This window comes from Tursiops truncatus, chromosome 17 (assembly GCF_011762595.2).
Source record: "Tursiops truncatus isolate mTurTru1 chromosome 17, mTurTru1.mat.Y, whole genome shotgun sequence".
In the NCBI taxonomy this organism is placed as follows: Eukaryota; Metazoa; Chordata; class Mammalia; order Artiodactyla; family Delphinidae; genus Tursiops; species Tursiops truncatus.
This window is the reverse complement of record NC_047050.1, coordinates 35,928,006-36,000,094: the sequence shown is the minus strand read 5'-3', so window position 1 is coordinate 36,000,094 and position 72,089 is coordinate 35,928,006.

The following is a 72,089-nucleotide window of genomic DNA, read 5'->3' as shown; positions in this document are numbered from 1 at the left end:
AGCTCCCTCCCACTGGTGCAGGTTCTGTCCCTATCTTTTGTTTCTGTTTTTTCTGTTTTCTTTTGCCCTACCCAGGTATGTGGGGAGTTTCTTGCCTTTTGGGAGGTCTGAGGTCTTCTGCCAGAGTTCAGTAGGTGTTCTGTAGGAGTTGTTCTACCTGTAGATGTATTTCTGATGTATTTGTGGGGAGGAAGGTGATCTCCGCATCTTACTCTTCCACCATATTGAAGCTGCCCCCTTCCACCTTTCTTTTGATTTCCATTTACATGGAATACCTTTTTCCTTCCCCTCACTTTCAGTCTGTATGTGTCCTTAGGTCTGAAGTCCGTGTCTTGTAAGCAGCATATATATGGGTCTTGTTTTTGTATCCATTCAGTGATCCTGTGTCTTTTGGTTGGAGCATTTAATCCATTCACATTTAAGGTAATTATTGATATTTATGTTCATATTAACATTTTCTTAATTGTTTTGGGTTTGTTTTTGTAGGTCCTTTTCTTCTCTTGTGTTTCCCACTCATAGAACTTCCTTTAGCATTTGTTGTAGAGCTGGTTTGGTGGTGCTGAATTCTCTTAGCTTATGCTTGTCTGTAAAGCTTTCAATTTCTCCGTCAAATCTGAATGAGATCCTTGCTGGGTAGAGTAATCTTGGTTGCAGTTTCTTCCATTTCATCACTTTAAATATATCGTGCCACTCCCTTCTGGCTTGTAGAGTTTCTGCTGAGAAACATTTTCAGCTGTTAACCTTATGGGAGTTCCCTTGTATGTTATTTGTCATTTTTCCCTTGCTACTTTCAATAATTTTTCTTTGTCTTTATTTTTTTTTCCAATTTGATTACTATGTGATGTGACTTGGCATGTTTCTCCTTGACTTTATCTTGCCTGGGAGTCTCTGTGCTCCCTAGATTGGGTGGCTATTTCCTTTCCCGTGTTAGGGAAGTTTTCAACTATAATCTCTTCAAATATTTTCTCGGGTCCTTTCTCTCTCTCTTGTCCTTCTGGGACCCCTATAATGTGAATGTTGGTGTGTTTAATGTTTAATGTTGGTGTGTTTAATGTTTAATGTTGTCCCAGAGGTCTCTTAGGCTGTTTTCATTTCTTTTCATTCTTTTCTCTTTATTCTGTTCCACATAAGTGAATTCCACTTTTCTGTCTTCCAGGTCACTTATCCATTCTTCTGCCTCAGTTATTCTGCTATTGATTCCTCCTAGTGTATTTTTCATTTCAGTTATTGTATTGGTCATCTCTCTGTTTGTATGTTCTTTAATTCTCCTAGGTGTTTGTTCTTTAATTCTTCTAGGCCTTTTTAAAACATTTCTTGTATCTTCTCCATCTTTGCCTCCATTCTTTTTCCGAGGTCCTGGATCATCTTCACTATCATTGTTCTGAAATCTTTTTCTGAAAGGTTGCCTATCTCCACTTCATTTAGTTGTTTTCCAGGGTTTTACCTTGTTCCTTCATCTGGTACATATTCCTCTGCCTTTTCATTTTGTCTATCTTTCTGTGAATGTGGTTTTTGTTCCATTGGCTGCAACATTGTAATTCTTCTTGCTTCTGCTCTGCTCTCTGGTGAATGAGGCTATCTAAGAGTCTTGTGCAAACTCCCTGATGGGAGGGACTTGTCATCTTTGTGTACTTTATTCTTAAATTAATAGAGAATCAGCAAAGGATTTGGGGAACCATGAAGTGTTAAGACTGAAAGGAACCATGAAGTGTTAAAGCTGAAAGGAACCCTGCAATTATGGAGTCCACCTGCCTAATACTGCAAACTCCTATATGTCACTTTTAAAGAAATTGCCACACCATCAGTGTGCATTACTGATGATTAAGCCTACAGATTTCATCATATCAGCATCCAGCCTTTGCAGGAGTCTTTTGCTGAGGATAAATCAACAAATAGTTTGGAATACTTACTGTGTGCCTAGTTCTCTGGAGAAATCAAATATGATGAAGACCAGTCATGTGGTCTCAATTCATTCATACCTGTGATCTCAAACTTACCTAGCCTAAAAATGTAAACCCATGCCATACAAAACTATATTCTCTATGCTACCTCCTCCACAAGATTTTATGTCGGTGTGCCCCTCTGATCAAATCTTCAGGCTTTTCAAATTGAACACCTTATTGCACAGAAGAGCAGAGAGACCCAGGTCTTAAACTCTGTGAAGTAAATGTGTCCAGAAAAGAAACAACCTTAGAAATTGAGACATTCAAAAGCTATTTGCCTGAGTTTTCTGAACATTGAGTGCCTTTTATAGCGAGTGTATTGGTTAAGATACTGGCACAGGACAAAACATCAATAAGCGAAATAAAAGTTTATTTCTGTAATTTAAGAACCTGAGCTGGTAAGCAGTCCATGAGATTATCCAGTACCTGAAGTTCTATACAGCTGCTTTGCCAGTCCCTAGTGTTGGCCTTATCCATGTGGTCAGGGATGGCTCACCACTACCCTGTCTGAAGTCCAGCTAGTGAGAAGGAGGAAGAGAGAAATGGAAAGCAAACACTTTCTTTTAAAGACATGACCCAGAAATAGCACACATCACTTTCATTAACATCTCACTGACCAGAAATTAATCCATTACTATACTCAGTGGTGAGGGAGGCTGGGCAACAATGTGTCTGCTAATATTCTTGGGAGATGGTACTAAAAGGGAACAAGAGAGAATGGATCTTGGAGGCTAACAGCAACCTCTGCACCGTGAGAATTTGTGATCTGCCTTTGGAATGCTCAAATATTATTATGTTGACCACGGTCTGGGTAACATATCAAAGAACTGTTTCACTCAAGTTTGGTTCTCAAATTTTAGAATATAAATGGATTGTTCTCAGAATTGTTAAAAATAAATATTTTAAGCTCCAATCGTAATAAAGCCAGGAATCTGAAGTTTTAAAGGACACCGCGTGTGATTCTTATGCCATTTCCACAATTTAGGGTGGGTGACCACTACTATGGGCTGCCTCAAATAGAATTTTGGAATGGTTTGTAAGTTTTGAATAATTAAAGCCTACTACTTGTAGCATCTAAACTTGAACTTGGGTTTAGGTCTACTTTATACTCAGGTGTTGGTGACCTGAACTGAAGGAACTTAGATTTCCTTATCACTGATGAGATTATGTTATTCAACCTTTCTCACCCCAGATCCAGAATTCCTTGAGTACAGAGAGATAATTCCATCTTAAAAACATGAGTCATTTACTTCATGATGTTGTAGTAAACACAGTAATAATAAACTATCATCTTAGATGGTTCTATAAGCACTGATATGGGTCTTATCTCATTTGATCTTTTCAATAAGCAAAATTTTACAGGTAAAGTATTTGAGAGATAGAATTGCCTTGTCTTAGGACCCAAACCCAGGTCTTCTTCCTATCGGACCCAGCATTCTTTCCTTTATGCTGCAGTGCTTCTTCTTTTCTTCCCATTCTAAACTGAGATCAAAATAGAAACAGCTCAAAATAGAATGGAAGCAGTGAGCAGAATGAAGAGTAGACAAATGCATTATAAAAAGCATGAGGTAACAACATAGATGAACCTCAATGAGGTTCATCTCATTCAAATGAAAGAAGCCAGACGCAAAAGATCTCATATTGTATGATTCCATTTATATGAAATGTCTAGAAAAGGCAAACCTATAGAGACAGAAATAGATTAGTGGTTGTCTAGGGCTGAGGGTAGGAATAGAGATTAACTATAAACAGGCATGATGGATCTTACTGGGGAGAAGAATACATTCTAAAACTGGATTATGGTGCTGGCTGCACAACTCAGTAAATTTACTAATAATCACTGAACTGTAAACTTAAAATGCATGAATTTTGTGGCATGTGACTTATAACCTAAGTTGTTTTTAAAGAACATGAAATGTTAACACTAGAAGTATCAATTTCATTTTTGACTCTGCCACTTACAACTTGGATTAAGCTGAGAAAGTAATTCAACATCCCTAAGACCCTGGATTCTCATCTCTTAAATGGGGATAAAAATAGTGTTTATCTCATATGGCATCTAACTTCTTAGTATAATAGAAGAGTCAAATAATGCTACACATGATCAGCATTAGGGTTAAAACTTTAAAATCACACTAACAAGTTATAGTTATTAACAATTAATACTTTTGACTGTGAATAAGACTCTCAGTAAAAGATCATTAAATGGCACTTTAAAAACACTTATTTAAGACCATATTTGAGGGCTCATGATGTGATTATGACTTCAAATTTAGTGCTCTACCCTTTATCTACATTAGACCTACATACATGTGTATGAGTTTGTACATTCCATATATGTACACATATACCTCCCATATTATATTCCATATTTGTTCCATATACAGATACACACATATATATATACACACATTCCATTTGTATTCAATATAACCTCTATCTGTGTGTGCATGTAATTATATCCCAGAGACCATGATCATTTGAGTGTGACATTGAAGCTGTAGATGAAATATGAGATGTCTCATGAGATCTTCTGGTTCTTAAATTCTGCAAAACAAGAGTAAGTTTGGAGGGCATCTGTCCACTTAGACTGCCATCAGATTTGTGAGCACCACCTAACATTCCCCTTTACTTCAGGCCTGAAATACAGAAGCTACTGTCCTGTGAAAATATACACTTGAAGAATTAACTTCTGTTTCACCTTAAGATTAAGGTTTAATCATGAAATAATGGCACATGCTGGACAGTGTGTTTGAGTGACACACTTTGGAGTTCACTTCAGAGCACTATAGCAACAACAATAACCAAGATGACAGCTCTGATTACCAAACACTATTTCCATTAGGCCAATGCAAATACACCAGGCCTTCCCTTTCCCTGGAATTACGTTCAGACAAAAGATGATTTAAATTATTTTAAGATGTTTGTTTTATCATCTTCTTCCTTCCTCATGTGATTCTTCAGCATTTAGCTTTAACACATTATGTTATTCTGATATAAGCCTTTTATGTCAACTTGTCAAAAACTAATTACATTTTCTTTTAGGTAGAAAACACTTGATGGCTGATTTTTTTGGAAATTATTAAGTCAACATCACTTTTCTACCCAGCATTCTGGGAAATCTGTGTATATGCTCAACCTTCTTCAGGTCCAGGATGCACTTGTAGAGAATGCAGTGTTCTAATGGGCAAGGCTGCAATTCCCTCCTATGTTGCAGATGTTTGCTGCACTGATTAATGCATCCTAAGCAGATTGGCACACTAGTTTCCTGGTATAATTTAATGTTAAATAACACTCCTAAGACTGTATCAGGAAATAAGATACGTGTAAAATGTCACCTTTGGAAAAAAAAAGAAAACAATTATAGTTATGACATACAATTTGCATCAACCTCTTCTGAGATAATCAAAGAAAGATAACAGAATACACTAGCAATAAATGGGCTCGCAAGGAGGAAAAAAGCAGAGCCTTTGTATTTCCATGGTTCCATATTTTCTTGGCACATCGAAGCCAGTCTTTTTCTGAGTCCACTTCATAAGCATTTGTCATAAGCTTTATTGTACCATGAAGTTATGATTAATATTACAGCTCAAGTACAGCGGGTTGAAAGACCACATTCATTTTCAAAGTCACGTCGCATTGATTAGAATTCACTGCAGGTTATTCAAATAACGATCCTCTCTTTCCCCAGGAGAATCTCTGTCTGATTTTTCTTTATCCTCATTAAAGATCCCAGGTGCAGACAAAGCTTTATGTACTTCTAATTTGCATTATCCTTGGGAAGGAGGTAATTCACATGCCTTCAGTATATAGCACTTGTTTTTGTAGTTTGCTCTTTCCTATCATCTATTTAAATAAATCAAGAAATTTAGCCTTTATAAACCCTCAGACAATAGAAAATGCCAAATTTTATTATCTTTAGTAATGAATCCATGGATCCCAAACCCTCATGATAATTCAGATAAAGTGAGGCATTTTTGTTCAGTTCTTGGCTGTACTCGGCTTTAAAAGAAAAAGGTTTTTTTTTTTTTTCTTTCCTGAGGAAAAAGGTTCATTTTAGGAGTAAAGAGAAGCACAGAGCATTTCCCACCTTACCAGAACCAAAAATCAAAGGTTCATCATACAATAAATGTAGTACTCAGATAATCCTCAACAAAACTTGATACCTTATTTGGCTAATCAGATAAATATCTATGCCAGGACTGATCAATTATTGCCTGTGTTGAGATAATTTATTAGTACTCTTTCCAATTTAGCATTTTCATAGAATCACATATGGTTTTTATTGGCGTAAGGTGTGGGCCTCAAAATTATGACAAAGAATTCTGCCTTGGACTATTTTTACCTTTAGTTTTTGTGTAATGAGTTTAGCCTGAAGCAGGCTGACAGCATTGTTGACATTTCATTGAGTTTCCATTTCTCCAGAGAGGAGAAATTTTAGCTAATTAAATAATGTTAGAGTGTCTTAGAAACTACAAAGGCAACATGAAACCACGCAGCAGTCACACCATATTTGTTAAAACCACTGGTATATTTCTGAGATCTTTAGAAAAATTGAAGTCTCTATAACAAACTTTTAAAGTGACTCAGAGGCTTAAAATGATGTGGCTGACATAACTGGAAAGGTAGGAGAAGAACAACTGGGAGACAATTTTCATGAAAACTATCATTTTCCAGTGTAGGGATCAGGAGTGAATATGATTGTTTCCTGGTGGTACAGCAGCTTAAGGGTTCTGAAAGGCGTGTGTGTGTGTGTGTGTGTGTGTGTGTGTGTTTCATGTTGAAACACATGTGCTATTTGCTTTTAAGCCAGTGAATCAGCATTAACCACATATTTAGGTATTAATGAAAACTCATCTCTGGCCTCCTCATTCATTTCTCAGGGACAACATGATTTTCTGTGATCTGTGAACCTGCTCTTGGTAAGTCTTTGCATATATAATCAATACAGAAGAAAATTAAAAATTTTATTGGCATTTGTATTCATTTGTTTCTGCTAGAAGGATATGTAATTAGGCCCAGAATCTCACTGACTCTGAGTAAAATGAAATGGAGTATGCACTTGAAAAAAACCCAACTTTTTCAGTTCTGTGAGGGACTATTGAATATAGAGTAAAATGTTAATGAAAAATAACTGGAGAGTTTACTCAGTTAAGTCTTTTCAGTTGAACTTGACAGAGCCACACTCTGGATTCAATAAAAATATGAGTCAATGACAGAACTCAAGAGCAAGACAGAAATATTACCATGTCCACTTTGAGAAATATGCTAAATCATTCTGATTATAAGATTATAATATAGCTATTGACATTCTGGAGCCACGTTAAAAATTATGGTAAAGCGATGTGTGACCTACTCTGCAATAAATAAAATATTTAAAAGAGCATTTCATAATGAAATACATAACTACTGTGTGCGTGTGTGTGTGTGTGTGTGTGTGTGTATGGTATGTATGCATATGCACACATGTTCACATCTGGGGTTTGTGTATGTATGTACATGTGTGTGTGTCCAATCTGAGTATCTCAGAGAGGAAGGCATGGAGAACCCAATGAGATTTATTTCCCCTTTAAGCCTCAGGGAAGCTTTGAAATTTCATTGACATTAATTAAGCCCACCCCAGGATCATGGGCTTGGTGGGCTTGGTGGACTTTTGTTTTAAAAAGCAATCTTGCTTGCCAGAGAAGTTTTTTCCCAAGCTCACATTTTATTGTGGTTTCCAGCAGGGGATCTTGTTTCAAGGGATATGATCAAAGTAAAGGACATTTCTTCTGGGACATATTTTACATAGATTAAATCTCATTATGCAACTTACTCTTTAGTCTGTATTCTTTTTGATAAGCTCCTATTGTATGAATGAATTTAACATAGAAAAGTGTGAATTTATTACATCAGATATATTAAGCTCCAATAAAGGTAAGGTCCAATAGAGTCAAACATTTTTGTTTTTCTTATCAACAGTGAATTTCAGTTTACAGAAATTTAGTGTAATCTTAAAGGAGGTTGCTATATATATATATGACTGTGGACTTAAGATTTCCATAGCCTTTGCATAATTTCATTTTTAAATATTAAGTAATTCCTTTTAGGAACATGTTGCTATCTTTTGGGTTTTCTTCCCTGTTTTTAAACTATTTCCTCCACACCTTTTTCATTTTAAAGGTAGGCAAGTTACTTTGGTTATGTTAAGAAGTACACCATATTAGTGATCAATTATGTGAAGTTATGTTTTATCAATCACTGAACACTAGAACTTGGAAATTTGAAATAGTGCCCAGCAAATCTTATACTAGGGAATAAACATTGAAAATAGGTATTGGTAAATCCTTAGAGCTAATTCAAGCTCACACCAAAATTTACAGTTCTGAAGAATGATCATCCAATAGCAAAGTCTTTCATATCAAACATCATGCTTTTAGTTTAATATCTTAAGAATCTGAAAAACACAATGATATTGAGTACCAAATCTGCTTTTCCGGAGCCTCAAAATAGGGGAAAATATCACAAAATGCAATGTGAGGTTCAGTAGCCCCTGCCCAGAATGCTGATATCTAGACCAAATAAAAATTTAGTTTTTCAATGACCTCCTGTAAAAACTACAATATGTTTACTATAGATAGTACACACGTATTTCAGAATATGTAAAAATGCATGCTTAGCATACAAGTGAAAATGAAGCTGTATTTTCAATAGTTTTGTTGTTATTTGATTGCCAAAGTAAATTACATAGTTTCAAATCTAATCTCATGTTTGCTTTTCTGTGATTTCATCAGCCTTGCAATTAAAATTGCAAGAGTAAGCTGAGGAATTGATTTTCTTAGCTGGACAGAAGGATATGATGCACAGTCAAGTTTCAGGTTAAATTGTCCTGCTCATTCTAGTAATTTTCTTCACCATTTGGTATCTGAAGGCACAGTTTCCTTCAGTGGAGTGAAAGTCCTCTCCCATTTCAGTTCTCAGGCTCTCTACTGTGCATTTAGTAAAGAACTAATTTATAAGGCTATTTTTAGCTGCTTTGCAGTATCTGAAGAGGTCTTCTTTCATCCTGTCTATACGTTACGTGCTTAACTCCAATGCCTATGAGACAACCATCTGAAGAAGCTGAAATGGTGGTCAGTTAAATGGTTAATCAGAATATAGACTTTTTTTTTGTTCCCTGATCAATGAAAGTCAAATTTCCTGTGTAAGTGGTTAACTCATCCTTAGAACTAGAAACATAATTAAACCAGAAGCAGTCTGTTATGATTAGAGGTGAGAGGCTAGTTAAGCCATAACAAAGAAAATGAATTCATATCAGGCTTTGCACAAAATGAAGTTTTCTTTTCTGGTCATATTATGTAAAATGTATTTCCTGTTGCTTTTGAAAAAGGAAGTTATTTATATAACCATTCAAAAAGTATTTTTTATGCAATGTGTCTTCACAAACACATATTCTGTTTTTTGTGGGTTTCTGACACTGAGCATTCAACCGAGTCTGTTTTCAGAATCTTTCTCCTCCCTCTCAGTGGTTTAATGTCATTATGGTGACCTTAATAATCTTCAGCATCCTCATTTAGTTTACTTCTGAATAAATGTTGCTCTAGACAATTTCCATGTAGCTTGATAATATATGCACTATCTACCTTAAACAATATTTTTAAAAAAAATCTATAGTATTTATCGTGTTCTAATTCTTTATGACTATAATAATTTCTATTGAATTTCCACTATCTAAAATCTATTAGATTTTATAGCTTTTAAGTATAGTACAGAGGATATATTTTTTTCTCCTGCGGTAAGTTAAGCTTAGCTAACTTTAAGTAAAATGAATATAATTATCAAATTTGTGAAAACGTTTAGAAGAAAATGCATGTTTAAAATGTGCTCTTTGTCTATTCATTATGAAATGCTCTTTTCTAATGTCACTCTATTTTCATTTAGCTATTCTCCCCTAGATAGCTATGTTGCAGTTATTTCAATATTTATATCTTATTATCTGCTTGTGCATTAATCAAGGTAATGGTGCAAGTAAAGATAATCTGAGCAAAAACAAAAAAAATTAACATCATGTGAATTTTGGCCAAATGTGAAGAAGGCCACATTCCCTGTTAACCTGTTGAAGGTACAGTTGGTGACACCAGACTGAACTGCAGCATAGAATAACGTTCTATCTACTCCCTTCTATAGCACTGAGAGCTACATACCTCAGTCCTGGGACCATTTAACTCTATATGCTATTTTCAAAATGAATGGGAGCGACAAGCTCTGATGAAGTGTTCCCTTTATACTGCAGCAGACAATGGGATCTTCCATCAGGCTGGGCAACACTGAGCAACCTCTGATGGAAAGATAAACTAAGGTGACCATACTAGATACCAAGTAAGGCTTCTTTCAGCTGTAAAACTGTGCCTTCTTAATATTTGCAGCCATACTTAAGGGATTTTTAGTCAAATATCTTCCTGGCTTTAATAATCTGAACCATTTTCTTACTTTACCATTTAGCTTGTTAAGACTCTCATTTGCTCGGTCTCACAAGATGAGACCTCTTGAAACATGATTCCAATCTCCAGGACTAGGACAGTAGTAGAGATAATAGGAGGAACTAGTCTTTGAGAGATTCCTCTCTGCCTACACTGTTTAAAGTGCTCTCTATATATTAGTTCATTCACCTTCATAACTACCTTATGATTTATATGTTGTGAATAGTCCCATTTTGAAGATGAGCAAACTGAGGTACTGAGACCCCAAGGTTTCCTCTCTTGCAAATATATCAAACTAAAAACTGGCATGAACCCAAACCAGCTTTTAAAAGTATGTTCATCCTTAGAGTCCACCTTCACTGATGGTAGTTACTTAGTAGTCTGGACACTGTAAGGTTCTATTATAAAGATTTTTTTTTTTTAACGTGTTGCCCAGTTACCTAAGAAAGAATGTTATGTACATAGCCCAGAGGACTGTGCTTGGCCCTCTGCACCAGCCAGCAACACATCCACAAGCACAGGGACTGCCTGAGGGGCACAAGCCAGGAGACAGTTTCAGGCTGTGCAACTTTGTCTTGGGGGAGGTTAAGGCCTTTGACAAAGGAAGGAGTTGGTTTCCTGGTTACTGAATGTGATGAGCCCAGCTTCCAAAAGCAGCAACTATTCTTTTCAAGTATTACACAGTTTTTATTTAGCAGCTAAATAATTATCAAAGTGTTGGATAATCATTTGTTACTTGTTTCAATTTTGCAGTAATAGAGGTGAATGAGTATTCAGTAAATATGCAGTTCTCTAATTTTGAAACTCTCATTTGAGTGTGTTTTAAGTATTCGTTTGACAATATGAACCTACTACGTGCCGACACAGGGAAGGCGGTAGTGAGTGAAATACCACATGCACTCTTGTAGCTCACACAAAAGCCACAGCAATAAGGATGACGTTTTACTATCAGGGGCCAAAATATTATGAACATTGCTATAATACTTATTGCTCTGTTCTCTTCTGAAAAGGTATGTTTCATTGTAATGACAGAATATCCTTTGGAGCAAATGTCACAAGGTAAAAGTCGTATTGGTTTTTAAATATGCACGACTCTAGAGAGTGCATGAACCAGTGAGCTGGAACAGGACTAAGGGATCAGTGATATTTAAGCCCATTTTCAGCCCTCTCAGAAGTCAGGACATCTCCATATTCAGATGTAGTTAGGCAGGAATTTTCTTTTCTCATTTGACCATTGCTGCTTTGGTGGATACAAGTATATTTAGAGGAAAGTGAAGCTAAGAGAAGTTGAGTTGCCCAGGGTCCCCCACATGGTAACTCAGAGAGCTAGGATTCTAATCCAGGTTTTTTTTTGACAGGCAAATCAGTATTTTTTTCTCTATAATGGTTGTTTTTGATTATTCCATCTCTCTTTCCATAAAAGTTATAAATGCTTCTTTCCACTTGGTTTCTGTGTAGGATAACCAAAAGACAATTCTCAATCATATTTTTTAACTATTAAAAATGTTATCCATGTTACTTGTAGAAATATTTTAAAATACAAATTAAAAATGCAAGAAACCACTCATAACATAGCTAAAAAATAAATTCTGTTAACAGTTTTTTTTTAAATAAATTTATTTATTTTTGGCTGCTTTGGGTCTTTGTTGCTGTGTGTGGGCTTTTTCTAGTTGCAGTGAGTGGAGGCTACTCTTCATTGCAGTGCGCAGTATTCTCATTGTAGTGGCTTCTCTTGTTGCAGACCACGGGCTCTAGGCACGCAGGCTTCAGTAGTTGTGGTGCACGGGCTTAGTTGCTCCACGGCATGTGAGATCTTCCCGGACCAGGGCTCCAACCCATGTCCCCTGCATTGGCAGGCAGATTCTTAACCACTGTGCCACCAGGGAAGTCCAACATTTTGTTATCTATCTTTCCAGTTTACTCTTTCTCCTATATAGCTACATGTGGATGTACAGATGTTTAGTGTTTTTTTTTGTTTTGTTTTGTTTAAAGGCATTTTAAATTACTCTAGAATGAACACAAGTTACTTTTTTATAAGAATAAAATTTCTCTAAACAATAATTTTAATCATTTGGAATATCTTCAAAATTATTGAAGAAACTATATCTAACAACTATTTAAACATCAAATACATTATACACAGTTTGGTCACTTGTGAGTGTTTGCTTGTGTGTGTGTATGTGTGATGTGTCTTATTCAATCAACAATATATTATAAATGTCTATCCATAGCATTAAGTAGTATTATATTATTTTAGATTATTGAATGATATTCAATTGTATTAATACATCATAATTTATTACTAATTCCTCATTTTAGACATTTAGGATGCTTCCAACTTTTCTACTCTCATTAATGCTCATAGGGTCTAGATGGACAGTTTATATAGCTAAAGCTTTGCACACATTCATAATTATTTCCTGAGGTTAAATTCCCAAAAGTAGATTTAGAGTGAATACGCATGCAAAACTCTCAAAATTCAAAAACACATAGGCTGTAAAGGTGGTTACCTTTAGAAAAATTGTATCATTGTTCATCCCACCGGTGGTATAGGTGTATGCATGATTCATTTTCCCTCACAAATATTAAATATTATTCTTTATTTGAATATTTGCCAATGATAGGCAAAAAGAGCTAATTGTTTTAAATCAGCATTCACTGATTAATTAGGAAATTACAATTTTTATTATATTTATTGGTTATTTGTACTCGTCTTTTGTTAATTTTCTTATGTCTATAGAATGATTTTTCTTAAAACTTTTTCCAAAATAATTATCATTATAAAATTTGCCATGTTGTGCATTTTATATCAGCTCAACAGTCAAACTCAAAATAGTCAGCAAGTCAGCTAAGTATGGCTGAAGGTGGGATTTGTAAGGAGGGTGTAGACAATGGAAGACTACTCCTTTAGAAATGGACATAACAAAGTTTTGAGATTTGATTCTTCATTGGGTCTAATGCAGAGTGCAGAAAAATTTAAACATGCGATGAGATGAAGTTTTAATGGTCATCCTCATGGAGACAATTTGTTTGGGCAAAATAAACTCCAATAAGATGATCCTAGATAGAAGATATAGATTATTACATTTGACTGGTAAACCTACTTTTCTCAGGAAAGGTTAAAGTTACAGTACATACCAAACACTTCCTAGGTTAGGAGTCTAAATCAAATGAACATAACACATCTAAGATTTCTTTAGACACCAAGAACTATGACACTGAAGTTTGCAACATTTTGGAGTAAAGAAAACTTAAAGCAAATCTCAGCATACAACTTTAGACTTGAGCGGAACTGAGTCTGGGTCATTCACAAAAAGATTTGTGTAGATTCAATCATAATATGTGTAACAAGGTTTTTGAATAAAATGTGCACTTCATAAATATAAAAAATTACATTTATATTGCATAAATGGGATAATGAGGTTAGAACTATTTGTTATTTTTTTAGCTTTCATGGTTTAACAAACAAGAGTGTCATTTACTCCTTGAAATTAAAACACACACAGTAACTCCCCATACTGCCTTTGATGGAGAATCTAGCCTTCTAGTTCATTTAACATGAAATAACAGATTTGTGTTGATGGTGCTTTTGTTCTTGATAGTGAGAGAACTTGTTACTGAAAAATTAGCTACTCACCCTCAAGCAATCGCTAGCATTCCAGTTCCTGAATAGAAAAGGGGAGAAGAGAGCAGATGGAAGCAAACAAAAATTGTATTAATAATACATAACAAAGTGCTGCTACAAATGATATTTCAATAAAGGAAAACAATAGGAAAACTTCAGTTTTCATTGGATCTTAATGTATTTATCAGTCTCTAATGCTTCCATCTTCAAGCAGCTCTCTTTTATTGACACAGCAACACAAATTGCAGAAGTAAATTGAATCACAGACTCAGAATGTAAAAATCAATGAGAAATAATTTTGTAGCACTAAAGTGAATAGTGTAATGCTAGGTATTCATTTAATTAACCATGAGCCTTTCCACATAATGCACAATCATTGCCAGCTTTTCAGCTCATAGTTGTTCCAGGAATAATGGGTTTGGGATTCATCTTTAGAAAAACTGCATTAATATTTGAAAGCGTTTAAATCCATTAGTGGGTCATCTGAACACTGTAGGTCACTTTTACATTGCTAATTGAAACAATAGTAATGGGTTATAATCTACTGTCTAATAATGCCTGGAGTGTTTTACCGCTTTTATATCTGCAGATTCCAGGAAATATGTAAATTTGTTGCTGAACTGTTATAAAAATATGGAAATTTAAGCTGCAGACATCAAAGTATTTTTTTCTAAAAAAAAAAAAAAACAGCGTTAATAAACTGAAGAGTTACACTACATTCTGGTGTCAGGATAAATTCCTTATTCTAGACCTTCCCCTCTTCTCTCTTCTCCACTCTGGGCGCAGCATCTGGCACTCACATTTTCCACCGTTGCCATTAGGAGAAAGTGAATATCATTAAACCAGTGAGTAAACAATCATGTCATTGTTTCCATATGCAAGCTATACATTGACTCAGCCTGTCGGGTTCTGGCTGCTTTCTTATTTGCCCTACATGAATTTATGCAAGCATTTTATTTTTCATGGGGATTTTCAATATATATCAACATTTTCTTGGATGGGGGCAGTACATGTGGCAGCAACTCTAGCATATGAAATGAGAATATGATTTCAGTGTGAAAACATACATGTGTGTAAATATATACATACATATAAAAGGAAATACGTGAGAAAGAGTAGCTTTCTGAATCCTCCTTGTAAATTGAATGTCATACAAATTGATACTTAACCAGCATTTTCTCTTTTAATTAAACATGCATCTCATGCACTTACCTGTATCTTTCTATGCTTAATTATAGACTGTGCAGAAAATCCAGAAAGATGCTTTGGCATACGTAGAAACTATGTATGTATGCATACTCACTGATACAAATGGAATATGTTTTTTAGAAGATTTATACTAAGGCTTAAAGAAAAGCAAGAACCCAAATCCATTCACTCTCTACCATTATCAACATGATCACATTAGTAATATCAGGAAAAGGAGATGATATAAGAAGCATCATGGATGGCACTGAATTTTATGTTATATCAAGAAAAGTAACGTCTTAGTTTCTGGTTTTCATCATCTTAGTAAACGTAAGTATCTTTTACATCTGAAAAAGATACTATGAGTCAGCATCAAAATTCTGATTTCATCCACAGAGCCTTGGTGAGAGAGCTTCCAAGCAAGGTAATAAGCATTGTATGCACAGACTAGCAGAGCCCATGTACTAATTGTACTGTACGCAGAATTAAAATGAAGCATTTTAATGACTTTAGTGAGGGTTGTGGATAAGAAAGGGGCCAAACATCCGTTGCTTCCTGAAATAGAAAGACAAAACGGTTTGAGATGTGCATAAGGAAATTTCAGAAAGGAAACTTGACCTTGTAAAGTCCTCTCAGATATTCCCATCATTTCCTGTCTTTCTCCATGCACTATTAAGCTCTCTTTGAAGTCAATAAGTATCACTACAGTTGAATCAGCAGTACAGGACATGGAGAAAGATGAAACAATGACACCAGAAAGCAAGTTGTTTCTTTATCAAAGGACAAACACTGTTAGCCTATAATGCAATAAATAGCATCCTCCAAGATATTTTTCACTTTCTCTCCGCTAAGGGAGTTGACAAAGGGATCATGACTTGGTGTACCACAATGAGAACCCTGTTGTGATTAAATGGAATGACAAATTGGGCTTTGTGTACCCAGTTATAGCTCTCATGAGTTTTATTGTGCCTATAATAGGGACAGGTACTTAAGTGTTAAGAGAAAAATCCCACAATAATATCACATGTTTAGTCAACCAAGAAATCCTATGTGAAGGTCAGAAATCCCTTTCCAACCCCTGGGAGTTTCCACAGCTTTTCATCTAGCTGTGTTATGATAATACTAAGCATGTAGAAACCCAAGAAACCTTTCTTTTAGACAAATCTTGGTAAATTTTCAGCCACAGATATAAGTGTTTACATAACTGAACTTACACAAGTGAATCTTCTCACTTGCCATTTCCTATCTTACTGCAGTAACACTTTTGTTTTAATTTGGGGGGGCTTTGGAATTCTATTTGTCTCCAGAGTTGGAAACACAGCAGTAATGAGTGAAGATTTGCCCCAACTTGTCACCGAGAACATGTTACTTTCTTTTCCTTTAGTTTAGTCATCTTTCCTTTTCAACTAAACCGTCGGTGCCCATTTTAAGATGTAAAGGAAGCTCTTTAATATAAAGCTCTTCCAGTTCTAGGTTGCCAATCACTTCCTTTTAGTGAATTGAAGGAACATTCATTTAGGAAACCTGATTCTTTCCCATAACTTAAGACATCCATTAATGATGTGTCGTTCATTGGTTCACTGGCTATTAGCAAAGGAAACACCTGATCTTACTGCCTTGAGACAGGGAAACAAATCTCTCCATTTTAGTGTGTTCTCTTTGCTTTGCCATTCAGTGACTTAGTTGAACCCCCTTTTTTCTGAGTTAATCAGTAAGGCAATATGTTCTCCTGTCTAAAAATGTTGTGACCCCAGTTCTGGGTGAGATGACAAGTCGTTTTAGCTGAAATGTGACATCCCTCTTTTGACCATTCCATTTGAGTTTACTGCTTCATTTATTTATTTTTAATTTGTTCACCTAATTTGCTGTTTCATTTCTTCATTCATTTGTTAAGTAAACAATATTTATTGCTTTCTACCTAAGAAAAAGACTTAGGAACTTACTATGTTCAGGTGTTTATTTATTCTTTATTAAAGTCATCCAAGTTTTTAGTCTGAGAATACATAGGTGAAGACATATGTATGTATATATTCATAGCCCATAAAGTTTCAATTTCATGAATAAAAGAGAGTAAGCTGTTTGCATCAGTAAGTTGATATTATTTTATGTTATTTTTGAATTTCTAAACTGTTATTCTTGAAGATTCTAATGGATCATTCATTTTTTACATGGAAACCCAGAAAGTATTTTGGAGTTTCTAGTAGGAAAGGTGGGACCTTATATTTGACTTAGGGATAGTTCCTTCACCCACCAGACAAGGCTCTGTTCTCATCAGCAATTTGTGGCTTTGGGAGGTATGGCCTTTCCTAACCACCATTCCCCTTGAGTCACCTTTAAATAGTAAAATGCCAGCTAATATTATCAGATGAAATATTTATCTTTCCAATGACCTTATTTTGTGGAAGGACACAATTATCCCTCTCTTGAAGAAGAAAAATGGAAACAACACAAATACATCTTACTGATTATTCTTAGTATGATTATTACTTGAACATTACAAGTAATAACAGCTAATATTCGATACACATAAGCAGTTTGCCAGACACTGTTCCAGGTGCTCGTGTGGACCATATTTTTATCATCCATTTACAATTAACATCTCTAAAATTGGGATATGTCTGACAACTTCTAGGAAGTCATAGTTTACAGTATCATTGATTTGGTTAATATGAGTCATATTCTATTAGATAAAGTATTAACTCATTCAAACATCACACTCTGTGAGTTAAGTACTATATTACATCCATTTTATAAATGCAATTGAGATATAAATGCAATTAACTAGCTTGCTCAAGGTTAGCAGTTATTAGGTTACAAAGGTAGGATTTAACGCATGGCAGTGATTTGAAGGCCTCTGCCCTTAACCTCAATGCTTTACCACCTCTCAAAGGGTAAAGTTTTTTTTTTAGCTGGGCCTTTTAGTTTCTTTGCATAGTGTTGGGTGTATTTTGTCATCCAGATTTTAAAAATACATCCTTATATCTCTTGCTCTATTCCAGGTTATGCTGAAAGTTAATGGAAGCCGCAAAATTTCTGACTTCTGTATCTGCAATGGAAACACCATATGCTGTTTCCTTAGTGTGTTTATTTCTTGTATTTAAGAGCTGGTCTCAAATCCTGAATAAGTTCAGCATCAGTGTTGATTTAGTGACATGACACAATCTACTGTCATTATATATTGATTTCACAAATTGGACCCATGATGTGAGCTTGAATCACAGAATCGAGAGACAGTTGGGTTAAAGAGAGATACAATTGTGGAATAAACTGAAGTCATAAGGTTTATCTCTCTAGAACATTTAATAACTTATTTAACCTCAAAATATTTTTGTTTTATGTTAGTTTTTTAAATCAAGGAGGATATTGGATGCAACATCTTTATGGGTGGGTAAAGAGAGATAAAAATAAAGTTTGTTCCTAAACAGAATAATAAAAAATAAATAAGCATGTTTATTTTAATATTGTCACCTTTACTATCAAAAATCAAAATATTCATGTAAATGGAATTAACAGATGTAATTCTGCTAACTCAACCTCATGTACAATGATATCATTATTTCATTACACCAAAATCATGACAAGTTTACCGTAATTGCTTAGAACACTAACATGACAGTCTCCAGTATACAGGATGGCTTTGTCTAATAATATAGCTAAAGTTAATGAGTTGGGGTGAATGTTTTCACTAATTTGACTATTTATATAGAGACCACTTGAGATGTATACACTAAGAAGTAATCTCTGATCAGAGAGAGACACAGGGTTTCATAATGAGGGTAAAACAAATGAAATATGTTGTATTTGTTAAATATGAAAAATAAGTTGTATCATGTTCATATGTATCTGTATATAGAATTCAAATGATATAGATGTGTGGATAAAACCTCATTTCAAGATAAAAAATTGCCATCTTATTTTAACACAATTGGGAGATGTAGAGTGAACAATTTAGACTCTCCTTTGAATTATTGGATTTCCTATAGAATCACTCCTGCTAAACTCAGAACATGTTCCTTTATTAATAACAATTGCAAATGGAAGAAATCATACCTAAGTTGAAAAACAACATTAATATCAAATAACTCATTTCAAATTACTCTTGCTGTTTGTATTCATGGCACAGAAATACAACTCCATCAGCAAGAAGCCACTAGGCATTTTTTTTTTTACCATGTACTTACCACTTTGCCCAATGTAATCATTCATAAGTGTTTGTGGAAGGATGGAAAGAGGAGAGAACAAGAAAGGAGTGAATCCTTCTATATCCTTCTGATGAATAATTTATTTGTTTGGTTTAAATAAACCACATTGAGGAACATCAATTATTTGTAATCAATATAAGATTACTTGTGCATATCTCAGTATGTTATAACTTTGTGTAGCTGGTTCTTGGCCCTGGTGTCTCAGTGATTTCAAAGGGTTTAATGCCCTATTTAAAGTTAGAAGAAGTTTTTTTTTCACTTTAGAATCTAGATTCATAGGTCATTTGGTCTCAACCACAGTGTGGCCATTAGTTTAAACCTAGATCAAGCACTTCTTTATCAACTGGTAAGAGTTTAATCACTTATGCTTATTTTATGTATATTTTGCGGTGCCTTTTCTGTTAGGTAGTACATTTTCATGATAGATTCAAAATCAAATTGTTTCATTCATATAAAAATATTTGTTATTTCCTATGTGCCTAGCATTGTATTGGGGCTGTGAATGTTAGCAGTAAACAAACAACTCTTACCTTTAAGAACCTTGCCATTTTTTTGAGAGGTAAATTGGAAATTCATAGAAAAGTATGATTAATTCAACCTTCTCCACCTGAGGTCTTTCCCCCACCAAAAATCAAGTTAGAACCCATAGCAATGCATGATTTACTAACTGGTAGTGAATTACAATAGACAAAACAGGAAGTTTGTAGAAGGGTACAGTTGTAAGAGCCTCAGTGTAATCTCAATGGTGAAGAAGAACTTGAGTGTTTCCTGACTTTTGGTTAGGACCCACACAGGAGTGTTGCCAGGCAGGTTGGGGGAAAACATAAGGGTTCCTTATTTAGGGTTATAACAAAGTCTTAGAGGCAAGAAAAAGCAAGATGTGACTGGGGAATGGGAAGGGACTAGTGTAACTATAGCTTGGGTTAAGGAATGTGGCTGAATGAAGACAGACCCTGAATGGCTTGGAATTTATTCATTTAATAAGTATTTACTTGAGTACCTACTATATATGAGGCACTAAGCTAGGAACTACGGACACAACTCTTAAAAAAACAAAACACTCTCCTCTAACTGCACAAAACTTGCCATCTTTCCAGGACAAAAGAGACAAGAAGAAAAGTATCATGTTTGGCTAATGTGAGGTTAAAAGAGTAACATGAAAAGCACTGGAGAGGTACCTAACTCTAGTTTGATGAACTAGAAAAGGCTTCTTGTTAAAAACCTAAAACCAGAAGGATATAAGGGACTTCACCAAACAAAGAGGTGGTGGGAGAGGGGAGGATAGGACTCCAGCTTAATACAAAGGTCCAGAAACAGTGAGAGAAGAGCTGGCTGAGTCACAAGCTCTGCAATTGTTTTCAACGTGGTGGAGTAATTGATGATGAAGCTGGAGCAGTAAACAGTAATCAGATCACAACAGGCCTCTGGGGCCATGCTAAAGAGTTTGAATTTACATGCTGAGGGCAGTAGAGAGTCATTGAAAAATTTTACACTAAGTGGTCATGTAATCAGAAACACAACTCTGTCTAGTAATGGAGAATGGATTGAGAGGGGCAAAAGTGGACACAATGACACAAGGAATGATGGGGACCTGAACCACAATTAAATCAGCAATACATGACATGGTGAGCAATTGGATGCGGGGACTGCAGGAAACAAGAGCCTGAATACTTGTGTAAAGAAAATAGGATTTTTTCAGTAGGCGATGGGGACGATGAAGTCAATTAGGGCTTTTGATGAAGTAATCAAATATAATGGAACCAGTATTGCAAGAGTATCAATCTTTGGGTGACTGAAGTATGGTTTTGGGGTTAAAGGTAAGAAAACCAGGTTGGAGGGACAAGTAATAGTCAGCTTTGGGGAAGGGCAGAGCTAAAAATGAAGATTTTTAGCTAATGCCCACATTTAGAAGACATAAAGAAGAAGATAATCTACTAAATTAAACTGAAACATATTTGATTGATGAAAGGTGTATCAGGAAAGTGCAGAATCAAGCATGTCTAAGGAGGACAGACTGTTCTATAGTGGCATATGTTTCAGAGAAGTCAGCGTCTCTGCAGTCACCCAACACATATTTAGCATTTTCTGTGTGGCTCGCTTACCACTACGACTCACATTATAGAGAGAGAGGCAGACAGGTTCAACCAACAATCCCCAACCACAGGAGAGCATACAGTTAACTCCATACATAAAACTATCTACAAGGTAATAGCAACTTAAATTTGCTGAGCACTTATTTTACTTCAGGCACTGTGCTAAAGAATTTATATATCATCTCATTTTGTCCTCACAATTCTTCTAGATAAAGAAATGAAAGCTTAGAGAGTTGCAGACATTCTAGATTGTTCAAATGTAGGTGTAGCAGGAATGAGCATCATCCATTTGGTTTGTTAAAGAAGGAACATTTGTTTGACAAAAGGACACAGAGTGTCCAGATAGATGAAATAATATGTGAGAAGGTGTGAAGGTGAAGAATGATTACAGGTGGGCAGTCTAGGGATTTTTAGGAGAAGTCATATACTAAGGTGAGACATGTCTAAAATTGAGATTGTAGAGGTGAGCAAGGATGTATATGCTTTGCTAAGTAGGAATTTGAGTTTCAGACTGTAGATGGTAGGGAACAATGGTTAACAGGTTTCAGATCTGTGCTTTTGAAAAATTAATTTAACAGCCCTATAATAGATAGAAGAAAAGCAAGCATGAAGGCAGGGAGAACAGACAAGAAGTTAATATGATTCTTCTGCTGAGAGTAAAAGCCTGATATAAGGCCAAAGCAGTGGGACGAGATAGGAAGGAGCAGATTCAAGTGATGCTATGAAGTGGAATATTCAGAACCTGATACCAATGTGACATCAGAGCTGAGGTGGAGGTTGAGTTCCAGGTTCTCGATTTGGGTTGGGAATGCCTGGCAATGCCGCTGTCTGAGAGAGGTCTTCATACAATCTTTCCTATCCTACGCACACCCCACCCAAAACTGCCTTCTGAGCAGAAGTACAAGAGAATTAAATCCAAAAATCACTATAATAGATAAAAAGAAAATGTGATATTCCAGGTGAGGAAACTATATAGATTTGTGGGAAAGAAATTTGTATTTCAGAATTTTTCCCCATGGGTGGAAAGGAAAAGAAAAGTAGAAACTTTAACCACCCCAAATCATCCAAGAAGATTTGTAGAACAAGTAGAGAATTTAAACCATTGAAAATCATGAAGAAACATTTTAAATATTTTTCTAAAAAATCCTTAGGTCACCTAGGCATCAAGAATTTTCCAAATAGAAATATACTTTAATTTCACTAATTAAGTTTTCATTTGGGGGACCTTATTTGGGTGAAAGGTAAAAGGCCGTGCCTTGGGGTCATCCCCTGTCATTGCTGTGACACTGACTGTAGGATGTTAATGGCACCCTCTCCCAGTGACCTTGTTGTGACAAGGAGCATCAGATGCTCTTCTAGACCTTTATGACATGATGATGTTATGAGAAGGAAGTGTAGCCTACATCTACTTGAGCACGTTTCAAAATTATTTTCTAAGGTGTTCAAGCAATATATCTTCTGCCGTTTTTTCTAGGAAGAAAAGACCTGTCAGTTTTTAGGACCCCATACCATTGTCCCACTTCAGTAGATTCAGAATGTGACGAATGCATGGTGGATGCATATATCTAAAGTGTTACACTTTCCATTGCTGGAAGAATTACCTTGACAGACTGTGTCTGTCAAACTGCCTGACAAACTACGGGGACAGGAGTAGAGTCACATAAGGTTCAGAGACTTGATTTGAACCAGCGCCCTTTGAAACACAAAGAAATGGATGGTTGGAGAAAACCCTACCACACTAACTGCCAACCCTATGATCTCTTGGGAAATGTATCCCCGTAGAGCAGCCCCCCTTCCCATCCCTTTGGTAACAGTTCTGAACAAGGATTAACTTCAGCTGTGCAACTTGCTGGCCAAAATTTCAGAAACTCTGGAACCAATTTATTCCATCTGGAAATTAGTTTCAGCTTTTATTGCTGCAGAGTTTAGTCCAAACCAGACGCAATTTCCAAAAGGAGTTCTCTGCTCCTTTACCGTCAGAATTTTCTCTTTTCTAAAACGTACTCACTTAAGAGATTTAAAATGATAATCAGCACCAAAGATCTGTGCCTTTTGTACACCAACTGCATTTTCCCACATAGTGTCTCTCCCAGGTTACTTTTTATCAAGGACATGAGGAAACTTTACCATTAGTTACTATGAAAGGGAGAATTTGGAGAATTTAAACTGTTTCCTGGTAAATGTGTATTTTAGCTAGCTTTTCTCTTATGCCAGGTAGTGACTCAGCTGCTCTCCTAAAAGAGCAGCTAAATGGACTGCTTAATCTTTTTGGAAAAAAAAAAAAAAGGAACAAAACTCAAACAATAAAGTTTAAATAAAAACATGGTCCTTAAAATCTATTTTTATAAACATTAAAAGTATGCAACATTGAACATTTCAAATAGTCTTATACATAAGATTTCTTTGTTTCAGTCCATCTGCTACTGATTAAACATTTTATATTTCCATTGTGATTAATTATGCTATTTATATAGTTGAAAATGATTTGTTTGGAAAGGTATGGTCTAGTATAAGTCTTTCATTTCTGAGAATGACAGCCCTTCAGAAAGTAGACCAACACTATGCACTCAGGAAATCCACCATCTGCTTTCTTATGCTCTTATTACAAATTACAAACCTATAGCAAAACAGAATTAAGAGAAAACGGTATAAATAATGTTAATGGCATTCATTTGAGATGTTCAAAAATGTATCCATTTTTAATTAAGCCAAGGTACTCTCTTAGTCCCCAAAGAAAATTGCCACCACTTTTTCACTATCTACACTCAGCTTTAAATTGCCAAATGGCCAGAAATTTTCAACCAGGTCTAGGAGGCACCCTTAATTTATTCTAATCTAGGCTGAGTTTCTCAGGTGTTAAAACAGACCAAGATGGTGTACATGAGGCTTAGGCATAGACTGCATCACATAAAGCGAAATGAATTAGGGTTACAGTCAATATAATTGAGGAAAAAAATGCTCTGGAAAGTGTGCAATAGACCATTTTCCAACATAAGTGTTTGTTGGTGCCAACAGACAGTAAGGACCTAATGCCAGCAATTTCCCACCATTTGAAACTTAGCTATTGTTTCATTTTTGCATGACCAAACAGGCGTCTGAAACCACAGAATAAAACCATCCTTATTCCACCTAGCCAAACCACTTTTAGTGCATTTTGTAAACCAAAATGCAATTGCTCTCAGACTAAAATAAACTTATGCCAAATATCAGACTGTGATTTTTTTTTATAATGGCCATTATTCATCCCCAGAAAGGAGTGTGTGGCAAGTAGTTGTCCTAAAGACTATTAGCAAAGGGGGCCAGGAGCCACATATTAGGCTTGCTCCTTCTTTCCTAGCAGACGCCCTCTAATTAGCATACCCAGGGCCTCTGGGGATCTGTGCATGGCACACCATTCCCTTGTTATATGTGTCTCTGATTATCTTTCCTCTCCTTTTTCTCCATCCCAACTGAAAACTATTCTATGACTTCTGGCATCTCTATTAAGTAGTGAGCCACATGGAAATGATTAACTTTTGAACTGCAAAACTGAAAACACTCTCAGGCACACTGTGGAAATGAAACATGTCATGTAGCAAAAGGGTTCCCCTGATGGAGTTTGCAGCAAGGAAGGGAAATCACTGGCTGAGATTTCGGTTTTGTTGTTGTCATTGTAGATCAAAAGAATGTGATCATCCCTTCTGATAGCTCTTTTTTTCCCCTTGGTAAACAGCCTCTGAGTGAGTTCATTAAATATTTAAACAGCCCTGGTATCTATTAATGTTATCAGACACATGAAATATGTCTGATGGATTTATTCTGCCGTTAAGGAGCCATACCCCAGTGTCCCTCCTGGGACAGTGCTCCAGCTGTTTAAACTATAATTCCATCACTGGGATGAATGGTGAAATCACTGACCTCTTTGAAATGGACTCGTTGCTACTCAGCCTGTAAATTGCAAATGAAACCTTTCTGTAATAATGTTAAAATATGCATGCATAGGAATTAAAGCAATTGGGGTCACCAGCAAAGCCTGGTGCATTTTCTGTACCCTCTAAACAGCTGGTGGAAAGAATCCAATAAATCAGTGCCTGGAGACGATTAGTGATTAGGGGGTGTGTGAGTCTTTTGGGGTTCAATGGCTCTATCACCAGGTATGGGAGAATCTTAATCAATTCTCTGAAGCTTATAAGTTTTTAAATTCCATTTTTGTCTATTTTATCCTGATTCTCAAAGGAAATGAATTGTGTTGATACTGTGATCCATACTTATCCTCCATAAAATCAATCTAATATGAAATTATGCATAAAGTCCTTCAAACTGTGAGCTGCCTTGTGGTCCTGTTTTTACCTACTTTAAGCTCGTGAGAAATAACAATTCATGACAAATAACATAAAGGATGTCTGCCCAAGTCTTTCATATAAAGGAAAGAGGTGTTTTCATTCACTGGTAGGTTATCTATGTTATCACAAGTATATTTATTTGTTTGTTTTATATCAATTTAACTTGTATGAAAGCCCTTAAGTGATTTATAAGAAATTTATAAGAAATTTATAAGAAATAAAACCAGGTGTTGACATTTCCTAGAGATTGTAGTTTCAAAGACTTGGACTAATTATTCTAAGAAACTTGTTCTTTCTGAAGCCATCAAAAGGGTGGCAGACCTAGAACATGGAATATGAGCCAATTCTCTAGTACAGTCCTCTCTCGGTATCTGCAGGAAATTGATTCCAGGATGCCCAGCTATATCAAAATCCTGGGATGCTCAAGTCCCTTATGTAAAATGGTCTAGTACAGTAAGTCCTCCATATCCAAGGGGTTTTGCATCCACGAATTCAACCAACTATGGATAGAAATTTCGCTTCATGGTTGGTTGACTCCTCAGATGTGAAACCCGCACATATGGAGAGTCGGCCATATATTTATTGAAAAAAATCTGAGTATAATTGTATCCACACAGTTCAAACCTGTGTTGTTCAAGGGTCAACTGTATTGCTAAATGTTGGCTATATACAAGCTTGGTTGTTAATTAATAATAAGCAGATCAAACTGGTAAAAAAAAAAATCTGGGAGGTATAGTGAACACAATAAATGACAAAATACAGATCCCAAAAGATCTGATAATTAGAACAATGGTCTAAATCTAAAAGGATGACAATGGCAATAAGTATACAATCTTACATTTGATGCTGTGGGGAAAATTATATAGAAATATACGGTTGGGGAAAGACAAATAAGGTAAATGGAAGAAGAAAATGTTTCCTAATCAAGTTTTGGGATCAATGAATTCATCCCAGCCTTTGCACGTTCTTGTATCTGTAAAGGAGGTCTATGCTAAAATGTGTGTGTGTGTGTGTGTGTGAGGTGGATGTTGGTGGCACCAGATCTGTGCTTCTCTGCTTTGTGCTAGAATGGCTTCAATATTATTGTGAGTCAGCTCTATAAAGATTGCTCCTATAAGTCAACCATACTTCAATTTAAAAAAAAAAAAAAGACTTCCCATAAAGGTTAATGTAAACTTATCTTTCATTGATCCATGTAGCAGTTAGCCCAGAATTGATGAGAATATGGCCTATATAATACATTTGTCACACTACTCCTTGAATATCATTGTAGAGCACTCTCCTTTAGGAATGACAGAGGTGAGCTAGAGCATCCCAAGAGTAAACCAGATGGTAAAAGAGCTGAAATGACCTCAAAGAAACAATGACTTCTGGCACACAGTAAGTGCTCAGTATGTGAGTTAAACTGAATTGGGAACAGGTATTGGAGATGTGGGAAGGGGATTAGATCCAAGCTGTAATATATATTATATTATATTATATTATATTTATTATATTATATTCCCAGGCTGGGAATTTTGGTAACAATGAATATAATTAGGTTAGTTGGTGAGTTTTATAAAGAAACCAACTTCACCTGAACATGAAGAGCTTTCTAACAGGTATAGCTCTCTGATAAATAGGCCACCTTGGGATATGGTGAGTTCTCTAATAAGAAGTTCAAGTTATAAAAGATTTGGTTTGGTGTAAGATTCAAGCATGGGCCGAGAGGTTGGATGAGATGATCTGCAAACCCTCAGATTCATGAATCTATAACCTTTTAGAGCCCCCAAAGTAGGACTAGAAAAAGAATATTCCAGAATGCATAAATGGCAAGTCTCTAAAAGAGGAATTTATATGAAGATGCTTCTAGGACAACACTTCTAAAGTAGTAATGTACATTTCTTCCATGGTAAAAAAAAAAAAAAATTACATGGCAAAGGAATAGTTTCACAAATTAAGTGAACCCAATTCAGTGTCCCCATTAGAGAGTGACATTTTAACTAACTAAAATGCTATTTGAATTTCACTGGAGCTTTGGTGAAAGATATATTTAGTGTTTGTTAACCCAGTACTTTTCCTTCCATTGCACAAAATGCCTCTTTTCCTGAAGAATCCCCTACAGAGAATTCCCAGGCTGGGACAGTGCAGCCGCCTTGCAATTGGCATCTAAACCACAGGGCATAGCAAATAACGATTTGCAGTTAAAGTAGCTACAAGAGAAAGATGGTAGTCATTTAAAATATTTCTGCTGCTGGAATTTTTCCTTTTCATTTTTAATCACTTAAGGGTCAGTTCACCTAGAATTCTGGGTTTAACCCCTTTAAATAATTTTTTTCAAAAGGATCAAGTGTATAGTATGTATAGGCACAAAGCAATATGAGTACCTCTTCATGGGACATAGGCTTTAGGGAACTAAAGATAGGTTAATTCCATGCCTGATTCATTCCATGGACCATTTAACGAGAGCCTCTGGAATTATTCAGCCCATAATGAACTCAGGATCTAAAGGTAATCACTGCTGCAATTATTAAAATTTACATGAGAATTCTATTACCCTTTCTACAGATAAGTGTCTCGTATTAAGTTGTCTAGAAGGGATGCATGAACTTGTTCAATAACACCAGAAATCTCTCTTATTTGTTCTTTCTTACATCCCTTCTCCTCTGCCCCCTCAAGTATGAAACAATGCTTCTAGTTAATTCTAAGGAAATATTTATTTTTTTTAATATAGTAATTTAGAACTTAAATGTCTAGATTTCTCATGTATATTAGCTCATTTAATTTCTACAATCCAGGCTCTTTTCATTATTAATAGTTTTAAAAGCTAACTTCTACTGATTTCATAGCTACCTACTAAGCACAACTCATGAACTTTTCATGCACTATCTCACTTGATACAGCAACCCCCATGAGATCAATACTATTATTATCCCCATTTTATAGATTAAATAAACAAAGCATGAAAAGGTTAGGGATGTCACTCCACAGGCCACACAGCTAGCAAGTGATGGAACCAGGATTCAATTTGGAATTTGAATTTGACACAGCACCCATGCTTTTAACAACTACCCAACATGCCATGTTACTTTGTGGTCTAATTGTGTATTCATGGTATATTTTAGTATATAGGTTGTACCAAGGTAATGGAAGGTTTTAAAAAGAAGTATGGCCATACATGTCTTTGTTTTGGGTAAAGACAATCCAATGGTTCTTCTAATAAGATACATAATGTAAGTACAAAATTTCCCTTTGACTGTTACAAAACCATCAATAGCATTCATGATTATTATAAAGGTAAACAATGTGAAGTTTTCAGTGGGTCAATGAGTTCAGTAATGTTGCTATAGGAAGACAAAAAAAAACTCAGTTTCTGTCCTAGTTCAGTACAGATGAGAATCCAGTCAATGACTGAATAGTGAGCAAGCACCAAATACAGTTTTAATAATCTTGCATGGTTATTTTAGTAACTAATTTAGAAATCAACAAATTCTCAAAACGACATCAAAAATGTGATTTTCACCCAGAAACTTCGTGTTCAATGTGATATACAGCATACCCCAGCATGTAAAATTATATATATTGCCTTGAGTACTTATGCAAGCAATCTGAGCACAGGATCCTTTAAAAAGCTGGTTGATTATCAGTCCACAGAAAACTGAGCTGTATGTATAACCATTCAGCAAAATTTAATTCTCCTTTTCTGCTAATTCCACACTGAAAATAAAAAATGTTTTTAAAAAGTATGAGTTATATTCTGTAGAAATTTCAAAATAATTCTTTGTCATTATAAAAAAGTACTGGCTGGACAATTTTCAACCCAATTGTTCAGATGTTGTGGGAAAATCCAGGAGGAGTTGAATCTCCCTCAGTATTTGTTATTCATTTTAAAAATGAAATGCTATCACTGTAGACTCAGTAAGTGGGTGTACTCAAGATTGGGAGAAGTCAAGCACATTTGATTCCAATGATTGCTTTAAATTATTTTTCAAACATTTTGGGTTTGAGGAAACTCAAAACACATTTTCCAAGTTCTCTTTTCCTTTTAAACTCTTGTGTTCAGTAAGAGAAGTTTAATCCATATGTTTCTAATTCATTTTGATTTAACTCATCAAATTGTTGATTTTTAAGAGCTATTTGATGTCTAAAAGCTTTTTGATGGTTGTGATTCTTCCCTCTGAAATAGCATTTTGTTTTTTCATGTGTAATCACATGTGGGTCTCAAAGATTCATGCTCCACGTACCAAGAGTTTAAGTGGGTGCTAACTCATTTAAACCTATTTCAGACATCCAGGGGGATTATGACATGTCTAATAGCTCAGAGTGCTCAGACCAGTTTTTATTTAAATATCTTTCTTTTCAAATCCAACCTTAGTCATGCTATGGATACATCTTATGAAATCTAAAAAATATTTTTTTAATTGTATCTGATTTCATTTAAGCAGGAGATAAAATCAACATAACATTTGTTGAAACATATTATTGGTGGGAGGACATGTCTGTATTGAAGATGAAAAAGAAAAAAGAACATTGCCACTATACTAATACAAATTCATTTGCTCATCCAATGGGTCCATAAATGAGATAGAACTATAACTTGTTTGGGGGAGGTTTAAACAAGTCCTTATAATTCTTGTTATACAATTTAGAACAAAGGAAACCAGCAATTTTAGAGATTGGGATATACATAGGGGAAATCTCCTACCTTGCTTTTGCCTTTCTTTTCTTGGAATTGAAATGGAAGGAAATGAATCATAAATGTTGGTCTGTCCACATGATTAAAATACTCTGGCCCAAGGCAAAGTGTCCCATCATCAAATACCGATGGTTTTAGCACCCCCACTGAAAGAAAGGCTATCAGATGGGGCCTCAATGAATTATTTCCCATGAATAGAGAGAGAGTGAAGAAAAAAGGATTTCACAGGTCTTGTGAAATTCTAGACTGCCCTGAAGCCTAAAGCAACATGCACATAAAAGCTAGCATCCATCTTCTCATGGTCAGGGAAAATATGTTCTTTTCCTTGCCATGAAACATCACAGAGAACTGATTTTCATGCACGAATGTCTGCCCAGTGTACAAATCTGCAAAGCAAACATCCACAACTAGCCCAACAAATGACTCTTAGGTTAATCGGTGGATGTTTGCATTATAGATATTTTTACTGTGAATAATATATATCCTCACACTGGACCCCCTAAAGGGTTCCTGAAACATGAGGAACTTAGCCTCAAGTGTGAAAAGTAAGGGCTTTCTGGTTAACACTTTGGTTAACACTGAAAAAGAGAGATGAGGAAAATGTTTCCTCTCCTAACTCATAGAGGAGTCACTGGCTAATGTAACCTGGAGAAGCTATCCTTGCCAGCCCAAAAGCACACGATGCCCTTTCCTCTGTATGAGAAAACTCCTGGGAAAAGAATGATGAGCAAAATGCTTCCTTTTCAGATGTGAAAAAAACAATTGTTGTTTCCCAACCCATTCTTTCAAATGGACACAAATCAACCTCCATTGGATATTCATTTTTTCTCACTGGGTTCTTTGTCATATCATTATCTCAAGAGTGAAAAACTTAAAAGCCAGAACAGTTCATTTTAACTAAGAAACAGTAGCTTAATGCTAACCCCTTGATATTAAATTCACTGACAAAAATCATCTTGCAGAAACAATGTAGAGAAAACTTGTACCATAATAGTCTTTATAGGAATATGCAAAACACACATGCACATGCACGTGCGCGCGCGCACACACACACACACAGTCTAGGATTTTATTATTGACCAAGAATCTTTACTTAAAGATTTTTGACAAACTGACACTAATACTTTTTAAAATGAAAGCAAAAGTTCATCTAGGTAGCCTACCTTTTCCTATTTTGTATCTTGAAATTGAAAGAATTTTTAAAGCTAAAAGTGCAAAGGGATTGGACACCTCTGAAGTATGTTTGCTGCATCAATACAAACTGAAGTTCACCTAGTATTCTTGCCTATATCTCCATCTGACTGATGTCACTGTGGGACAGATTCTTTCTCTTTGAGGAACGGGTGCAAGAAACCTCTGTCACAGTGGTCCTTAACCCTACTGCATATTAGAATCATCTAGAGAGCTTTCAAAAAATTTCAATGCCCAAGGCTTACTCTAGATAAAATGTATCAATTTCTAAGGTTGGGGCCCAGGCAACAGCATTTTAAAAGCTCCCCAGTTTTTTATAATGTTCAGCCAGGCTTAATTTTTTTCTTGAGAACTTCCTATCACCTTGGTCCATCAGCTCCAGAGAGTAAAAGTTGCGGACTTGTGATGAGAGAAAATAGGAGGGTACCCAGAATAACTACAGCTGTTATATGTAAACAAAGATGCCCATACACACACATACACACTCCGTAATAAAAGATGTAAAACCCAATAAATATGACTTTAAAACTGAGTTTCCTGTTGGCAATCTTTGAACCACACTTCAGGGGGAAAAATTAGTGACCTGTCATGACCTTTACATTAGTACTGTGAGCGATACTGTGAAACAAAATGATATTTATAATTCCTTTTAATTATAAACCTTATATTTAATACTTTTCTAATTTTTATTTTGGGCCTTTTGTTATATCTGAAATAATACTTCATTTTGGCCTTAGTGCCCTGGATAATTCTCTCTTAACTTGAAAGTAACTTAGTAAACTTTAATATCATTCTCTATGTCAATCTGGAGTTAAAAAGAAACTCCAATTTTTGATGTTCAAAACATCAAATTTATTAAATAAATGCTGCTATCCTTTGTTTAATCTCCATCAAAGACATCTTAAATGCTGATTTTTTTTAAATATAACCAAAAATGACATTTCATAATTCATTTACCACATAATTTAGCTTCTTGTACTCCTTAATTGAAAATTCTGGTTACACAGTGTAGAAAAAGAATTTCCATAACAATTTAATAAAAAACACAGAGGAAAACTATTAAAAATCACCTTGTCTGTCTCTAAAGGTCATAAGTGTGTTAAAAAAATGTATAATCTTTTTCCAAAGACTAGGGTCTAAAATATCTGATGATTAAAAATCATATGGATATGATAATTACTAAAATAAAATAATGAAACTCTAGGAATAATAATTAGAATAAATTACTTCAAGAAATGTCAAAGATCTAAAATTTCTTAGAGGAATATACTGATGTAAAGGCATTTACTATGTGTCAGACACTGCCCTTGTCATGTGTCATACACCTTGCATTGATTCTCTGTGCTTTGAAAGCTGTCAATATATTTTTCTCCTCATTTAAGATTACCAATGGCCTCTCGTTTTTGAAAATCGGTGAACACCGTTAGTCTATATCTTATGTTAGATCTCTGAAGCGTTTGTTCTGTTGACCACACTCATTCTTGAAACTTCTCCTTTATCTACCATGAAACCTGGTGTTCCTTTTATATGCCTGGCTTTAATACCCTTGCGGGTTTTCCCTTCTTAGACCACACCATACATGAAGCTATTCCCCAAGTTTCTGTCTTTGATCCTCTTCTCTCCTCATAACTCTTAATTTGCATACCACTTTAGCCCCTCTTGTGACTTCCATTTTCACAATTTACTAATATCTCCTAATTTTCTAGTTGTAGCCTATGTCTTGCTCTGGACTCTCCAGATGTCTATATATACATCTCTACTTATGACTCTCACAGACACTTTAAATTCATTATCTTTTCCCACTGCATCCCCAACCTGCTGTTCCTCCTCTGTTTTCTGATCTCAGTGAACGCATTTACCCTTTGGCCCCCAAGCCAAGTCTTAAACTTGAGTCCTTTTAAATTTTTACAACTCTCTGAGTTTACAGCCAATAAACTGATCTAGATTGCTGGGTTCCCCCATTTTAACCTATCTAGAATACATCCCCTTCACTCTGACCTCATTCCCACAGACTTAGTTCCAATCTTCATCATCCTTCTCTTGGATAACTTGTAATGTCCCCCAAGCTTGTTGCCTTACTACTCATCTTGTTTGTTTCAATCTATATTTCACAAAGATGCTGTAGTATTTTTTTAATGCAAACCTAAATTGCTTCCTGCTTAAAATCCTCCTTGGTGCATTCTCAAGCCTTCCAGGTGGAGTCAAGAATTCTTGGCGTGTCAAACAGTCCCTTAATGATCTGTCCTCCACTAGTTTCTCCAGCCTGGTCTCACCCTTCTGCCCACCCAGCCCTCCTGGCAGTATAACCTTGACCTTGCTTTCTGTATATACTCCTTTCTCTCCCTGGAATATCCTTCTTTACCAAACCCTAATCTTCTCCACGCCCGTCTTGCCAACTTCTGTTTACCCATTAAAAATATGGATGGGGCTTCCCTGGTGGCGCAGTGGTTGAGGGTCCGCCTGCCGTTGCAGGGCACATGGGTTCGTGCCCCGATCCGGGAGGATCCCACGTGCCGCGGAGCGGCTGGGCCCGTGAGCCATGGCCGCTGAGCCTGTGCGTCTGGAGCCTGTGCTCCGCAACGGGAGAGGCCACAACACTGAGAGGACCGCGTACCGCAAAAAAAAAAAAAAATAATAAAATGGTTGGACATATATGGATTAGCCTCTCTAGAAGCCTTTCCTAATTTGTCAGAACCCTCATACTCCTCTTATCTTTTCCACTTCCAGTACTTCTCCATTCACTAAGACATTATCTTCTTTCTTTACCACTAAACTGTAAATTCCTGGAAGATGGGGCCATGCCTTAGTGTTTTTTAAGAATTTAGAGGGAGTGCCTTCAAGATGGTGGAGGAGTAAGATGTGGAGATCACCTTCCTCCCCACAAATACATCAAAAATGCATCTACATGTGGAAAAATTCCTACAGAACACCTACTGAACACTGGCAGAAGACTCAGACTTCCCAAAAGGCAAGAAACTCCCCCATGTACCTGGGTAGGGCAAAAGAAAAAAGAAAAAACAGAGGCAAAAGAATAGGGATGGAATTTGCACTTCTAGGAGGGAGCTGTGAAGGAGGAGACGTTTCCACACACTAGGAAGCCCCTACATTGCCGAAGAGGGGGTGGGGGGGTGCGGTCGGGGGTGGGTGGGAGGAAGCTTCAGAGCCATGGAGGAGAGAGCAGCAACAGGGGTGCAGAGGACAAGGCAGAGAGATTCCCACACAGAGGATCAGTGCCAACCAGCACTCAACAGCCTGAAAGCCTGGTCTGTTCACCGGCCAAGGCAGGTGGGGGCTGGCAGCTGAGGCTCAGGATTCGGAGGTCAGATCTCAGGGAGAGAACTGGGGTTGGCTGTGTGAACACAGCCTGAAGGGGGCTAGTGCGCCACAGCAAACTGGGAGGGAGTCCAGGAAAAAGTCTGGACCTGCAAAAGAGGCAAGAGACCATTGTTTTGGGTGCACGAGGAGAGGAGATTCCTTCCCCATGAACCCACAGAAGGCAGAGTACTGCCTAAATGAGCTCCAGAGATGGGTGCGAGCCACAGCTATCAGCTCAGACACCAGAGACCGGCATGAAGCGCTAATGCTGCTGCTGCAGCCACAAAGAATCCTATGTGCAAGCACAGGTCACTATGCGCATGCCCCCCCCACGCTCCCCGCAACCACCCCCGGGAGCCTGTGCAGCCTGCCACTGCCAGGGTCCCATGATCCAGGGACAAGTTCCCCGGGAGAACACACGGCATGCCTCAGGCTGTTGCAACGTTATGCTGGCCTCAGCTGCCGCAGGCTCGCCCCGCATTCCGATTATAATTACTGTACCACTCCCCTCACCCCCTCCACCCCAGCACGAGTGAGCCAGAGCCCACTAATCAGCCACTGCTTTAACCCCTTCCTGTCTGGGTGGGAACAGAAGCCTGAGGGCAACCTACACACAGAGATGGGGCCAAAACCAAAGCTGAACCCCAGGAGCTGTGCAAACAAAGCAGAGAAAGGGAAATTTCTCTGTGCAGCCTCAGGAGTAACGGATTAAATCACCACAATCAACTTGCAGTACCCTGCATCTATGAAATACGTGAATAGACAATGAATCCACCCAAAATTGAGGTGGCGGATTTTGGGAGCAACTGCAGACTTGGGGTTTGCTGTATGCGACTGACTTATTTTTTATATTTATATTAGTATAGTTTTTAGCACTTCAAATCACTGGTGGATTTGTTTATTGGTTTGGTTGCTATATTCTTTTTTTTTAATTACTTTTAAAATATTTTTAATTTTAATAATTTTTTAAATTTAATTATTTTATTTTATTTTCAATTTTATTTTTTTTTCTCCCTTTTCTTCTGAGCTGTGTGGCTGACAGGGTTATGGTGCTCTGGCTGGTTGCCAGGCCTGAGCCTCTGAGGTGCAAGAGACGAGTTCAGGACTTTCGTCCACCAGAGACCTCCCAGCCCCACATAATATGAATCAGTGAGAGCTCTCCCAAAGATCTCCATCTCAACGCTAAGACCTAGATCCACCCAATGACCAGCAAGCCCCAGTGCTGAACACCCTGTGCCAAACAACTAGCAAGACATGAACACAATACCATCCACTAGCAGAGAGGATGCCTAAAATTATACTAAGTTCATGGACACCCCAAAACACACCATCAGATGCAGCCCTGCCCACCAAAAGACAGGATCCAGCCACACCCACCAGAACACAAGCACCAATCCCCTCCACCAGGAAGCCTACACAACTAACTGAACCTACATTACCCACTGGGGCAGACTCTGAATACAACAGGAACTATGAACCTGGAGCCTGCGAAAAGGAGACCCCAAACAGAGTAAGTTAACCAAAATGGGAAGACAGAGAAATATGCAGCAAGGTAAAAGCAAGGTAAAAAAAAACTACCAGACCAAACAAATGAAGAGGAAATAGGTAGTCTACCTGAAAAAGAATTCAGAGTAATGATAGTAAAGATGATCCAAAATCTTGGAAATAGAATGGAGAAAATGCAAGAAACGTTTAACAAGGACCTAGAAGAACTAAAGAGCAAACAAATAATGATGAACAACACAATAAATGAAATTTAAAATTCTCTAGAAGGAACAAAGAGCAGAATAATTGAGGCAGAAGAACAGATAAGTGACCTGGAAGATAAAATAGTGGAAATAACTACAACAGAGCAGAATAAAGAAAAAAGAATTGAGGACAGTCTCAGAGACCTCTGGGGTATTAAACACACCAACATTCAAATTATAGGGGTCCCAGAAGAAGAAGAGAAAAAGAAAGGGTCTGAGAAAATATTTGAAGAGATTATAGTTCAAAACTTCTCTCACATGGGTAAGGAAATAGTAAATCAAGTGCACAAAGTGCAGGGAGTCCCATACAGGATAAATCCAAGGAGAAACATGCAAAGACACATATCAATCAAACTATCAACAATTAAATAAAAAGAAAAACTATTAAAAGCAGCAAGGGAAAACCAACAAATAACATACAAGGGAATCCCCAGAAGGTTAACAGCTGATTTTTCACCAGAAACTCTACAAACCAGGAGGGAGTGGCAGGACATATTTAAAGGGATGAAAGGGAAAAAACTACAACCATGATTGCTCTACCCAGCAAGGATCTCATTCAGATACCACAGAGAAAATAAAACCTTTACAGAGAAGCAAAAGCTAAGAGAATTCAGCACCACTAAACCAGCTTTACAACAAATACTAAAGGAACTTCTCTAGGAAGGAAACACAAGAGAAAGAAAAGACTTACAATAATAAACCCAAACCAATTAAGAAAATGGTAATAGGAACATACATATCGATAATTACCTTTAATGTAAATGGATTACAGACTCCAACAAAAAGGTATAGACTGGTTGAATGTATACAAAAATGAGACTGGTGTATATGCTAATCTACAAGAGACCCACTTCAGACCTAGGGACAGATACAGACTGAAAGTGAGGGGATGGAAATAGATATTCCATGCAAGTAGAAATCAAAAGAAAGCTGGAATAGCAATTCTCATATCAGAAAAAATACACTTTCAAACAAGGCTTATTAAAGGAGACAAAGAAGGACACTACAAAATGATCAAGGGATCAATCCAAGAAGAAAATATAAAAATTGCAAATATTTATGCGCCCAACATAAGCGCACCTCAATACATAAGGCAAATGTTAACAGCCATAAAAGGGGAAATCGACAGTAACACAATAGTAGTAGAGAACTTTAACACCCTATTTTCACCAATGCACAGATCAACCAAAATGCACATAAATAAGGAAACACATGCATTAAATGACACATTAAACAAAATGGACTTAATTGATACTTATAGGACTTTCTATCCAAAAACAACAGAATACACATTCTTCTCAAGTACTCATGGAACATTCTCTGGGATAGATCATATCTTGGGTCACAAATCAAGCCTTGGTAAATTAAATAAACTTGAAATTATATCAAGTATCTTTTCTGACCACAATGCTTTGAGACTAGATATCAATCACAGGAAAAAAAATCTGTAAAAAATACAAACACATGGAAGCTAAAGAATACACTACTGAATAACCAAGAGATTACTGAAGAAATCAAAGAGGAAATCAAAAAATACCTAGAAACAAATGACAATGAAAACACGATGACCCAAAACATATAGGATGCAGCAAAATCAGTTCTAAGAGGGAAGTTTATAGCAATACAGTCCTACCTCAAGAAACATCTCAAATAAAAAACTTAACCTGACACCTAAAGAAATTAGAGGAAGAAGAGAAAACCCCAAAGTTAGCAGAAGGAAAGAAATCATAAAAATCATATCAGAAATAAATGAAAAAGAAATAAAGAAAACAATAGCAAGATCAATAAAACTAAAGGCTGGTTCTTTGAGAAGATAAACAAAATTGATAAATCTTTAGCCAGACTTATCAAGAAAAAAAGGGAGAAGACTCAAATCAACAGAATTAGAAATGAAAAATGAGAAGTAACAACTGATGCTGCAGAAATACAAAGGATCATGAGAGATTACTACAAGCAACTATATGCCAATAAAATGGGCAACCTGGAAGAAATGGACAAATTCTTAGAAAAGCACAACCTTCTGAGACTGAACCAGGAAGAAATAAAAAATATAAACAGACCAATCACAAGCACTGAAATTGAAATTTTGATTAAAAGTCTTCCAACAACCAAAAGCCCAGGATCAGATGGCTTCACAGGCGAATTCCATCAAATATTTAGAGAAGAGCTAATACCTATCCTTCTCAAACTCTTCCAAAATATAGCAGAGGGAGGAACACTCCCAAACTCATTCTATGAAGTCACCATCACCTTGATACCAAAAGCAGACAAAGATTTCACAAAAAAAGAAAACTATAGACCAGTATCACTGATGAACACAGATTCAAAAATCCTCAACAAAATACTAGCAAATACAATCCAACAGCACATTACAAGGATCATACACCATGATCAAGTGAGGTTTATCTCAGGAATGCAAGGAGTCTTCAATATATGCAAATCAATCAATGTGATACACCATATTAACAAACTGAAGGATAAAAACGATATGATAATCTCAATAGATGCAGAAAAAGCTTTTGACAAAATTCAACACCCATTTATGATCAAAACTCTACAGAAGGTAGCCATAGAGGGAACTTACCTAAACATAATAAAGGCCATATATGACAAACCCACAGCCAACATCGTTCTCAATGGTGAAAAACTGAAACCATTTCCACTAAGATCAGAAACAAAACAAGGTTGCCCACTCTCACCACTATTATTCAACATAGTTTTGGAATTTTTAGCCACAGCAATCAGAGAAGAAAAAGAAATAAAAGGAATCCAAATTGGAAAAGAAGAAGTAAAGCTGTCACTGTTTGCAGATGACATGATACTATATAGAGAGAATCATAAAGATGCTACGTGAAAACTGCTAGAGCTAATCAATGAATTTGGTAAAGTAGCAGGATACAAAATTAATGCACAGAAATCTCTTGCATTCCTCTACACTAATGATGAAAAATCTGAAGGGGAAATTAAGGAAACACTCCCATTTATCATTGCAACAAAAAAAGTAAAATACTTAGGAATAATCCTACCTACGGAGGTAAAAGACCTGTATGCAGAAAACTATAAGACACTGATGAAAGAAATTAAAGATGATACAAACCGATGCAGAAATATACTATGTTCTTGGATTGGGAGAATCAACATTGTGGAAATGACTGTATTACTCAAAGCAATCTACAGATTCAGTGCAATCCCTATCAAACTATCACTCACATTTTTACAGAACTAGAGCAAAAAAAAAAAAAATCAGTTTGTATGGAAACACAAAAGACCCCAAAAAGCCAGACAATCTTGAGAAAGAAAAACAGAGCTGGAGGAATCAGGCTCCCTGACTTCAGACTATACTACAAAGCTACAGTAATCAAGACAGCATGGTACTGATACGGAAACAGAAATATAGATCAATGGAACAAGTTAGAAGCCCAGAGATAAACCCACGCACATATGGTTGCCTTATCTTTGTTAAAGGAGAGAAGAATATACAATGGAGAAAAGACAGCCTCTTCAATAAGTGGTGCTGGGAAAACTGGACAGCTACATGTAAAAGAATGGAATTAGAGCACTCCCTAACACCATGCACAAAAATAAACTCAAAATGGATTAAAGACCTAAATGTAAGGCCAAACACTATAAAACTCTTAGAGAAAAGCAGAGGCAGAACACTCTATGACATAAAGCACAGCAAGATCCTTTTTGACCCATCTCCTAGAGAAATGGAGATAAAAACAAAAATAAACAAATGGGACCTAATGAAACTTAAAAGCTTTTGCACAGCAAAGGAAACCATAAGCAAGATGAAAAGACAACCCTCAGAATGGGAGAAAATATTTGCAAATGAAGCAACAGACAAACGATTAATCTCCAAAATATACAAGCAGTTCATGCAGCTCAATATCCAAAAAACAAACAACCCAATCCAAAAATGGGCTGAAGACCTAGGTAAACATTTCTCCAAAGAAGATATACAAATTGCCAACAAATACATGAAAGGATGCTCAACATCACTAATCATTAGAGAAATGCAAATCAAAACTACAATGAGAGGGGCTTCCCTGGTGGCGCAGTGGTTGAGAGTCCACCTGCCAATGCAGGGGACATGGGTTCATGCCCCGGTCCGGGAGGATCCCACATGCCGTGGAGCAGCTGGGCCCTTGAGTCATGGCCACTGGGCCTGCACGTCCGGAGCCTGTGCTCTGCAACGGGAGAGGCCACAACGGTGAGAGGCCTGCGTACCGCAAAAAAAAAACAAAAAAAACACAAAACTACAATGAGGTATCACCTCACACAGGTCAAAATGGCCATCGTCAGAAGATCTACAAACCAACAATAAATGCTGGAGAGGGTGTGGAGAAAAGGGAACCCTCTTGCATTGTTTGTGTGAATGTAAATTGATACAGCCACTATGGAGAACAGTATGGAGGTTCCTTAGAACTACCATATGACCCAGCAATCCCACTACTGGGCACATACCATGAGAAAACCTTAATTCAAAAAGAGTCATGTACCACTACAATGTTAATTGCAGCACTATTTACAATAGCCTGGACATGGAAACAACCTAGATATCCATCAACAGATGAATGGATAAAGAAGATGTGACACATATATACAATGGAATATTACTAAGCAATAAAAAGAAATGAAATTGAGTTATTTGTAGTGAGGTGGATGGATCTAGAGTCTGTCATACAGAGTGAGGTAAGTCAGAAAGAGAAAAATGAATACTGTATGCTAATACATATATATGGAATCAAAAAAATAATGGTTCTGAAGAACCTAGGGGCAGGACAGGAATAAAGATGCAGATGTAGAGAATGGGCTTGAGGAAACGGGGAGTGGAAGGGTAACCTGCGACGAAGTGAGACAGTGGCATGGACATATATACACTACCAAATATAAAATAGATAGCTAGTGGGAAGCAGCTGCATAGCACAGGGAGATCAGCTCGGTGCTTTGTGATCTCCTAGAGGGGTGGGATAGGGAGGGTGGGAGGGAGACTCAAGAGGGAGGGGACATGGGGATATATGTATACATACAGCTGATTCACTTTTTTATACAGCAGAAACTAACACAACATTGTAAAGCAATTATACTCCAATAAAGTTGTTAAAAAATAAAAGAATTTATTATATCCAGTACAAAAGAGGTGTTAATAAATGTTGGTGGAATGAATGAATTGATGAATAAAAGAAACCCTTCTCAAAGAGTACATTTACATTTTAATGCAGGTCTTCTTAACTGAGGTTCCCTGGATGGATTTCAAGCGGAATCTATATATGAGTCACCTGAAATGTCCACATACATTTCCTGGGAAGAGAGCTCATAGCTTTTACCAGATTTCCCTCTCTTACCCCTTAATAGTTAAATACATTATGAAAGAAACCTTAAGGGGTTCATAATCCCCCTCAACTTTAGATATGGTAAATCTGAACCATCTTCCAAAAGTTCATGCTGACCAGTTAATATGTTGGGGAAAGTATTAAGAACACATACTTCTGCTCCTAATTAAACCAAGCTGGTTCTTGTAAAGGAATCAACCACCAAATATGTATAAATTTTATTAACTGTGTACTAGATGCATTTATATTTTTTCAGCCAAACACATTTAGAAAAATTATTTTATTTCCTGCTCCCAGCACTTGTTGAGGGTATCATCTTTTTTAATTTAAAATAGGGAAATTCAGGCTCAGGATGAATGACTTGACCAAGAATATACTCAGTTTGTGGGAAAGCATCCCAGCTTACACAGCTCTTTTCCAATTTAAAAAATAAATAAAGCAATAAAATATCCAGCTTCTATTTCAGGTGTTGAATAATCACAGATTTGACCACTCAGTATCAATTTAACCAGTAATTGCTGAGGACCACTTGGTGCAAGGTATGGTATTAGAAGCTGGCATCAGAGCCCATGGCATTAGTTAGCACCTAATGTGGTATCTAAAGTACCAAAGACCCTATATTTTTTTCTGTACTGCTCAATGATTTTTTTAGATGTATTTACTTATTTTAAAAAAAAATTAGAAAAGTTTTATGTTCACAGCAAAATTGAGCAGAAATTTAAAAGATTTCCCACATATCCCCTGCCGCACACAGGCATAGCCTCCCCCACCATGATCATCCCCCACCATATATTTGGTGGGGGTATATTTGTTACAACTTATGAACCTACATTGACACATCATCATCCAAAGTCCATAGTTAACATTAGGATTCACTCTCGGTGTTGTAACATTCTATGGGTTTGGACAAATGTACAACGACATGCATCCACCATTATATCATACAGAGTATTTTCACTGCCCTCTGTGAAATCCTCTGTGTTCCTCCTATTCATCCCTTTCTCTCCCCCAACTCCTGGCACCCAGTGATCTTTTTACTGTCTCCCTAGTTGTGCCTTTTCCAGAATGTCATATAGTTTGAATCATACAGTATGTAGGCTTTCCACATTAGCTTCTTTCAATTACTAATGTAAATTTAGGATTCCTCCATATATTTTCATAGCTTCTGGAGTAAATCTTACGAATCTAATCCTCTGAACTTAAGCAGTATCCTCAAACTTTAGTGAGAATAAAATCACTGGAAATTTGTGGTCCAGCCTTCTCCCCAATTCCCCTCAGGTTATGGTTTAGGCAGTGAGTAGTGAGCCTATAAATCTGCTTTTTAACTGTGTGCATTTCAAGTGATTCCATTGCAAGTGCAGGAACCACAAGTAAGAATCATTCTTGGAAACTCAGGTCCTAGCCATAAGTTCCAGGTACAACAGCCTGCAATAAAAACCCTTTAAATGACTTCTCCTATGTCAACATATGTCCCAGGATCCAATCGTAGCCCTGATTGTCATTCACCTGCATTCATGTCCAGCCCTCTTGGTAGAAGGGAGTCAGACAGTGATGCAACTTGGATCCTAGATTACCTCTGACAGAGGAAGTCTTGGGACTATTTTTCCCTTATCTTACTTTTATGCTTTAAAGAGCTAGTCTTGGCTTATGACCAAATATGAATTGATGATTTGTGAATGTTCATATACTTTAAAATATTATATAATACTGTCTATATATTTAATGCTAAATTAATTACTTTGGGTGAATGGCTTCAGTCTGTTTTAACATATACTTTTTTCTGTTCATAAGACTACAGGAAATAACATCACCTGGTGCCTCAAACTACCAAGCCTCAGAGGGAGATGCATTAAGTTCTTATGGTACCATGGCCTTTCCCTTGCAAAGCATTTGTTAGCCCTTGATTGTTTCCAAACTGAGTAAATAGCAGCCAGTGTCACTTCATTTCTCATCCTGCCACATGAATGTAAAACTCCTTTTCCTTAACTGAGATATGTAAGGTAGCCCTTCCTACATCCACTTATGCCTAGTTATGTCAAGGTTGCTCCAAAGATTCAGGCTTTAATGTGAGTGCTAGCCTGTGACTTGGGGTTGGGGGTAGGGAATGTTCTATTTTCCATACACCAGAGTTCACTAGGTCTGATTTGAAAAATTCCTTCTGTTTCTTCTCTTTGAGCTCTGATGTGATTTTTAATTCTTGATTTCAATAAAGACTCATCACACGAACTTTCTTTTTATGTAGCTGCCGTTAAGACAAATGGACTTAGGGCTTGATGAAGAAGAAAATAAAAACTCACAACCTACTTAATCAGGTCATGTCTATTGTTCTCAGTGCACCATTTTAGAGGATTCTGTTGTTTCTCATCTAAAGACCAAAGATTCTAATAGAATTTATAATGATCATGGAATTGTGGCATTGGTTTCTCAAAAGGATATTTAAAAGCATTCCTTATGCTTACTCTTTGGAGCATTTAGTCTTTCAACTATTCTGATTTACCCAGTGTTGGATCCTTTGCCACACTGGCCTTTGTTTAGTTCCTGGAACCCAACAAGCTTGTCCTACCTCCTAGTGTTTGCATATATAACTTCACTGCCAAGAAAACACCTGTTACTCTCCGCAAGGTCAGCATCTCTCTGCTTCATGTCTGCTCCAGTGAAAGGACTACCCTTCTCAACCCATTTAAAGCAGCTTCCCCCATTATTTCTTGTAGAAGCGTGTTTTGTTCCTTCATGACAATTACAATAGTATATAACATGTACTGTGTTCTTCCTACATGCCAGACCATGTTCCAAGTTTTTTGCAGATATGTTTTTTCTCATTTTAATCATGAATATACATACTTTTATTATGGTAAAATGAAGAAATTGAGGAACAAAAAGGTTTAATAACTAGTCCACAGTCAAACAGCAAGTAAATTTTAGAGCCAGGATTTGAACCCACAAAGTCTGATTCTAGAACTCATGCTCTTCAAACAACACTGTACTCTCTCTTGTAGTTGGTAATTATATCTATATCTATATCTATATATTTACCTGCTTATTGTCTGTCTTCCCCTCTTAAGTAGAAGCACCATGAGGTGAGGGACCATATTGATCCTGTCCATTAATGTATACCTAATACCTAAAACTAACACAATATTTGGCAGAAAATAGGCACTTAATAAAGGAAGGAAGGAAGGAAGGAAAAGAGGAAGGGATGGATGGAGGGAGAGAGGAAAAGAAAGGAAAGGGAAGAGAAAAACAACTGAACGACCTGACATGACAAAAGAGAGCTTATAGTTTCAGTGGTGCTCACACTAGTTTCATTCATCTCAGACCTGGATGATATTGTTCAGGGAGGAAAAAATTTCAACTCTGTTTTCTAAGTGTAGAATGGAGGATAAGGTCCAAACTGTGCACTACACTGCCTAATGTAATAACCTTAATTCAGAATAAGCACTTTTACATTTCTTAAGGTTCAGTGAAAAGTGATGTAGCTGAAATATATCTGGGTTATGGGCACATGTTCTCATTGTATCAGCAGACACAACTCCCAGTGCTCAGGTAATGTGGATGGAAGACCAGCAACATGTTCCAGAGAGCAGGGAGGCTTTGTCCAAAGTTTGCTTCTGCAAAGAAAAAGTAGTGAGTTACCTGAACAAACTGATAGTGTGCATGTCTTGGAAGTTGCTGCAATGTGGGTGGGCAATACTGAGAGTGGGACACTCAGCCACACCCTTGTTAAGCAAATCAATGTCAAATAAGTTGGTTTGATTTCAGGGTGACAGAATGACAAGGAGAAACCTGGCTCCCATGAGGCTGGGGCTTACCCATGGCATGCATAATCTCTTCCTTTTTAACTGACTAGAGTTTGGAGGAGTTGGATGGGGGGAAGAGAGGAGTGGCAGATGAGTGAAAGGGACCCAGGGGATAGAAGAGAAACAAGGCTCTGAATGACTACCAACCCACAGAATGTTCTCTAAATGCTGTTTGGGAGATGATGCTTTCAGGGAGCACCAATCTTGCTTCTGTTTGCAGAGCAGACATTGGCGGGTGCATGCCTGCAGGAACACGAATTATACTTCTCTGTGTCTGATTTGTAACTACACCTGTACACTCTTAGAAATGCTAATAGACAAATATAAATTTAGGTACAAAGGAAAATCTAATAAGAGCATTTGAATGAGTAAGAAATGTCCAATTTTTTTCAGTCATTAGGACTGGAGGAACATGCTTATAGTAATTAGGTAAGATTGATTTCGAGGCCGAACACCACCCACAATTTGTGTAGTCTGGGGGTCAGGCGGGCAGCTGCAGAAACCGCTCGGCTAATTATGAGAATTCACTGTTCGTTAATAGAATCTCTCTCCACAAACAGCAGCTGTGTGTTTGCTCACGCAAATTATTAATTCTGGCCTCGCCTCAGCTGCAAGTTTCTGCTACTCAGAAAGCAATCCTCAGATAGAAGTGTCAGTTATCACCCAAGCGATACCGAGGAAGGAAGAAAAATATGAAATGAAAGCAAATATTCCCTAATCAGAGGTGTATAAAGATTTTGCATCTACCTCCCTTTTCTACCTTTCACTCCCAAACAATTGAATGCCAATTTGGGAACTCATTAATCTGTAGGCAACCCAGCGAGATCTAATTTATACCTGTCAGGAGCAATGGGCAGCAGCTAATAGGAAAGTAATTGCAGTATAAGTCTGCTTTCCCACTTGATATTATGCAAGATTTTAATGACAGCTCTTCTCTATTGGAATATCAGACTGGTCAACAGATATGTCCTCTCTTTTTCAGAGTAACACTGTGAACAAAAGAGATGTCTCCTGCAAATAAAGTGATAATGCATAGTAGATGGCGCATGGACATGCACATACTTATTCTCTGGAAGAAATGAAAGCAATACTCTTGCAACACAAACTGTGAAGTAGTGTTCTCACATTTTTATTTTGTTATAAAAGCATTTGGTTGGAATCTAATACCTACATAAACTATTATCTCCTGTTTCAAATTGAATTGAATATCTGTATTCAATAATAACATACTTTGAAATGTCAGGGCACTTAAGGGGACTTAGTATTTCTCATCTTGCACTAGAGTGTTTAGAAACAAACGGTGGTATTTACTACATAAAAAGGGAGAAAGTGTCTATTCCACACCTTTCTTCTTCCTCCTGGGATTGTCTTAAGTGAGATTTTTCCACAAACAAATTAGAAACATTAAAGGTTGTCTAAGGTTACAGAATTTGTTTGGTAAAACTATTTTTCAGACATGACCTCTTATTTCTTCATCCATTATCCTCAATGAGTGATCTTCTAGGTGGTCCTTTGGTTCAAGACAGGACCTGAAAGGAGCATGACTTCTGGAACACAAAGCCTAAATTCAAATCCCCTGCTTTACATGTACTCTCTGTATAGCTTTGAACAAATCCATTAACCTCTCTATAACATACTCTCTCCCCATATAAACCTTCCCTTGGTTGTGACAGAATCAAATAAAAGCATGTAGGGGAAATAACTTTGGAAGGAGACATACAAACATTAGTTGTCACTATTTTGTGACAACTGAAAGTGCTTGTGGAAAGAGCATACATTAAAATGCAAATTTCTTGAGGGAAGAAGAGAGAAAATGGCTTAGTATTGTACACCACACATCTGAGGCTGTCATCCTTGTTTCCAAATCAAATTCAACCAATCTTTTTGGGTATTTGATTTGAGCTTAAAATTTGTCCTTAGGCATTGTAGGAAATACAAAGTCAATAAACCATAATCCCTGCCTTCAAGTGGCTTATCATAGAAACAGAGTCGGTTCTGATACTGTTTATTTATTCAATAAACATAAAGACCCCACACTGTGACAGGCACTTTTGTGCACAACAGTTAAGAAGACAGCATGTGTATGTACTGTCTTGAGGGGCACAGTCAGAAAGTGTGGGTCCTAGACCTCACTCTGCATAAACTAGCCATGACCTTAGAAAAGTCACTTCACTTCTCAGAGTGTTTATTGTTTCTTTATTTGTAAGAAGGGACATTTTAAAAATTTTTCTTAAAGGTATTTTTCAAATCTTGAAGTTCTATGTTTCCATGATTTTTTTTTAATTTAAGAAATGAAGAGTTCAAAATTATTATTACTATATTTAGTTCTTCATTTCAGTGAATAAAGATATAGATAATGGAATTTAAAATTTTCAAAGGAAAAGGTCATTAAAACATAGAACAATGAATTGTTAATTAAGGGTACTAAAATGACCTATTTGTTATAACTTTGTGGTGGAAAATTAGGAATTACCCAGGAAATTTGCTCCATGTTCACAACCAAAATAGATGACTCAGGTCAAACATTGATTTGAACAAATCACTAATACATTCTGAGTCTTAATATTCTAAACTATAAAAAAATACATGAAGCCAAATCCCTGCCCTATTTATCTCATAAAGTTTTTGTGAAGATCAAATAAAACATTGTGTGAATGATTTAAAATAATAATACTTTATAAACATAATTTGTTTTAATTATTATAATCTTGAATTATCTAATTTGCCTGATTTCTCTAAGATCTACAGTTTCAATAAGAATAGCCAAGTTTCTACTTCACTATGTTCTATATGATTGAATATTACTTAGGATTCAGAGAGACCAGGGTCGGGGTCGGGTGCCTTATCATTTCATTCACTTATTAAATATATGATGTTGTGAGTATTGCCTAACCTTTCTGCACTTCTGTTTTTTCATCTGGAAAAGAGGGAAATGATGATTTCTTGGAAATATATACAGAGAAAATCATACATTGTCTCTAGTACACAGGTGCCTCCATGGCAGAAAACATGCTAATTTCATACAACCAGACTTAGAGAAAATATTAGAACTAGCTCTGTGATGTGATATAAGAGCTATGGAAGGGCCTCTTTGAGATCCCCTCCTATCTTGTTTGTAATGTCATACCCCAACCACCTCACATCTGGATCTGCTTTAGGGGAACCCAAACTATGAAAACACCCTGGCCTAGATTTGACATCCTTGTTCTAATTCTACTAATATTCTGGCTTAGAGATAAGCTATTGCTTTTCCAGATAGCTATTTGTGCACAACAGACCATGACAAACCTAGTGGCTTAAAACAGCAGCAGAGTCTTCTGATGTCTTTATATAAGAGGGATCAGTGTCCAGGTTTAATTAGTTTTGCCTTATTTAAGAGTAATGTCCACAACAAAACCCTGGAATTAGGGATAGTAGAAAGGCAAATCAAGGAATATCAGACTGGCAAGATTATATTTAGTATAAACTTTATAGTAACTTTTTAAAAGTCTTTTTAAAACTTTTTTTTAAACTTTATAATCTTTTTTTTTTCCCCAAGCTCCTGAGTCTTCCATCTGGGCAGAGCTCAGAAGGGAAGGTTCATCTTTGCTCCATGTGCCATCAGCTGGGCCTGCTTGCCTGAAGCTGGAGAATCCTCACCCAAGATGTCTCACTTATATGGTTGATAATTCAGTGCTGGTTATTGTCTGGCTTCCTCACAGGCTGGTGTCTGCGTTACAAGAACCAGTGTCCCAATAGACAAGGAATGGAAGCTGTCAATTTCTTAAAACCTTAGCATTGTGTCACTTCTACCGTGTGCTATTGGTCAAGCAATCATAGACCCCAAGTTCAAAGGGAGATTCCACCTTTCAATGAAAAAATGTGCAAAGAATTTGGCATCCATGTTTCAAAACTGCCTCAGTGAATGGCTCAACCATGGTCCAGTGTAGGAAAGAGATCTCACCCTAGATATTTTAAGAAGAAAGTATGTAACATAGGTAGATGCTTATGAGAGTACAGGAAGGTTAGAAGAAGCAAGTTTTAGGTTGGTCTTCCTCAGATTTCTGGAACAATACAGGTGATTCACTAGGGCAGCTCCTGTCTTGGAGGCTGCCTCAGAAACTCTGCTAAACACAAGACACCAATGTGAGGGAAATAATTGCCTCTAATTTCAGAGAAATTGGAGAATGGACGTCCATCTTTTCAATTAGGAAGTCAGATCAGGAAGATGTGTCTGCTCAATTGCACCTCAACACTCAGGAATCTGGAGAATAGACTGCTGTACAAGGAATCCTCAAGTGTCCACTATCTTGTTAATCAGCTACCAGTAGCCTAGCAGTGGTTTTCAAACTTCAATGTACATCAAAATCAAATGGAAATCTTGTTAAAATACAGATTGCTGGACCTACCTCAACAATTTCTAACTCAGTAAGTTGAGGGTGGGGTCAAGAATTTACACTTCTAACAAGTTCCCAAGTCACAATACTGCTGCTGGTCAGGGACCAAACTTGGAAAACCACTGACCTAGAAGTATCAGAAGGTGGCCCTTCCCTCACGTCTACCCCCAAGTCTCTTATTGAGTACAACGTGTAGAAACTGATTTGAAATCAGAACCATGGTTGTGAGACAGCATAAGAAATGTAGTTTTTAACTTTCCAACCCTTCCAACAAGAAGAAGGTTATAAGGGGGGATGAGAGAGCTAGTCCAGACACTTAATACTCAGAGATCTAAACCACTGATCACATAAAACATTGATGTACTATTCTGAGTTGATTTTCAGAAATTCAGAATGGGTTAACATTCACCACTATCAAATTCTACTGCACGTATTTATTGAAATTATTGTAAAGGTACTAAAGTCATCACTGTGAACACGAAACATCTCTATTTTCTATGTGCATACATGTGAAAATTAAGTTTAAATTGTAGTTTTCCATGTCTTGGTGTCCAAAAAAATCCCAATATGCACATGTATTTTGTATGTGGAAGATTTTCATGGGACCTAAAGGAAAGTTTTTATATCATGCTATCTTAAACTAAATTGGCATTTTCTCAATGAGAAAGAAAAATGATTTTATTATTTGTTGATTCTCTTTCCAAATAATAAGATTTGACCCATGTGCATACCCATCAGTTTTTTATATCCCTTCTTCTTTAGCAGAGCAGCTTTGGTGACCATAAATATGACTGTCTTATATTCATTCCACACCTCAGACATAAAATTGGAGATGGGAAATTTGTTTTCAGTGGTGATTTGAAGAAGGTGCAGATGAATTTTATGCTGTTTGCCAAGTTAGTCTCATTTGATTAAATAGCATGTTTGCACTAAAGAGAAGAAGCAGGAAAGGTATAAGGAGGAAGACAGCCCACCAGTACACAATGAGTTGGCACATATGCTGCACTTAACATCCCCTGGGTGATGGTGGCTTGTGTGACAATTATTTCGCAGGTGCAACAACCTCATTATTCAGGTACATCAGGAAGTGCTAAGACAATTCCCAGCAGAAGTAAAAGTGGAACTCAAACAATAGTAACTCAGCTGGGTACATCAAATGACATGGGGTGTTTCTGAGCTTGAGGTTGACCAATAGCCACAGGCTTGTCATAATAGTTTGCCTTAACTCTTCATAAGCAAATATCTTTGTTCTATATTCTTGTTTGATAGGCAAAGCTGAGTGTCTCACTTAAGAGAATATGACTTCTGTTTAATTAAGCAGATATGCATCCACAGCATAAATTTTCAACTATCTAATCCATAACTCAGTCCTGATTTCAGCATCCATATCTCCAATGCCACTAGGCAATAATCAATACTTTTAAATGACCACATAAATTAAGGCAACCTTAAGAGCCTTTCTGGAAAAAATAAATATCCTATAGCTATCCCCTAAATAATGATTGCTAAATCACTTTCAGCAAAAATGGCTGATGGTAGCTCTCTCTTTGCTGAAAAAAATTCCCCAAACATGTCTGCTAAGTCGTTGCAGTATTTTTTTCATATCAGCTTCTGTAATAAGGAGGACTTCATTTAACACTAATATAAACTTTTGCAATGAGTCAAATACTATGGGAAAGTGAGGAGTAAGAAAGGGAGCTAAACAGGGAATTCTTTTGAAATGTGATTAAAATGTAAGTAAATTAAGATTTCTGAAGGCAGAGGTGTCTCCTTCAGGATAATACAGGTCAGGGTTTCCTTTCCTCTGAGTGTTATACTATCATTTCTTATCCAATTCATTCAGAAATCAATCACTAGAGTGATCAATCAATCATTGTCAACACCACTAATTTGGTACTTAATATATACTGTCTAGTGTGTTTCCCTGTTTGTGTTGTCCAAGTTTGCTAAAAATAAACATATATTTTATTATTCAGAAAAAAATTTAAAAATAATACAGGTTACTCTGAGCCTTTACAATGGTTCTCTGTCAACGTACTACGATTAACACAAGTGTTTTGAACAGTTTATGTTTGAATAAGATCCATTTTTTATCCGAGAAAGGTGTCAAAGGCTCAGACGGGTGACGTAGAACACAAGGACTGAGAGGAGAGAGAAACAGAAAATGAAAACACAGGCTAATGGAGTCAGCAATGTCTTCCTGCAGCCTTCATTAACACAGCAAATGAGAAACAGTGGGTTTACATACTTTGAGTTTTAATCTACATTCTTTAATTTACTTTCATCTAAGTGCAGAAGAAAATGAGTTTTTGGTAGGTTGCTCTAATGGACTAATACTGTTTCTTTTTAATGTCAAAGCTATAAATATTTAAAAGACACAGAGTTTTGTTTTAGCAATGATATTGAGAGGATGTCAATAGAAAGATTCATGGTCAAGCAAAATTATAATTTTTAGTTATATGAAGAACTATTTGTGCAAGAGTTCCAAGAACTATTAGAAGTAATGATTGGTAAGATAATAGAGACTCTAAACTGTGAGAATCCAGAGCTAGACAAACACAGATACAATTGTGTAGGAATTCAGGCAGTTGTGTCTGAGGGGTGGGAAGAACATGGCAAATCATTTATTCTTTCACTCATTCGTTCATTCATTCACCACATACTTACTGAATGTCTACTATGTGTCAAGTTTTTGCTCATGTAGCTAATAGTCAGGGTGGGTCAGAAGGGAAGGGAGGACAAGGAGACACATAACCATGTAAGAAAATACATGATGAGTTAATTTCTGAAAGTAATAACTCAGAGAAAACAGAACACAATGATATGATAGGGTCTTGAAGAATAAATAAAATGTACACATTGGTAGTTGAAAAATGTTAAGAATTGGGAATATATATAGTAGGAGCAAAAGCAGAGAGCCTAGAATGGGGGTCAGGCAGGAAGTAGTAAGGTTTGAGTTAGTGTGGGCCTGGAAAGGAATGGGGGGAAATTAAACAGGGAAATGTCAACAGGATTGACTGAGGACTAGATATAGGACCTGAATGATAGGAAAGACCCAATGATGGCAGGACTAAACATCAAGGAAAAGTTAAGGCTGGAGACATGGATGTGAGTGGAACCCAAAAGCAAGTGATAATTGAATAAAGCTCAATATTAATAATTCCTCATATATATGCAGTTATATTTTTAATTTATATGCTTATTTCTCTCACTAGACTTTGATTCTTTCATGAAAATAGTATTTATCTATCTCTATTTTCCCTGTACCAATAGAGCATCTGGAGCCTGGTACATGTATAATAAATATGTAATAAGTAGATGAGTAAATGAACAAACAAAATTATATGTCTCCCCAGGACTTTGTAAGCAAGGCAGGACTGATAGTCAGTGATTAGTCTGGTCATATTGGTTGTTTACAGCTATGTCCATTCTGATTGGTCAGTGTACCCATTTTGTTTGATCAGGATCCATACTATACTAATTGTGAAATATTTTTAATACCACTCTGGGAAATAGTTGTTGTTATTCCTAGTTTACCAAATAGGAAACTGATGTTTGAAAAGTTTGGGAATGTTTGCACTACATAAGCCAGTAAGAGCTAGGGATGGGCTTCACAGCCTTTTCTCAGGTTGTTTGATCCTAAACTGCCTGTCTTTCATCAGTCTTCTCTCATAGTTTCAACAAGATGGCTAAAAGGCAAGGAAATTCAGCTGAGACTGTTCTGATATTGTGATCTATAATAAGAAATATATATTTGGTCTTTGTTCCAATTTCTGGCACAGAGCTCCTAAAACTCTTGGAATTTCCTAAGTGACAAGAGCAATAAAGTGTCTTTTGTTGTGGTAATGGTGACTTTTGGAAAGTACCTTAGGATGGGAGCTGGTTGCCAGGACAGCCAACCCTGTGACCTCTGACTTCTGGGGAAGGGAGAAGACCTGGAGATTAAATTCAATCACTATTGGCCAATGGTTTAGTCAATTATGTCTATGTAAGAAGCTTCCACTAAAAACCCCAAAAAGAAGGAGGCTCAGAGAGCTTGTTGGTTGGTGAACACCTAGAGATGCTGAGAGACTGTCACCTAAAGAGGGCACAGAAGCTCCACACCCTTTCCCCACACCTTGTTTCCGTGCCTCTTTTTCATCTAGCTTTTCCTGAGTTATATCCACTTATAATAAACTGGTGATTTAGTAAGTAAGATGTCTCTCTCAGCTCTGTTAGCCACTCTAGGAAATTAATAAAACCTAAGGAAGAGGTAATGGGAAATTCCAGTTTGTAGCTAGTCTGTCAGAAGCACAGGTAACAACTTGGACTTCTGACTGGCATTTGAAATGGGCTTGGTGGGGATGAAGGGGGAAGGGGAGTCTTGTAGGACTGAGCCCTTAACCTAGGAATCTGATGCTCTCGGGTAGATAGTGTCAGAATTGAGTTGAATTCTCAGACACCCTGCTGCTGTCTGAGAATTGCTTGTTGGTATGGGGAAGCCCAGCTCCTCCCCACACAAAACACAAACACACATAAGTGTGCTTTGGAATTAGTTCCAGGAGCCCCAAAGAGATTGACGTTGTTGAGAATCTTTATTTTCAACAGACTGGATCTGTCATGTTTCACACACACACACACCCCAACCCACCATGATTTTATTGAATCTTGTTAATTTTAAATTCCTAGTAGGGTTGGAAATTCCAGGTCTGCCTTAAATTTCACAAAGCATTAGAATATCCTCTAACATATTCTAAAATGAGGTATTTTTAATTTTTTTTAAATGACTAAACAAGGTAAAATATACTCCTCTAACCAAATTGATTACAGTACGCATTATATGAAGATTTCAGAACAAGGAAGATGAACTCCCACAGCAAGAATGCTCTGTGCTGAGTTTAAACTCCTATTTCGCTAGTATTCCACCCTTACCTTTATTGGTAGCCCAGTTAGCTGCTCTCTTTCTTTCTTTTTATCCCTCAAGCATTAGGCACTTGAAACACTGATGCTGTATCTTGCATTAAAGAGTATTTCCTAGTCCTTTTCTTCTTCTTCTATGTACTTCTCAGATTGGTCCATCTAATAGTACTTCCTGTCACTGGACTACTCCAGGACTTTATCAAGTGTCTCCATTCTCGTGTCAGTATAATTTTCTGGATGCCCAGTCATTCACATCATCTTTGGTCTTTATTTCTGTACAAATTTTAGAATTTTTTTATCTGCTTTCTGTTCTAGGACCTTCACTGATCTTTAATCTAAACATTTCCTTTTTACTCCTTTATTTTTTTCCTCCCAGGATTAATTTTCTCTTAAGGACTATTTTGCCTTATATTCTGGCTCTGTTTCTTTGCTTTCTGGTTTTCTCCTACTTTTATTTCCATTGTTTTACAGTCTTTATCACACTTTCCAATCAAACTAAAAATCCATCTGTAAAGAATTTTATTTCAAAAGTTGTTTACCTCTATTTCATTTCTTTTTAAACTCATATTTATAAACCAGGATTTCTCAACAATCACACTCTTATATTTTGAACCAAATAATACTGAGCTGTGGAGCCTGTCCTGTGCATTGTAGGATGCTGCTAAATGCCAAATGCACCCTCCAACAAACACACAGTAATTGTGACAACCAAAAATGACTTCAGATATTGTGGAATATTCTCTGGAGGGCAATATTGTTCCCAGTTGACAACCACTGCTGCAGAGGCTGATAAGGCTAGCTTATTTGAGTTAATTTGGCAGGAACTTAAGAAGGGCCACGGAATCTTGGGTTGAGCCCTGGTTCCTTAATTTATTAGCCAAAAATCTTGAACACATGATTTCATTTGTGCTTTCAGTTTCTTTATCTGTAAAACAAGGTGTGAAAAATTATCCTAACTGGCTCGAAGAATAATATTGAGGGTCCAGTGAAATAATATGTGTAAAAGCTCACTGCACACTCTGCAGCATCAAAATAACAGTTCTTCCCCTAACTTTCTTTTTCCTTTTGGACTGTGAATGAGAACAGGGGAAAAAGTCTTTAAAATTATATTGGATGGGACAATGAAGCCTTCTATTTAAGGGGGAAAATTGCCCCAGTTGGCAGGTTAACTAGATTGCCCATCCACTCCTTCCTTTTCTAATTTCCCAGACTATGAAGAAAATACTCAAGGAGCTTTGTTTCCATTGGAAAATTATAAGCACACAAAGTTCTCTTGGGCTTTCTAATCCCACTTGTCCAATGCAATTGGTATGTCAAAAACCAGAAAGAGTTATGTTTATGATGGCTCAAAGTAGAACTGACATCCTTTAGGCACTGATATTATTTTTATATGGAACAAATAGGTTGACAATAAATATAATGTGCTACCCACAGCACTTTAGGTCTAAAACATTTTGCATATAAACATTTTAACACACAATTTTCATCACATTAAAAGAGAAAAAGTGCATAACATGAAGAAGATATACTTAACTTCTCTCAGAATGAGATTCAAAAACAACATGCTCTGGAAATTTGGTTTTCTCACGGGGTACTCTTGATCACAAAGAGAAAGAGAGGTGCCACTTAGTAAGAAAAGAAATTCATTTCCTTTCATTTCATTTTTCCCTTGTTCACACTTATTGCACTTCAGTTGCCACTTTAGCTAAGTGACCCCCTTAAATAATCTCATTTACACCTACACACAATTTTTTAACTTGGTCTGAATTTCTTATACCAACATGTGTTGTTCGTAGATGGAAGTTGCTGAGCTTTTCATTCAATTGGGATAATTTCAAGACCATAATGATACCCCTGAAATAAATTATTTAATATATCTTTTGAAAATAGTAAAGCAACTCCTCTGGGTAATTGATGTGAAGTAAGCTACAGCATTGGTTGTATATTCATTTTTCTTCAATGTATGCAATTATCCACTCAGCCTGTACCCATTAATATTATTTTTCTTCCTAGGCTGGAAGTATTTAAAGCCATTAGAAAATAATCCTAAGAATTCTATTTGCTGAATAAATTTTAATTAGCATGGCATCAGGAATTTTTTATTAATGGGAAATAAATTATTGCAATCTTTGGGAAGGAGACAAGTTAATAGCTTTGTGAAAAGCAATGGAGAGAAAATGATCTTGAAAAGGTCAGGTCTCCTGTCACAGTGTCTTCATGCACAATTAAAACAAGTCAAAAAAGTGGCTATATAATCAGGACCATGAATATGCATTATATCCTAATGAGAGTGTGAAGATGTAGCAGGCTTAGTGCTAAAGTCATGGTGGGGTGGTGACATAAAAATGGTAATTTGTGATGTAGTACTTAACTGTGTTTCTCTTCTTATGGAAAACTTAACTCTTTAGTAGCTAGTCCGTCCTACCTTGGTGTAATTAAGCTCTTTCTACTGTTCGTGGAACAACAACAACAAAAATAAAACTAAAAGAACAACCCTATTAATTCTGTGAGAGAAAGCAATAGCCAAACATTATCTACTGCCATGTTTGTGTTAATTTAAGGACTAAATTTTTCATTTTGCCATCAATTGCTTTGATCTTTCAAATAGTTGTATATGTCTGTGTGTGTCTGAGCACATGTATAAGTACATTTAAATTCAAAATAAATTTTACTAGTCCTATCCTTTACTGGTCATACCTGAGCTATCCATGTCACCTCTATTTTTCTATCACCCTTCTTCACTCAGTCACCCTAGGATATTGCATGAATCCCTAACAAATGACAAGGAAAAAGAATAGCATTATGCTTTGACGGAATTTTTAAAATCATGAGCAGTTTTTATCTTGAACACCTTATTACAGGATATATTGTTTATGAGTGCTCTTTTCTGTAGGAAAAGCCTTTAGAAATGACATTAGCAGAAATAACAGGCTACATCAAGAAGTTAACTTAAGTTCTTAAGTGGTCAATTACTTCTGGGTAATGGCAGTTTCACTGGGTCATTCTGCTGCTGCTCTGTGTGCTATTGAGTCAGTTCTGGCTATTCTACATTTTAATTGAAAAGCGGTATGAACATTCTGATTCACTGGTCATTTAATAAAAATGGTCACTGAACAATGATTCTGATTAGCTAATGGCAATTTAAAGGTTTATAGAACTTTTCACAATTCTGCCTGCTTATTCTGGAATATTAATAGAAGAACTTGAACTAAGATTTCTGTTTTTATCTTGATAGGAAGGAAAAAAATTTGGAGAAAAGCAGGCGTTTCTCTTCATGCATTTTGGATGGCAACTATAAATAGATAACTCTGAGTGTTTTTGACAATCAGAACCAACATGGGAGGGGTCTTTGTCTCTACCTCTGCTGGAAGTGAACACCAGTCATTCTGTTAGCCTAGTTTCATTTTTCAAAGAATTGTTTCAATGTTTCTACCTAGGATCTCAGTTTATATTGTGAGACCTTACCTCTAGGACTCTGTAAAGCTGAGGGGTGACCCTTTCTTACAAATAGTACAGAATTCTGTGATTTCAGAACAAATCAACAAGCCCCCACAAATATTCTTCTATTTGATGCATTTCAACAATTAAAGACTCATTTATTTGGCTGTTTAAATGTGCGGTCATTAAGAATAATAATACGTGTTATAGAATGCTACAAAGAATTCAGAAAGTAGGAGCTAAGGATGTTGAAAACAAGCTTCATCCCTTTATAATTTTCTCAAGGGTCATCCCTAAACATATTCTAAATTGCATAGCACTACGTATTGCATAGTTTTCTTTGTGTAGGACTTAAATACATGTAGGGTTAAATATTTTCTTTCTTTGCATCAATGCTATTCTTGCCTTATATTAATCATTAAGTATGTATTGCTAACTATATAGTACTGATAAGCACAGGAATCAGGAGACTGGAAACAAAAGAAGTGTCTGCTTCTTTCAAAACCTGGAGCAGGTTTTGAAATTGAATTCATCCTTAACAATACAGTGATGGAGTATAATTTTTTTAGGTGGGTAGTTAGGTAAACATACTCTGCAATATCCACAAGGTGCAGTCAAAAACAAGTTTAATAATACTTAACTAAGTATAAAACAAAAGCATTATCTGGACTTAGTATCATGACTTCCCTGAAATAGAAAACATCAAATAACCCAAAGGCCACTCACCTTGAAAGCTCTGGGTTGGGTTGGGTTTGGTTTGGTTTGGTTTTGTGTGTGAGCTTTATTCAAAGGATAATCCCCTTGGACCTTGGTCAGTACCTCTTCACATGTAATATATGCACAATTCTAAAAGTTGGTTTCCTTGGGCCGCTTTGAGGAGTGTGTGTATCAATGTGGATTTAAAGTCATTAACATGGAGTTTGAGTCCAGTTCTCACATTTAGTTTAATTATAGTTCCATTTCTTAGTAGCTGTTTGACTTAAGCAAGCTGATTAAAGTTTGAGCTTAATTATCTTTTTACCAATGAAGAAGTAACAATAGCCACTTCACAGAGATGTAGCAAAAATATGTCAGTGTCTTAGCAGAGTATCTATTTAATAGCAGAACATTGAGACAGGTTAGTTTCCTTTTTTTATTCTCTCAGTCCGAAGCAGATTAGAAGTAGGACAGCTTCTCCATTGCCCATGGCACTTCCTTATTGATCAAGTCACCCTCATTGATGGGGTTGAGGGGGGATCCAAAGCCCTGAGGTGTACCACTTCCAATGGTTCCCCAGGAAGAGGCAAGAATGGACATTGCCTGACAACTTCCTCCCTTCCTCATCCTGCAAGATGAGGCTAGAAAGCAGCATGCTTCAATCAACAAGGGAACCGGACAGAGTAGAAACTACATGGAAGCTATATCTGTGCTTCCCCCTCCTTCCAACTACTCCTTTTCCTCCCTTCCCTTTCCCATCCAGACGCCTTGGGAATGTGAAGGAGATGGAAAAATGTCTAGACTCCACAAACAGATCAAACTGTGGTCCTCATCAAACAGAAGGCATAACATCAGATCTTCCTCAGCCTTGGCCTAGGAAATTATGGGGAACATAAGGAAGAAAGGACAACAAAATTACCCAAAGAAAATAAAATATAAGATAAAAATGGAAATTTTAAGAACTATAGGATGGTGTCTATATACACATTAGTAGACTCACCACAAGATTATAAGTTTAATACTAAATCCAATGAAGGTGGATGATATTTTTTAAATGTTGCTACTGTCATGATAAATTATCAACATACTGATAAATTAAAAGTATTTTTTTCTAAAACTATACAGTAATTGAATAATAATATGACTTAATTCTCAAATTATTGGTTTAAAAGTCTTGGGTGCCATGAGAACAGCTGAATATTTTGCAGGAAATGGGTCCAACATCACATCATTCACTCATTAAGTAAATAGTTATTAAGAGGCCTAAATAGGGAGAAAAGATTTTAAACAAGCAACCATTTAACTAAATACTACTGAGTAAAAATTAAAAAATACTTTGGTGCAGATTTTATTATAAAATGTATTTGAAGAAAAGCTGTGTTTTTTCCAAACTGTTTTCCCATATCATAACATATGTACTATTTATAGCACACATGAAATAGGAATTTCCATAGGTATGCTTCCCACTTGAAAGCTGAAAACTTTGAGGCAAGGAAATGCTATAAAATTGACCAGACCACCCAGGCAATTAATCTTAGGGCTAGAAATTGATGGAATTTCTCTGTTCCTTAGACATGATGGAATTTCTCTGTTCTTAGACAACATTAATTGACTATAGGATTTGCCAGAATAAAGTCTAATGTCTAAATAGCAGTGTCCTATCTGAGTTTTTCATTTTTTAAAGTTACTGATTCAAAATACAAGTTAATTTAATGGCTATTTTCTGAGCTCCTATAATGTTGTTGAGCTTAGATGAGGCTAAGGATTTTGCTATTCCTACAAGAAACTTAACAATCTAACAAAATTCACTAACCTGCAGGTTTATAAACCACCTTCATGATTATCATTGTTTTCCAAATTCTGCTTAACCAGAAGACATGTTAAATGAAGTATGACACTTTAAAAATTATCATGATGCACACATTTTCAAATTTCTGTCTGCTTAAGAATTTCATGGGCTGGTCAGATTCTGATTTAATACGATCCAAGGATCTGAATGTTCAACAAGCACCTCATGTGATTCTTACACCTGCAATGAAGACCCCACTTTCAGAAGATCTGCCTCAACCTCCTTCCTTGTCCTGTGCTCACTTGGCCACTGTGTTATTTCTGATTTAATGTAGGTAGCCAGAGTCTCAGCTGCAGGTTATAGCACTCACACAAATGCTAAAGAAGCACCAATTATAGTGTACAGGGAGGTCTGTATGTTAGGGAAGATTTTTATGTTAAGATGAGATACTATAGTGGAAAGATGAAGACCACAATAGGAAGGAGGCAGGAACACATCTAAAATGGAAGAAACATGTTGTTGGAAATGAGGATATAGGACTGGTCAGAGTAAAGGCTACACCAGCATGGAGACAGATCGAAGTCCTTTAAATGTAACAGAGAAACCAAGAGAGAAGGCTGCCCAAGCCCTAGATAGTCAGGTTAGTTGAATATAGAACCCACTCCCCTTTCTTCCTTCCCCAACCTTAGAAAAAAAGAAAATAGTAATGTCAAGGGATGGTGAAATATTTTTCATTTGCATGGACTTCAAAGACTGTTATGTGTTAAACCAATACTAACATAATGAAGGGACATGCTTGATTAGGGCTTCAGCACTAACGTGGCTTCTTCTAGAACAAATGGAAGACTGTGACTTAAAAGGACTGTATACATGACAAATCTCATACCTAGAAGGACTGTATATATGCCAAATCTCATACCCAAATGACAGAGTTCATTATTTTAATATGCAGGAAACAGAATATCTTTTTGTTGCACAGAAATGTCTTTGTTATGAGTGGTTCATCTATGCGTACTTTTTCACATTCAAACCCATTAATTCACTCATTCATTCATTCAAGAAGTATATATTGTATGTTACTGTGCATGGAATAATAACAGAGAGAGAGGAATTTAAAAATTAAAAGTATGTTTTTTCCTAAAGGAGCTTAAATCTAGATTATAGAAAGGGGACAGATTTTAAAGTAAACCAGTGTAGATAAAAACGTAATCTCTTTATTGGAGAACTAGACAAAATGTAGAAGAAAAATCACACCTGGTATAAGCCAAAGAACTCAGGGAAGATGGAATTATAATGAAGTAGTTAGCCAGGTGGACCAGAAAGACGAAGGTGCGCCAGGCAGCGTACATAGTGGCTGCAGGTCAAGGCAGCCTGAGAGAATATGGTGTGTTTGGAGACTTGGAGAGAGATGAGGCTGAACGAATTAGTAAGAACCAGCTTATGGAGGTTCTTGTACACTGTGCAAAGAAGTTTTAAATATTTCTTCTATGGAGAGAGACACTGAGAAAATTCTAAACACAGTTTGACATTGTGTTTTGAGGCCAGAAAGGTCATTCTAGAAAGTTCGTGAAGAAAAGTTGGAATGAGAATAAGTTGCAAAGATTGATCATGAAAGACTTAGCACATCATTATAAAGGTTTTTGAGAGATCATGGAGAGCTACCGAGAGGTTTTAAGCAGGTGAGTAATCTTATTAGATTTACATTTTAGAACGTAATTTTTCCTTTTTTGGAAACAACGTGAAGGTGGGGTTGAAGGTGACAAGACTAGCTCGTGGAATGGGCAGGTGTGAAGTGGGGACAGTGAGGGGGAGGAGACAGATACCTGAGCTCTTCATGAGATAAAAGTCACCGAACTTGGCCTTGGTTGGATTTGGTGTGTTAGAGAGAGCCAAGTAGAGGATGACCCTTAGTACTTCTAGATTTCAAAAATGTGGGTGCTGCCATATGCCAAATATCGGCAGATTTTGAGGGGAAAGAATATGAGTTAGTTTTTTAGATCTGTACAGTTTAATGAAACTTGGAAAATTCAATTGCTATTTGAGGCAGATTTGCCACAAAGCTGATGAAACTTAAGTTTCAGGGCCCCTCCCTCATACAGATCCTTTCCAAGGTCCCAAGAGCTAACCTATCAAATTTGTATTTATAGTTTTATTTTCTGTAAAGAGAGCCTCAAAAGTATAATTTTCAGGTTCCACAAACCTGGATCTTCTCCTCCTAAGAGGCAAATGCCACTGTGAATCTAAACCCATGCAGAGAGAGGGGTGTAAGAGAGCAGCATGTACAGAGGGAAATGAAAATGTTATTGTGTTGGTGGTTGCTTGAAATAAATGAGCTATCAGCTGTGCTTTAACTATTTGTTTGATGTAAAGATATTTGTTTTAACAGATATTTGATATACATAAGGTTTAAAGCATGTAGTGCTACTGATCCCTACATGTCATTTTCACAAATTCTTTCTGGAACGTTGTAAAAGTATCACTGAATTGATGAGTAATTGGGTAGAGAAACTTTAAAATTCCCTTGAGCTTAAAAATTTCATGACTGGCATAATAACATGGTGGTTATGCCCTGTGACCCAGTCATTCCAAACCACTTGTAGTTCCTGGGAAATGTTATTTTGTCTGTTCTTTTCCTAGTACACTTGACAGAAACCTATTCGTTTCTTATACCAAGTTTCTTCTAACCACTTCTACCCCAGAGAACTGGCACTTTCTCTTTCATGCCCCTGTACCTATTACTAGCACATTACTTATAACACTTTACTGCTCTTAAATTTTATGTGCCTCAATTATATAGAACAGGGGTCATCAGACTGTAGCTCAGAGGCAAAATCCAGTTCACCATTTGTTTCTGTAAATATAGTTTTATTGGAAGACAGTCATATCAACACATTTATGTATTTTCTCGGGATGCTTCTGTACTATATGTAGACAAAATTGAGTAGTTGTGACTGTGGCTTTATGGCCAACAAAGTTTAAAATATTTACTACCTGGCCCTTTACAGAAAAGAAGTTCACCAACTCCTGATAGGAAGAATTCTTTGAGAGAAATTTACACGATGTATTCTTTTTCTGTATCCTCAATATTTAGCAAGTTCCTGGAATAAAGGAGGTACTCAATAAATATTGAGACAAACAATTTCATCACCATCATCCTTCTCATCCCATTGGACAGTTACATATCAGTGTACAAATTTCCAAAATGTTTAAAAATAATCAGAGGTGTTTCCAAAAAGGACAATGAAAGCCACTGAATTGGGGGGATTTGGGAAATTTTGGAGACTCAAAATTGAACAATTGAGTTAAGCATCATGGTCTCCAGAAAGCAAAAAGAATGTAAACAAAACAAGGATGAGGTCAAAACATGTGGGATGAGTAGAGCACCTTCAACTTTTCTCATTTTCTCTCTGTCTCTCTTTCTCTCTATCTCTGTCTCTGTCTCTCTCCTTTCCCTCAGAAATTCATAGATATATACACAAACACACACACTGAAAATTGATTTCAACCTATTTATCATCAGGAGAATAAAAGAAGAGAGGGAGAACTTAAAAAGAGGGTCTATGACCATTAACAAAAGACTTTCTAAATGATAATCTAGTGGATTTCATGATCAGATTTATGGTGATTTTTTTCCCAGAAACCCAGAAATAAAGCCTTCTGTTTATCAACAAATTATTCTATTTGGTATCCTGACTTTTGAAGAAATGCAGACACAGGTGCAAGAAACTTGTCAGTCTTTGCAGCCTGTTTGGCCATTTGGAATGCAAACAATAAAAAGAATTAAAATATAAACATCAACTGTATTTTTCTTTATTGAATTTACAATTCAAAAGCTCATAATGTCAACAATGTTGACATAATTAAATAAGATAATTAAAACAATTTTAGAATTAAAATACGCTGGCTTCTTTGATGATTACAAAGATTATATCTTGGAAAGAGGGCAAAATAAATGGGGACTACTCTTTTTAAGCTTATAAATTACAAAGTTGAAAGTCAGTTTATGAACAAAAAGTCAGCACAAACTTTGAAGAAATTTATCTACTTCCCAAATACAGATGTATAGTACAGTTCTAACATTTATACATCAATATAAAAATTACAGTCAGCATTTAGGCCAAAGGTCTAAAGTTCCAGGTTTTAAGGGTGAACAGAGGCAAAATTATTCCTTAGAAATAATTATCCCTCTCTTGTTAAGTCTCCTTCTTACTCCTCAGTGATGGCTAAGAGGCTGTGGTAGATTATTTGCAAAAATGACCACACATTTCTCTTCCTTAGACATGGGCCCCCTCGCAGTGTGACTTTGTCACTCTTCTCATGAGGAGGTGGGATCTAATTCCCCTACCTTGGAATCTGGACTGGCCTTGTGACTAGCATTGATTAATGGAATGTGGTGGAAGGAAAGCTGTGTGACTTCCAAGCGTCTGTCTGAAAAGACCTTGCAGCTTCTGCCCTTGCAGAAGCTGAGACCCCCATGCTGTGAAGATTCCAGAGACACAAGAACATGGAGAGAGAGTCCCAGCTATTGCAACCATCCCAGCCACTTAGCCCGATCCTCCAACTGACTGAAGCCTCATGAGTGAGCTAGGCAAGAACAGCAAAAGGACTGCCCAGTTAACACAAGTAATAACTTGTTGAAGTTTTCAGCCACTATGGTTTGGGGCTGGTTTGTTATGCTGCAACAAATAACTGATAAAGGGATCAAGACAATTTTAGAGACTACACAGGACTTACCACCATTTATCCAAAGACTATCCATGTGAGAGTGGTAGAAGCAGCTGCAGCATTCATTTTTACAGTGTTCATGACATTTTTAAATGCCAAACTATCATTATCTTTATTGGAACAATGTTATATTTTTTGTTTATTAAAAAACCTAAAACCTAAATCATTTATGTCTTGAGACTTACTCAGAAAATCAATGTTACAATAAAATTCTTATTACAACAAGTTTGCCCTCATTTGTAAGTATTCTGAACATATCTTTTCATGTGCTTAAAATCTAGTTATCTCCTTATTTTAATTTTCATTTCTTAAGTTGATTGGGAATCTCTTATCTTTTATATTTATAATTCATTTTTATTTCCCCAGAGTCAATTTTGACCACCATCAATTCCAAGGTCTCTGCTGGAGTGGTCTTAGAATGGAGGTGTGTGATAGTTCTGAAAGCAGGGGGAAAGTACCATTGGGGACTAGCAAGGGAGGAAAGAAGAGCAGTAGATTCTGGGAACCAATTCTCAACCTTCTGAATTCTGATAAATTCCTTTCTTCAAGGACTGAATTCCTTTGGAATCCTTCTCTTTCACTTGCTAAACCTTCCAGGTCCTGACTTTGTTAGGACCTGGCCTATTCCTCTCCAGTAAAATTTGTGTTAATCAAAATGTGCTTCACCAAACATCCTACCTAAAGAGACTCAGCTAGGGAGACTCAGGCCTGAGAGATATGGTCCTGAGCAGACATCTTTTCAAGGACAGTAGTAACTGATAAGTCAGAGTACAAAACGATGGATATTGTGTCTGACTTTTTTCCTGCTATTTCAACATTGGATAAATAAATTCTGGCATGCTCACTGTGCCCCAACATTAAAATCAGTAAGAAAATCTTGTTCACTGCTGTCAAGAGATGAATTCAATTTCAATTTTAAGGTTTACCACTTCCATAGGGCTTTGGCTCACCTCTAGTTGTAGCCTCTAGCTTGTTTCCTCATCAGCCAGCTCCCTCCACCTCCAACACTACCACCAACCACCATTCCACATTTGGCTCTTTGAGTAATCCATGACCATCACTCAGTCTCACATGTGGGAGGGGATAAGGCATGAACCAATCCTCCAGGCCCTGTGAGAACACTTCACAATTTTTGACTTCCTGTCATTGAGATTTATACAGCATCCTTGCTTCTGCTTGATCAAGAGTGTGTCCATATGTTTTCTATCTCCCACAGCCCATCAAGTCCCCAAATAATATAATAACTATCACTTCTGAGCATTTACTATGTGCAAGGCACTGTTCTGAGAGTTTTATAAGTATGCACTTTATAAATATTTACATCAGCATCGTTATTATCATAATGTCACCCTTAAGTTCTGTGACAATGTGTTTAGTAGCTATTCTTTACAATATGAAGCTACTTACAGCAATTTTCCTCTGCAAGGGGGCTTTACCTAAAATCCCAAATACTTATTACAAAAGCGTAAGAAATATTTTTTTCCCTCCTACAACCTTTTAGAGAATCACAATACACATTAGCATGGTGAAAGTCTTGAGAAGTCTTATAGTTATTTTTCCAATTTATTTAATCTTATTTAACTCATTGCTTCCTAAACTTATTTACAATGGAAACTTTCTCCTTAGCCACTTAACAGTTTTGCAGACACATTTTGAAAACGGTAAATTCTATAAATATAATCAGCAAAACAGTGGGATTCTGATAACAATTTCTATTTCCTCTTCATGCAGAACTGGTGAAAACTCCTCAGCAGTATGGCAAAAAAAAATAGCTCATGTTCTGGTTCTATCTGGATCGTTCTCCATTTTTTATTTTTTAATATCCCACACTTTTCTAGATCTTTACTGGTCTATGACAGAAAGTCATTCTTTCATATGGAGGCCCTTAATCTTAGTCATCATGTATAATTTATTAAAGTTTCATTTTAAGAACATGAACAAGAGGTCTCTTAAAGGTTCACTCCTTTCACTGCCCAGAGGTGGTTGGGCTCTGTTTCTGGGATATTGCATCTCTTTGTTCTAATTAGAGTGATCTGTTTGTTATCTGCTCCTGGGTTCTGGGTGATCTTTTTTCTCTTTGTGATGCAGGGACGGTGTAGTCTTTAAATCTCCTTTTGGCAGGAAGCATAACTTTCTGATATAAATCTGAACTGGAAAATGTATCTCTCCTTAAGCAATGACATGCAGATACCAGAACACTTCCTTTTGAACACTTGCTTGTAACAACTAAAAGAGGAGGGATAAGGGATGAGGTATCTGCTCTCAATATTCCCAGTGATTTTTGTCTCTATTCGAGGACAGAATACCCAGAAAACTTGCTATAAGTATGACATTCTCCATTGTCCGACAGTAATCTCATAGAAATAGGCCAGGCCAGGGGCTTCCCTGGTGGTGAGGTTGTTGAGAGTCCGCCTACTGATGCACGGGACATGGGTTTGTGCCCCGGTCCGGGAAGATCCCACATGCCGCGGAGCGGCTAGGCCCGTGAGCCATGGCTGCTGAGCCTGCGCGTCCAGAAAAAAAAGAAAAACAAGAAATAGGCCAGGCCAATCTATAAAAATATTGGTGCATTACTGAAACAGTTAGGAAAAGAACCAAGGGAGCCACTACAAGTCCTTTGACAGATATAACTCCTGGCGTTTTAATCTTACTCTGTGGTTTTGGTGGCAGTCAATTTAAGGTCATTTTGATCCACTTAGTGCCAGGAATGGTTGTGCCTATATTGCATGTCTGAAGTAGCAGAAATTTCCTCAAGCAATATGAAATCAAAAAGGAAGGAATTTTTGTCATTCTGCAATAGTCTACTTGGGGTGCTCTTCTAAGAGAGCATTCTAAGGCAACATTGTCCAAAAGAAGTTTCTACAATATGGAAAATCTTCTATAATGTGCATTCTTCAATACAGTAGCTAATAGTCACATATAGCTATTGAGCATATGAAATGTGGCAAGTGTATTGGAAAAAAATGAATTTTAAATTTCATTTACTTTTAATTAAATTTAAATTTGTATAGCCACATGTGGCTAGTGCTACTGTTTTGAACAGTGCAACTCTAAAACGCTTACAGCACAAGTAGTCAGTAGAACCGTCAAATCAAAAACATCCATTACTTTTATTTTCCAAAATTAATAAAATTAAAGGAAAAACACAAATCAAAATCTGTAGTGTGCAATCCATGTTTCTGTTTATAGTAATGTTTATGTGTGAGTTGTCTCTGTGTGAGACATAGCAACTATAGGTCATCAAAAAGATAAGAGTATCGGGAAGAGTAAGAAGATGGCGGAAGAGTAAGACGCGGAGATCACCTTCCTCCCCACAGATACACCAGAAATACATCTACACGTGGAACTGCTCCTATAGAACAACCACTGAGCACTGGCAGAAGACCTCAGACCTCCCAAAAGGCAAGAAACTCCCCCACGTACCTGGGTAGGGCAAAAGAAAAAAGAAACAACAGAGACAAAAGAATAGGAATAGGACCTGCACCAGTGGGAGGGAGCTGTGAAGAAGGAAATGTTTCCACACACTAGAAGCCCCTTCACAGGCCGAGACTGCAGATGGCGGAGGGGAGCTTCGAAGCCGCGAAGGAGAGCACAGCAACGGGGGTGCGGAGGGCAAAGCGGAGAGATTCCCTCACAGAGGATTGGTGCCGACTGGCACTCACCAGCCCGAGAGGCTTGTCTGCTCACTCGCCGGGGTGGGCGGGGCTGCGAGCTGAGGATCGGGCTTCAGTCGGAGGGCAGGGAGAGGACTGGGGTTGGCGGCGTGAACACAGTCTGCAGGGGGTTAGTGCACCACAGTTAGCTGGGAGGGAGTCCAAGGAAAAGTCTGGACCTGCTGAAGAGGCAAGAGACTTTTTCTTCCGTCTTTGTTTCCTGGTGTGCGAGGAGAGGGGATTAAAAGCGCTGCATAAAGGAGCTCCAGAGACGGGCGCAAGCCGCGGCTAAAAGCGCGGACCCCAGAGACGGGCATGAGAGGATAAGGCTGCTGCTGCCGCCACCAAGAAACCTGTGTGCAAGCACAGGTCACTATCCACACCTCCCCTCCCGGGAGCCTGTGCAGCCCGCCACTGCCAGGGTCCCGGGATCCAGGGACAACTTCCCCGGGAGAATGCATGGCGCACCTCAAGCTGGTGCAACGTCACTCCGGCCTCTGACGCCACAGGCTTGCCCCACAACCGTTCCCCTCCCTCCCACCGGCCTGAGTTAGCCAGAGCCCCCTAATCAGCTGCTCCTTTAACCCCGTCCTGTCTGAGCGATGAACAGACGTCCTGCGGCGACCTACACGTAGAGGTCGGGCCAAATCCAAAGCTGAAACCCGGGAGCTGTGAGAACAAAGAAGAGAAAGGGAAATCTCTCCCAGCAGCCTCAGGAGCAGCGGATTAAATCTTCACAATCAACTTGATGTACCCTGCATCTGAGGAATACCTGAACAGACAACAAATCATCCCAAATTGAGGAGGTGGACTTTGGGAACAAGATAGATTATTTTTTCCCCTTTTTCTATTTTTGTGAGTGTGTATGTGTATGCTTCTGTGAGAGATTTTGTCTGTACAGCTTAGCCTTCACTATTTGTTCTAGGGTTCTAGCCACCTGTTTTTTTTTTTTTTTTAACTTAACAAATTTTTTTCTTAATAATTATTTTTTTATTTTAATAACTTTATTATTTTATCTTATTTTATTTTATCCTCTCTCTTTCTTTCTTTCTCCTTTCTTTCTTTCTTTCTTTCTTTCCTTCTTTCTTTCTTTCTTTCTTTCTTTCTTTCTTTCTTTCTTTCTTTCTTTCTTTCTTTCTTTCTTTCTTTCTTTCTTTCTTCTTTTTCCCCTTTATTCTGAACTGTGTGGATGAAAGGCTCTTAGAGCTCCAGCCAGGAGTCAGTGCTGTGCCTCTGAGATGGGAGAGCCGACTTCAGGACACTGGTCCATGAGAGACCTCCCAGCTCCACATAATACCAAATGGCGAAAATCTCCCAGAGATCTCCATCTCTGGTGAAGACCCAGCTTCACTCAACGACAAGCAAGCTACAGTGCTGGACACCCTATGCCAAACAACTAGCAAGACAGGAACAGAGCCCCATCTATTAGCACAGAGGCTTTGTACAATCATAACAAGTCCACAGACACCCAAAAACACACCACCAGACGTGGACCTGCTCACCAGAAAGACAAGATACAGCCTCATCCACAAGAACACAGGCACTAGCCCCCTCCATCAGAAAGCCTACACAACCCACTGAACCAAACTTAGCCACTGGGGACAGACACCAAAAACAATGGGAACTACAAACCTGCAGCCTGCAAAAAGGAGACCCCAAAAACAGTAAGATAAGCAAAATGAGAAGACAGAAAAACACACAGCACATGGAGGAGCAAGGTAAAAACACGCCAGACCTAAAAAATGAAGAAGAAATAGGCAGTCTACCTGAAAGAGAATTCAGAATAATGATAGTAAAGATGATACAAAATCTTAGAAATATAATAAAGAAAATGCAAGAAACATTTAACAAGGACCTAGCAGAACTAAAGAGGAAACAAGCAACGATGAACAACACAATAAATGAAATTAAAAATACTCTAGAAGGGATCAATAGCAGAATAATGGAGGCAGAAGAATGGATAAATGACCTGGAAGATAAAATAGTGGAAATAATTACTGCAGAGCAGAAAAAGAAAAAGAATGAAAAGAACTGAGGACAGTCTCAGAGACCTCTGGGAAAACATTAAACGCACCAACATTCGAATTATAAGGGTCTCAGAAGAAGCAGAGAAAAAGAAAGGGACTGAGAAAATATTTGAAGAGATTATAGTTGAAAACTTCCCTAATATGAGAAAGGAAATAGATAATCAAGTCCAGGAAGCACAGAGAGTCCCATACAGGATAAATCGAAGGAGGAACATGCCAAGACACATATTAATCAAACTATCAAAAATTAAATACAAAGAAAATATATTAAAAGCAGCAAGGGAAAAACAACAAATAACACACAAGGGAATCCCCATAAGGTTAACAGCTGATCTTTCAGCAGAAACTCTGCAAGCCAGAAGGGACTGGCAGGACATGTGTAAAGTGATGAAGGAGAAAAACCTACAACCAAGATTACTCTACCCAGCAAGGATCTAATTCAGATTTGATGGAGAAATTAAACACTTTACAGACAAGGAAAAGCTGAGAGAGTTCAGCACCACCAAACCAGCTTTACAACAAATGCTAAAGGAACTCCTCTAGACAGAAAACACAAGAGAAGGAAAAGACCTACAATAACAAGCCCCAAACA